Raw genomic sequence first — 72,089 nt, 5'->3', positions numbered from 1 at the left:
AACTGACTCAACATAAAAGTAAAAGAAAGGCCCTTCGATGAGGGAAGCATCGATTGCTATATTTGTGCTAGAGCTTTTATTTTGAAAACAAGAAACAATTTTGTCAACGGTAGTAATAAAGCATATGCATCATGTAAATTATATCCTACAAGTTGCAAGCCTCATGCATAGTATACTAATAGTGCCCGCACCTTGTCCTAATTAGCTCGGATTACCTGGATTATCACCGCAATACATATGTTTTAACCAAGTATCACAAAGGGGTACCTCTATGCCGCCTGTACAAAGGTCTAAGGAGAAAGCTCGCATTGGATTTCTCGCTTTTCATTATTCTCAACTTAGACATCCATACCGGGACAACATAGACAACAGATAATGGACTCCTCTTTAATGCTTAAGCATTCAACAACAATTAATATTCTCATAAGAGATTGAGGTTTGTTGTCCAAAACTGAAACTTCCACCATGGATCATGGCTTTAGTTAGCGGCCCAAAGTTCTTCTCTAACAATATGCATGCTCAGACCATTCAACTCATGGTAAATCTCTCTTACTTCAGACAAGACGAACATGCATAGCAACTCACATGATATTCAACAATGAGTAGTTGATGGCGTCCCCAGGAACATGGTTATCGCTCAACAAGCAACTTATAAGAGATAAGATGCATAAGTACATATTCAATACCACAATAGTTTTTAGGCTATTTGTCCCATGAGCTATATATTGCAAAGACAAAGAATGGAAATTTAAAGGTAGCACTCAAGCAATTTACTTTGGAATGGCGGAGAAATACCATGTAGTAGGTAGGTATGGTGGACACAAATGGCATAGTGTTTGGCTCAAGGATTTGGATGCACGAGAAGTATTCCCTCTCAATACAAGGATTAGGCTAGCAAGGCTATTTGAAACAAACACAAGTATGAACTAGTACAGCAAAACTTACATGAGAACATATTGCAAGCATTATAAGACTCTACACTGTCTTCCTTGTTGTTCAAACCCTTACTAGAAAATATCTAGACCTTAGAGAGACCAATCATGCAAACCAAATTTTAGCAAGCTCTATGTATTTCTTCACTAATAGGTGCAAAGTATATGATGCAAGAGCTTAAACATGATCTATATGAGCACAACAATTGCCAAGTATCACATTATTCAAGACATCATACCAATTACCACATGTAGCCTTTTCTGTTTCCAACCATATAACAATTAACGAAGCAGTTTCAACCTTCGCCATGAGAATTAAAAGCTAAGAACACATGTGTTCATATGAACCCGTGGAGCGTGTCTCTCTCCCACACAATGAATGCTAGGATCCAACTTTATTCAAACAAAACAAAAACAAAAACAAACAGACGCTCCAAGTAAAGCACATAAGATGTGACGGAATAAAAATATAGTTTCACTAGAGGTGACCTGATAATTTGTCGATGAAGAAGGGGATGCCTTGGGCATCCCCAAGCTTAGATGCCTGAGTCTTCTTGAAATATGCAGGGATGAACCACGGGGGCATCCCAAGCTTAGAGCTTTCACTCTTCTTGATCATATTGTATCATCCTCATCTATTGACCCTTGAAATCTTCCTCCACACCAAACTCAAAACAACTCATTAGAGGGTTAGTGCATAATCAAAAATTCACATGTTCAGAGGTGACACAATCATTCTTAACACTTCTGGACATTGCCCAAAGCTTCTGAAAGTTAATGGAACAAAGAAATCCATTCAACATAGCAAAAGAGGCAATGCGAAATAAAAGGCAGAATCTGTCAAAACAGAACAGTCCGTAAAGACGAATTTCTAAGAGGCAACAGACTTGTTCAAATGAAAATGCTCAAATTGAATGAAAGTTGCGTACATATCTGAGGATCACTCACGTAAATTGGCAGAATTTTCTGAGTTACCTAAAGAGAATTCAACCCAGATTCATGACAGCAAGAAATCTGTTTCTGCGCAGTAATCCAAATCTAGTATGAACCTTACTATCAAAGACTTTACTTGGCACAACAATGCAACAAAACTAAGATAAGGAGAGGTTGCTACGGTAGTAACAACTTCCAAGACTCAAATATAAAACAAAAGTACTATAGTAAAATAAACACATGGGTTATCTCCCAAGAAGTGCTTTCTTTATAGCCATTAAGATGGGCTCAGTAATTTTAATGATGCACTCCCAAGAAATAAGAGTTGAAGCAAAAGAGAGCATCAAGAAGCAAATTCAAAACACATTTAAGCCTAACATGCTTCCTATGCATAGGAATTTTGTAAATAAACAAGTTCATGAAGAGCAAAGTAACAAGCATAGAAAGATAGAACAAGTGTAGCTTCAAAATTTCAGCACATAGAGAGGTGTTTTAGTAACATGAAAATTTCTACAACCATATTTTCCTCTCTCATAATAATGTACAGTAGCATCATGAGCAAACTCAACAATATAACTATCACATAAAGCATTCTTATCATGAGTCTCATGCATAAAATTATTACTCTCCACATAAGCATAATCAATTTTATTAGTTGTAGTGGGAGCAAATTCAACAAAGTAGCTATCATTATTATTCTCATCATCAAATATAGGAGGCATATTGTAATCATAATCAAATTTATCCTCCATAACAGGCGGCACCAAAAGACCACTATCATTATAATCATCATAAATAGGAGGCAAATTATCATCAAAGTAAATTTTCTCCTCAATGCTTGGGGGACTAAAAAGATCATGCTCATCAAAACCAGCTTCCCCAAGCTTAGAATTTTCCATATCATTAGCAACAATGGTGTTCAAAGTGTTCATACTAATATGTTCCATGGGTTTTTTAATTTTCGCATCAAACCATCCATGTCTTAACTCAGGAAATAATTTTAAAAGCTCATTGTTGCTTTCCATTATGCCAAACTAGTGTAAAACAAGAAACAAAAAGATGCAATTGCAGGATCTAAAGGAAATAGCTTCGAGTACTTACAACGGCGCCGGAAAATAGCTTAGTAGCCGAGATCCGGAGTGTGAGTACCTTTTACCTTTCCTCCCCGGCAACGGCGCCAGAAAATAGCTTGATGTCTACTCACGCTTCTTTTCCTGTAGACAGTGTTGGGCCTCCAAGAGCAGAGGTTTGTAGAACAGCAGCAAGTTTTTTCCCTTAAGTGGATCACCCAAGGTTTATCGAACTCAGGGAGGAAGAGGTCAAAGATATCCCTCTCAAGCAACCCTGCAACCACAATACAAGAAGTCTCTTGTGTCCCCAACACACCCAATACACTTGTCAGATGTATAGGTGCACTAGTTCGGCGAAGAGATAGTGAAATACAGGTGGTATGAATATATATGAGCAGTAGTAACGGCGCCAGAAAATACTTGATGCTACAACTGGCGTGTGGTTCATGGTGGTAATATTGCAGGAAGTACAGATGCAGTAGAACAGTAAACAAGCGATGATTGCAGTATTTGGGAACAAGGCCTAGGGATTATACTTTCACTAGTGGACACTCTCAACATTGATCACATAATAAAACCACTCTACACTCTCTTGTTGGATGATGAACACCACTAATTGTGTAGGGCTACAAGAACCCTCAATGCCGGAGTTAACAAGCTCCACAACACTCGATATTCATGTTTAAATAACCTTAGAGTGCATGATAGATCAACACAACTATACCAAGTACTAACATAGCATGCACACTGTCACCTTCATACTATGAAAGGAGGAATAGATCACATCAATACCATCATAGTAATAGTTAACTTCATAATCTACAAGAGATCATAATCATAAACTACGCCAAGTACTACATGATGCACACACTGTCACCATTACATCATGAAGGAGGAATAGAGTACTTTAATAACATCACTAGAGTAGCACATAGAATAGTGATACAAAGCACATTGCAATCATAAAGAAATATAAATAAGCACTTCACTATGCTATTCATAACAGTGAATAAGTATTCTGTGAAATATAGCCTAAGAGACCCACACGGTGCACACACTGTCACCTTTACACACGTGGGACAAGGAGTCTCTGGAGATCACATAAGTAAAATCCACTTGAATAGCATAACGACATCTAGATTACAAGCATCATCATATGGATCTCAATCATGTAAGGCAGCTCATGAGATCATTGTATTGAAGTACATAGGGAGAGAGATTAACCACATAGCTACCGGTACAGCCCTTAGCCTCGATGGAGAACTACTCCCTCCTCATGGGAGACAGCAGCGGTGATGAAGATGGCGGTGGTGTCGATGGAGATGCCTTCCGGGGGCACTTCCCCGTCCCGGCGGCGTGCCAGAACAGAGACTCCTGTCCCCCAGATCTTGGCTTCGCGATGGCGGCGGCTCTGAAAGGTTTCTCGTACTGTGGCTTTTCCGTATTGAAGATTTAGGTCAGGGACCTTTAAATAGGCGAAGAGGCGGAGTCGGAGGGCTGACGAGGCGGTGACACCATAGGGGGGCGCGGCCCCCCCTCTGGCCGCGCCAGGGTGGCGTGTGGGGCCCCTAGGGCTCCCCTCTGGTGGCTCTCGGGTGTTCTGGAAGCTTCGTCCAATTATAAGATGCTGGGCGTTGATTTCATCCAATTCCGAGAATATTTCATTTCTAGGATTTCTGAAACCAAAAACAGCAACTGGCTCTTCGGCATTTTGTTAATAGGTTAGTGCCGGAAAATGCATAAATATGACATAAAGTATGTATAAAACATGTGAGTATCATCATAAAAGTAGCATGGAACATAAGAAATTATCGATACGTTGGAGACGTATCAACCCCTTATTGTGAACGCATGTGTATATGAAACCTTCTTCGTAATCTGCTATTAGGTGCCAAACTCAGTGTGTTTTGTGTATTTTTTGCTTCACTAGTACAAATGCCCGTGCGTTGCCACGGGTCTTCAAATTTCATTTCTCAATGCACATATATAATTCACAATTCACTATAAAATTCAGATATCATAATGTACTACATCATGATAATACTGATTGCAATCATATTGAGAGGTGGAAAGGGGACTAACATACGGAAATATTTATGAGAACAAATCATACAATCAATTCCTTCCTCTTGAGTCTTGGCCACTCTCCAACTTCATTTGGAGCGCCTCCAATAAAATATTCATTTTGTGTATCTCAGTTCGACAATTCTGCAAGATCATGAAAAGCAACATCATCACAACAATACTCACTCACATCTCTCCACTCTCAAGTCTCCCCACTCTTAATCTCTCACACAACCACAACATACCAAGCTTAAAAAGCCGCACCCACCCTAGACATGATCAAGATGAGATCAAGAATTCAAGATAATAGTATCCCTCCATCCTTAAAGTCGACTCGGTGTGGCATCCAGTTCATACCGAGCTTAAAAAGCTGCAATCTCAAAAAAAGATTAAAATCTTGAGCACTACGTGAACTTGATGTATTAATCGATCCCTATCCCGCCTGACCGACCAGTTACAAGTTACAGATATCCTTACCATTGCAAAGATGGTTTTTCCGAGGTAATAGAAACAATTTATATTTTAATTAAAGTTGTCAAAACCTAACTTTTAATGTGGCAAGAAGCGTCCAGCTTTAGAAACTGCTATAATAGGAAAATATAGTTGCATTCACCTGCAACAAATTGTTCCCACACATAGTAATGCACTTGTTCTGTTTTCTCCAAAATTACTTGGAAAATAATATAAAATGAATTGCTTACCCAGCTTCAGTAGTAGGTCATTCACCACCACTGCAACCTAAATATTGCATGGAGATAATCTCAGTATCAATTACCGTAAAACCATTCAACCTTTGTTAACTTAGCAACATCTCATATTTAATCAAGCACCTTATTGAAATGCTCGTATTGCCTTTTTCCAGGGCAAAATACAGCATAGTTAAAATCCTTGAGCCAAGCTTGTTTCTCCTTACTCTGCTTCACATGCCAAAATAAAGGGAAAAATCATAAGGAGTTGTAGAGACCAATGAGAACATGATAACTTGATTTTTTTTTCACAAAACTCGTGTTATCAGTGGGTTCCCCGTCGTCATATTTGTGGTCATTTAACATAATTACTGGCACAAGTTGTTGATAAAAGAATCTTACTACAAATGTTAAAGTTGGTTGCATTCATTTTTCAGTCAGGTGTTAATATTTCAGCAACTTAGCCCTCTTAACTATTCATTGTTTATAATATTTTTTCGCAAGCATCTGCACTACATTTCACAACAATATCTTCTTGAGATATGAGGGCAACCTACATTATTTCACGACAAACATCAGATCTCCAGCTACATGGAAATTTTAAGATATTGTGTAGATACCGGGTTACCTAGACTCCTTGATCAGGCTAGGCGAGTGTAGCAAGCATTTGTTGTGCAGTTGATGTAGCTGACTTCCGATGTGCTCTTCTCTGCGTTCCCATACTTTTGGACCTGCTATATCAGTAGCTTTCCTTTCATGACCAAACACATTAGTAACCCGGTGAACCGGGTAAAGAAGTCAAGATGAGCCATAGTGTTTTTCGGAACTGTGTGTGTCCTGCCTGATTTCCATCTTTTTCGGGTGTATGCTAACCTGGATTTCTGTTGCGATATAGACATATAGAGATCAATAAGATAGGGTGGAACCTTATTTTGTATCACAGGATGCAACGGTATTAAGTGGCAGGTACCATAGTTGAACAACTTCCTCTTTGGAAACAATTGTACACAATATGACATGCCAACAAGTATGCTCAGTAAGTGACTTTATGACCAAGAGAAACCACTAAGATAGTAAAATTACCCCTGCCATCAACTCATCATGTTCTAGGTAATCAAGGTCAGGTAGCAGTAAAGGGGGTACCCACGTGGTTCTTGAGAGAACCTCTCAGTCTGAAAATGAATATGGAAAAATAACAATGTGATTAGAATGTAGGCAATAGGACAAAGAAAGTAGATCCGACGGTAGAAATACTATATTATGTCCTAACAATAATCAGCAGAAAGAAATAGCTAACAAAGTAGGCTATATGTCCATAATTTCATCCCGAGTAGATCACATTTTCAGTTGAACTGGTATAGAAAAGTGAAAGGTAAAAACTTCTAAAGCCAAAAAATTACCCTAATTCTAAATCTAGTGCCGATGTACAATTTCTCAAAATAGATAATGATGGAGCGCAAAAACATATCACTTATGTTCCAACTAATGAAAGTATATATCATGATAATATGACAGATCACTGTGCCATGGCTAATTTAATTCATCTCGGAGCAACTTCTGAACATGATATGGGGCGTTGGAGGCCCATCTTAGCTACTTATATTTTGTGTGTTTTAAGGGGAAATTTAAATGCTAAGAGCAGCACCTTCACTTTTCTCTTTTCTCTTGAATCATGTACTGTTGTGGCATTTCCATTGTCATCATAAGAGCCAGTTGTCCTAGTTGTACGATAATTGCCGCCGCACCCGGCACTTGCTGAAGCAGCAACACCAGCTCCTGGGTTCCTAAACCATGAGTGGCACCTTATCCTGAATTACTGCAAAGAAATGATAAAATCATCAAACATAAATAAATCCAAAGCAATACTCAAACCAGATGCAAAGCATCATTACATGATCTGCATCCTTGTTCTTCTCCTCTATTTTGCCTTTTTTTTCTTATTCGTGTTAAAGTTGTAGAAACAAGTCGAAATTCAATAATGTACCTACAGGGGGCTCATGTTGGCTTATTGGTTTCAAGTAGGGCATAATATACAGAAAACGGCATATCAGTACAACTGATAATCGATTCAAACTACCCCATATTTCCTAATACAAGTAATCTGACTATAGCAATGACAATCACAGTCGACAATTTGCTCCTTCAAGTCTTTCCTGTAAAATTAGGGTCCTACAATCACACGAACCAAACACACGTATACTTATCAGTAATTACCTAGATTACCTAAATAGTTCATGACACCAGTGGCACACGTCGATGGAGCATGGAGATGTCCACCAATAGCACTCAGCAAGGATTCCGCGGCGCCCGCGGTGAAGACCAGGCGGCAGCCATCAACCACACCTTGCGCGGAGGCGGCGGCACCCACGGTGAAGGCCCAACGGTTGCAGATACCTGTGAACGGGAGCCAGGAGGGCATGTGGAGGTGGGTGGATATGCTAAAGTCGAGCTCCCATATCAACTTGCAATGCTCCTACTTAAGCTCCTTCTCATTCTTATTCTGGTTCCTACCCGGTAACCCACCTCATCTCCCTAGCTGCGAATAATTGGCACGACAAATCATCACCCATCATGTAGGCAAAGAAAATTCATACAAAATGTATAGTTGCACGAGCCATAGAAGACTGTGCTTTCAGGCAATCAACATTATTCAAAGAAAAAACTGAAAGTGAAGAACCTCGTATCATGGTTGAACAATAATACGACCATCTGTAGCCTTTCCTCAAATGTAGCATGGAGATGATTATGTACAGATATACGGAAACAATCTACACATGATTCACATGACTGAGAATTCAGAGAAAAAATTGAAAGTGAAGAACCTTGTATCATGGGTGAACAAAATAATAAGGAACATGTGACCAGGCATGGATCACCCGATATTGGGGATGATGATGCGCCTTGTAGCCCAGGGCTGATGATGGTGATGCACAGTGGCGGAGCCAGGATTAGAGCAAGCCCTGGGCCAAAAATTAAGCGCCAATAAAACTCTTGTAATAGTACATAAAATTTGGTAATATGAACATGTGTTTAAATTCAGGTATAAATATGTTCGTCTTTCCGTTCCTAAAACATGAATCGACTACAACCTACAAAAAAATTTAACCATACCACAATCAGCATCTATATTGCTAAAAGGCTAAAAACCAGCCCCTGGCTAAAACAACTACGGAGTACAAGAAATTGCCAAGTTGAGGCGCAAACAGCAGGAGTCTGACGGTGCAAACGTGAGAAGAGGAAGCAGTGCTGCAGCAATCGGGCTCAGGGGCTACGTCGGCCAAGGGTCACCCGGGAGGAGCTGAGCACAGCGCCGCATGCAGCACAGGAGGGCGGAAGCGGCGGCCTGGTAGGGCAGGAGAGGGGTCCGGCAAGTCAGCGCCGGCGTGGTCGCATGGGCGTGGAGGTGCGGTCCTGCGTGTGGCTGCGAGCGAGGGTTTCGTTGCTCTCTCCGTTGATTCCTTTCGGTCGAGCGAGGCAGCAACAAGGAGTTGGGCAGGATATCCAAATGCCCCGGGCCGAAACTTTCGCTGCGCCCCGGCCATGGCCCTTGTTGCCCTGGGCCTGGCTCCGCCCGCGCCATGGTGATCCGGATGTAGTGCGTCTGAGATCGGAGGCTATCCAGGCGGCACGGGTTAGCTCCGGAATAGCGAGGCAACGATGGCGAGGGAGGAGACATGGGAGTAGGAGTAATCTAGCAGCATCGTGGAGGCGCCCATCGGCAGCGGAGGCGACCGGTGTTGGGTGGCAGCGGCAGCGATGGTGAGAGAGAGGAAACGGGGAAGGGAGAGATAGGCGAGAGAAGAGATCCGTGTTTCTAGGGAGAATGAAAAAAACCATGTAAAACCGGTTGTGCGGAAGTGGACGAAATAAAACCGGCGGAGAGGAGATTGACGAAAAACAATCGACGGAGTGCGTTGGGCTGGCCACGAGGACGACGAAAAGTTTGACGTATTGAGATGTTGGGAATAAGGAATATGTTCCTCCTTTTTAAGTAGTGTAGATAACCGTTAGGGTGTTAACATCACCAAGTTTGAAGTGGCAGTCGTAATTTTTTTTTAGCACATAACCAAACTTCTTTTTTTTTTCCTCTAGCTACCGTATTCTTATCCGCTGCGGACTATCAATCAATGGGCTGAAAGTGCACAGAAAAACATTGTTGGGAACCAAACTAAGTGAACAAATATGCCCATAGTCGGTTTCCACTCATGCAAAAGCAGGCAGGCTAAATCAAAAAAAGGGAAAGAAAAAAAAACATGCGAGTAACCAAACAGTCTCTATGGGTTTGTTTGGTCATTCGCATGAGGTTTTAGGCAATAGTGCAACTTAGCCCACTAGAAATTGTATAAGGGCATCTCCAATGGCGCGACGCAAACGGCCGCTGAGCGACCGTTTGTGTCCGCCGTGATCGGAAATGTGTCTGGCACTACCTCCAACGGGCGACGCATAGTGACCGGGCTGTCCGCGGAGACGCAAACCTGGCCCAAATATGCACTAGGTTAGTGTCTCCGCGGACGCTCCGCAGTCGCGCCGAGTGTCCGCCGAAAAAGACGTAGGACCCGTGCGTCAGTGGCAGGAAGGCCGATATTATTCCCGCCACTGGTCATTCTCCGCGCGAAATACCAAACTAGACCGGCGCGAGCAGTCCAGAAGCGATGGACGTTCTCGCCGTCGCAGCCACCGCCATGGATGCAGGGCAAACCCTCGCACCCGTCGCCGCCCCACACTCGCCCGTAGCCACGACCATAGTCACAATGGAGGTTGCAGCTCCGGCGGAAGCAAAGCGGGCCGCCACCGGCGGCGGCCGGGAGGCAAAGCCGAAGGCGGTAAAGAAGGTGCTCTCCCCGGAGGATAAAATCATCGAGGCCGCGAAGCGTCGCGGCCGGCGCAAGAACCAGAAGATCAAGACTGCCGCGGCCGCCAACCAGCAGGTCTGGCAGATGCAGATCAAAGCCGGCGTCGCGCAAGTAGCCCTCCATCCGACCTTAGCGGAGGGCTACATGCTCGTCAAGAGAGAGGGGATCGCCGGCGTCGCTCCTCCGGCCTCGTCGGTGAGCTCGGTAAGTTCCCAGCTGCGTCCTGGAACTCCCGCTCCCTTGCAGGGCCACCCGGCGTCGCGGTTCGCCTCCGGCCTGCCGCCGGTGAAGTTGACCATTGCTGCGACGTGCTCAAGGACGCGCCAAAGTGGTTGACAAGCTTTGCGTCGTACAACGAAGCTGTGAGGAATTGGACAGCGATCAACCTCGACGACGAAGACGATGATCAAGGCCGTCCAGCCCTTCCACCTCGTCTTCGAGGCCATAAGGCTACCAATGCCGATCTAGTCCGGGAGGCGCAGGCCATTGCGTTCACCCAGAGCATGGAGAAGATAATGGCCGAGAATCTTGCCGCCTTGTGTGCTAGGGACGAGAAGAGGCGTATGGAAAAAGAGGCTGCAGCTTCCATCTACCACAACCTCGCGAAGGAGGTCATTGAGGTCCGAAGGCTGAACGTCGAGGCCAAAAAGGCAGACGCCAAGGCCAAATTGCGTGCAGAAGACACAAGGATCATGCTTGCCGACTTGAGCGGCGTCGACGACGACACCAGGGCATGGTTCATGAAGAGGCATGCCGAAATCCGCGCGCGAGACGCCTGATCGCCATCGCCATGCGCCCAGCACCTTGGCCTCCTTTTGGACTTTTTTTTATTGCTGTTCAGGCCTTGTTGTACCCCTTTTGCTCCACTTTGCGCCCTACCTTGTGCAAAGTGTGATGAACATATTGCAGACCTTAATTTGCGGCTGTAATTTCGTGCAAAGCTGATGCTAGTTCATCTTTTTTTGAAATCTGGCATGCGCCGAAAATGCGTCGCCCCGCTGGAGCCAGCCCCAGACGCCAGGCGACGCAAACGGACGCTTGCGGACATTTCGGATATCCGAAATGCGTCGCGCCGCTGGAGATGCCCTAAGTAGAAATTTGACTTGGGTCGATTTATGCACTACTTTGGACGCTAGTGTTTATGCAAACTAGTTCATCTTAATCCACACCCATGGTTCGATTCGAGGTAAAGTGTACATAAAAAAGATGCGCCTCTACGTCGTTCTGATTCCATTCCCGTGAACGGTTAACAGTTTCGTTGATTGTTTAAAGCACGGTTTCATGTTCCCTTTAGAGTTTATTTGAACAAATTTGATGGTCGACCGTTGAAAATTCATTCGAACGGTTTCACATAACTTTTGTGTTCAAAGTTATTGGTTTCCCGTTCGTATGCAAGTAGATCTACAACTCCATACAGTATATTAGGGACACTACGGCAAAACAGGGCTTTGCCGTGCAGCCCAAACGCACGGCAAAGGGACAAACCGGCTCGGCAAAGCCTTTGCCGTGCGGCCGTGCACGGCAAAGACTGCTCGGCAAAGATCCGCCCGGCAAAGGGGTCTTTGCCGTGTGTCGCGCGAAAGTCGCACGGCAAAGGCTTTGCCGAGCGACGCAGCGTTGCCGTGAGCTGTGGCCTCGTTGCCGTGCGGATTCCTTTGCCGTGCGTTTGGCCTCTTTGCCGTGCGAGTTTCTTTGCCGTGCGCTTCCTCTCCAACTCGCACGGCAAAGATTTGGCTTTGCCGTGTGCTTCTCTTCCACCATGCACGGCAAAGGTAGGTACAGCAACGTCAGGTGGGCAGCGTGGGCAGCCTTTGCCGTGTGCATGTGCACGGCAAAGAGTGCCTTTGCCGTGTGCTGTGGCCTTTGCCGTGTGCATGTGCACGGCAAAGATTGTGCAAATTTTGCCAGAATTTTCCTGCTTCCCCATTAATCCCTGCATATGCAATTCACAAATACAAATAACAGTCCAGATACATATATAGCACAATATATAGAGTATTGCATCATCAACAACATAGTTCATATCCAACAAAGTCCATACAATAGTTCCAAGTCGCATAATTAGTTCATACAAGCAACATCAACATCAAAGTCTCCAACATAGAATGTTCCAAGTCGCACAACAAGTTCATACACAAGCAACATCAACCTTGGCCTCTTCCTTGTCCTTCTCCACTTCCTTGTCCATCTCCACTTCCTTGTCCTTCTCCACCTCCTACAAGTTCATAGATATCTATGCATAAGTGGCATGGAATGGCTAAAATTGACATGTAAGAACTAGGATTGACATGGAAGAAGTAGAATTGATATGGAATGGCTAAAATTGACATGGAAGAAGTAGAATTGACATGGAATGGCTAAAATTGACATGGAAGAACTCGAATTGACATGGAATGGCTAAAATTGACATGGAAGAACTAGAATTGACATGGAATGGCTAAAATTGAACATAATCGCTTAGAATTTGGATGAAATGGCTAAAATTCAACATAATGGCTAAGGATGACATGGAATGGCTAAAATTAACATGGAATAGGTAAAATTGAACATACCGGCTAAAATTGACATGGTTGAATGGCTAAAATTCACAAGTGACATGGTATGGAAGAATTAGAAGTGTAGGAGAACTCACCTAGAAACCGCTGCGAGCTCCGGATGATGCCCGTATTGTTGACGGTCAAGCCAGGTGTCGGCGGGCTCGACTTGGCGCTTGCTGGAGGAGCGCCATCACAGCCGGATCAGCGCGCGAGGATCTGCAATATCCAAAGTTCGGTTAGACAACAAACAAGATTGAGACGGAGATATTAAGTTAACCACTTACAAAATGTGGGAACATAGGAGGACACGACGTGCTAGGACCACTACTCCCGGTGGTGAAGTCGCACGGGTCCGGTTCATGAACATCTGGCTGGAACATCTGCTTTCGTTGTTGCATCTGCTGCAACATCTGCTGCTGCATCTGCATGTTCTCCCTAAGTTGCTGCTGCATCTGCATCTGCTCCTCTTGGTGCCTCCGTTCCCTTTCTTCCATCTCCGCCTACGTTGTGTTGCCGCGATGTCAGTAACATTGCAATGGAAAACATGTAATGAAGCGTAGAGGATCGACGAAGAACTTACCCGTAACTTCTCGATAGCTAGGTCCGAAGCCCGTGGGCGGGTCTCTACCCGAGGCTGCTCGCTCGTACGCCCACGACGGATCTGGCGTAGAGATGGAATGGTACTTGGGTCGACTAACCCGTCAGCAATCCATAGGCGGCCACCCTTCTTGCCTTGTCCCGCAAGCACCGCAACCTCAACGTCAAACTCTTCGGTGGTTGGGTCGGCGTCTTCGCCATGCTTGTCCTTGAACTTCGAGCGGTACGCGCCACACTGGCCCTCCGCTAGGTCGTTGACCCACAAGGACCCCGTTTCAGGATGCGGCTCCTTCCTGGTCTTCGACTTTTGGAAAAAGCCAAACAAGTTTGGTGCCACGCCTGTCTTCACTTCCTGCAAAAGAGTACATGCAATTAAGTGAAGAGGGAGACACTTGCGGGGCTAGCAATAACATAAAACGAAAGAATGAAGAAACTCAAAGTAAGGAAGCTTCCAGAAGCACGGCTTGTGGGTCCATTGGTGTGTCTCCCCATATCCCAAGAAACCATTCCCATCAGGGTTAGGCTGGAGAGCGTCTAACTCGGCCTTGGTTTCCTGTCCGGTCTTCGGAATTGGCTTCGGTGCATGGACAACACGGCCTTTTTTGAAGCTCTTTACATCACTCCTGTATTCATGATTCTGCTCAAGGAACTGCCGAGCTTCATCAAAGCAGGAATACTTGCCACCCTTGTTTAGCCAGAAGAAAGTCACGGCTTGCCTGCACTCCGGACAAGGCCACTTCCCATGTGTACACCACCCGCAGAACAAAGCACGTGCTGGCAAGTCATGCAGAGACGTGTGGTACCAGACATACATATCGAAGTGTTCCTTCTTTGCCGCGTCATAAGTTCGGATCCCGCGATCTTCCCAGCCAAGAAGCAAGTCATCAATCAGTGGTTCCAGATACACGTTCATGTTCTTACCTGGGTATTTCGGTCCAGGGATTATCATCGACACAAACATGTACTCTGATCTCGTGCAGACGCCAGGGGGTAGGTTCAGGGGAATAACAAACACTGGCCAACAACTGTATACCGCAGCCGACATACCATATGGATTGAACCCATCGGTTGATATCGCAATTGCTACGCTCCTCGGGTCACCGGCTTTCAGGGGATATTTCTTGACAAAGTTCTTCCATGCAGTACCATCCGACGGATGTATCATCTTGCCACCTGCCTGGTCTCGATCCCTTCTACAGCCCACCTCATCTGGCCGGGCGTATCCTCGGTCATGAAGAGCCGCTGGATCCTCGGTAGGACCGGAAGATAGCGGAGGATATTCTTGGCAACCGTGGTCTGACTCTTATGACCAACACCATTGGTGTCAACCTAAAAGTACCTAGAGCTATTGCAATGGATGCAATAGTTTGTGTTAGCATGCTCCTCTCTCGAATAGCATGCATCCCTTTGGACAAGCGTGTATCTCGCTGAGATGACATCTTGAGGTCACCGAGCAATTTTTTCGAATAGTAGAAGTTTTGCGGCAAGAGGTGCCCTTTCGGCGAATGCTGCCAACGAGGACCAGAAGTTCATCGAACCCATCTCTACGCATTCAGATTCCCGTGGCACTTAAAGGCCAAAAGGCGAGCGATGGCATCTAGTTGGGTGACATCTCGTATTTACGTGTAGGGGTTTCGCGAAGCAAACAAAGCCTCGTAATACTTCTTTGTGTTTTCCTCCGGCTCCTCACTCTGTCTCCGCATCCCTAGATGTCTCCGCCTCTACATGAGGGCTTTCAGGGCACATTACCATTAGCCAAGTTCTCTAGGCACCTATCAAACCCAGTATCATATTCTCTCGTAGGCTGAATCTGCCGCACCTCCTTCCTAGCACGTTTCTTCGCCTTTTCTCCATGAAAAGTCCAAATCTTGTAGGACGGTTTGAACCCAGACTTGATCAGGTGAAGACTCATAGTTTCCTTGTCCTGTGTTTTTTGGTTAGCGCACTTACTACAAGGGCAAAAACTGTCCCTGGTCTCGCTAGGGATGTCAAACGCGCTATTTGTCCACGAACCGCTTGGTCTTTTCTCCCCATTCCTCGGTATATTTCCACGGACCGATTCGCCATCGTACATCCAGTCACTTATCCATCCTCTAACCAGCACCAAAACAGACGAACTTTGAATTTATATCAAACATGATCCGCATTTTAATTTTTCCTTTTTTACGCATGCATCAACCTGAATCTCTACTAGGTGGGCTCCTAGCAGCCGCCGGATCCGTAGATTGAGTACGTTCTCCCTGCTCTACCCTGATCCGAGACAGAATTTCGGCAGCACCTCCCCGCTGCTCTCCCGATACACGTCTCGCCAAAAAGCCGAGAGGGGTGTGCATCCGGAGAACAACGGGGAGGCGCTGCCGAAATCCTGACTCGGATCGGGGTAGAGCAGGGAGAACGTACCCAACTACGCATCCGCCGACTGTCCCGATAAATGCCGTAAGAGTTACGCTTCATAATATGCGAGACCACTAATGCATATTTATCCGTGTAACCCTTACGGTCGGGAAAAGACGCCTAGGTATCGCGACAGACTTGGTGATCTAGACCCACAAAAAAACCTAGGTACACAGGGGCGAGATTTTTACCCTTGACGCGTGAGCGAATCGGCGAAGAAGATTCGAGACGCCCCCTCAAAGACCCCCGCGACGCCGCCCCCCGTGTCCACCTCGAAGCATCGCCTGCATAGCGAGAAAATGAATTACTAATTATTGCAAGCAAACACAATTTTTTTTTGACAACTATTACTTATAATTTGCTTTCATCACATTATAATCGGAGGAGGGCCGGGGCACACACATATTTCACAACTTTTACGGCAGCACATTATCTTTTTTTCCCTATATTGGCCTATTTCTAACCTACACTACCGCAGCACATTAAAATTCTACACTAAATCCTAAACTAAACTACACTAAATCCTAAACTAAACTACACTAAGTCCCTACACTAACTACACAAGATGCAGGGATGTATTGGAGGAGGCCGGGCGCACTTACTTGGTGCCGGTGAGCCGGACGAGGGGAGCTGCCGCGCGGGGCGGCGAGGCGGGAGGAGGACGCCTGCCGGCGCGTCACCGAGCCGGGAGGAGGCCGGGGGCCCGGCGCGCGGGACGGCGAGGCAGCGGCGGCATCGACGGGAGGGCCGAAGGAGGCCGGGAGCACGTCGGGGCGGGGGCCTTCGCGAGGAGGTGGGCTGGCGCGGCGGTGGCGGGGCAGAGGCGGCTAGGCGGTGGTGCGGCGCGACGGGGAAAGGGCGAGGCGGTGGCGGCACGACGGAGGTCAGGAGGAGGCCGGTAGCGCGTCGGGGGCAGGAGCCTTCGCGAGGAGGTGGATGGCGTGGCGCGGTGGCGGGCCGAGGCGGCGAGGCGGTGGCGCGCGGGACGGGGGCAGGGCGAGGCGGCGGCGGCGGCGGCGGCGGTGGCGGTGGCTATCTGTGTTTGTGCGTGCGCGTTTGTGTGGTCGAGCTGGTGGCCAGGTCGGGCCGCCGCGAGCGGATAAGGTCTCCCCGTCTTTGCCGAGCGGGCGTCTTTGCCGTGCGCCCTGGCAGCTTTGCCGTGCGGCACTGGCCCTTTGCCGTGCGCCCGCGGCTACCCGCACGGCAAAGAGAGCCTTTGCCGTGCAACTTCTCTTTGCCGTGCGTCTGTGCACGGCAAAGCCCAACTTTGCCGTGAGCAATAGTCTTTGCCGTGTGCATACGCACGGCAAAGATGCTGAAAATTATCGCAAATACATATATACATCCAAATTCATATATAGAGCACTTGCACATCACCATCAACAAAATTCATACAATAATAGTCCATACAATAGTCCAACAAAGTTCATACATAGAATGGAACCTCGCCCGGTGAAATCTAGGGGGGTAGACCCCCCGAGGCACGCAGACCGCCGTTATCGGGGGGGGGGGGGAATGACCGCCGAGGCACCGGAATGCCACCAAAACTTGCAAGTGGACCTAGTATATGTGTCAAAGTGTGTTGGAAGGTGTGATTCACCAAATGGTGCAAGGCATAGCTCCCATGTGTGGCATTCCTCTCTTTTAGGCGATAACACTTGGAAGATTCCTCGACTTGTAGGCTGAAGTGTCCCGCTGCGAGTATACCGGTGGCTATAATGTGCCAAAGTGTGCAAAACCTAGCTTCCCATGTGTATATGGCCTAAAAAAACTAAACCTATCAAAAAGTATGTTGGTGGAACCTCGCGCGGTGAAATCTAGGGGGGTAGACCCCCCGAGGCACGCAGATCGCCGTTATCGGGGGGGGGGGAATGACCGCCGGGGCACCGGAATGCCACCAAATCTTGAAAGTGGACCTAGGATATGTGTCAAAGTGTGTTGGAAGGTTTGATTCACCAAATGGTGCAAGGCATAGCTCCCATGTGTGAGATTCCTCTCTTTCAGGCGATAACACTTGGAAGATTCCTCGACTTGTAGGCTGAAGTGTCCCGTTGCGGGTATACCGGTGGCTACAATGTGCCAAAGTGTGCCAAACCTAGATTTCCATGTGTATATGGCCTAATCAAAACTAAACCTACCAAAAAGTATGTTGGTGGAACCTCCCGCGGAGAAATCTAGGGGGGTAGACCCCCCGAGGCACGAAGACCGCCGTTTTCGGGGGGGGGGGGAACGACCGCCGGAGCACCGGAATGCCACCAAAACTTGCATGTGGACCTAGGATATGTGTGAAAGTGTGGTGGAATGTGTGATCCACCAAATGGTGCAAGGCATAGCTCCCATGTGTGAGCTTCCCCTCTTTCGGGCGATAACACTTGGAAGATTCCTCGACTTGTAGGCTGAAGTGTCCCGCTGCGGGTATACCGGAGGCTATAGTGTGCCAAATGGTGCCAAACCTTGCTTTCCATGTGTATATGGACTAACCAAAACCAAACCTATCAAAAAGTATGTTGGTGGAACCTCGCGCGGTGAAATCTAGGGGGGTAGACCCCCCGAGGCACGCAGACAGCCGTTATCGGGGGGGACGACCGCCGGAGCAATCGAATGCCACCAAAACTTGCATGTGGACCTAGGATATGTGTGAAAGTGTGGTGGAATGTGTGATCCACCAAATGGTGCAAGGCATAGCTCCCATGTGTGAGCTTCCCCTCTTTCGGGCGATAACACTTGGAAGATTCCTCGACTTGTAGGCTGAAGTGTCCCGGTCATGGTATACCGGAGGCTATAGTGTGCCAAATGGTGCCAAACCTTGCTTTCCATGTGTATATGGACTAACCAAAACCAAACCTATCAAAAAGTATGTTGGTGGAACCTCGCGCGGTGAAATCTAGGGGGGTAGACCCCCCGAGGCACGCAGACAGCCGTTATCGGGGGGGGGGGGGGGGTGTAGGAAAACGTTGCATAGAAAACAAAAATTTTCCTACCGCGAACACGCAATCCAAGCCAAGATGCAATCTAGAAGACGGTAGCAACGAGGGGGTATCGAGTCTCACCCTTGAAGAGATTCCAAAGCCTACAAGATGAGGCTCTTGTTGCTGCGGTAGACGATCACTTGCCGCTTGCAAAAGCGCGTAGAAGATCTTGATCACGATCGGTTCCGGCGCCACGAACGGGCAGCACCTCCGTACTCGGTCACACGTTCGGTTGTTGATGAAGACGACGTCCACCTCCCCGTTCCAGCGGGCAGCGGAAGTAGTAGCTCCTCTTGAATCCGACAGCACGACGGCGTGGTGTCGGTGGCGGTGTAGAAGTCCGGCGGAGCTTCGCTAAGCTACGCGGGAAATATGAAGTGGAGGAGCAAAGCTAGGGTTTGGGAGGGGGTGGCCGGCCACTCAAGGGGGGCGGCCAAGCTATGGTCTTTGGGGTGGCCGGCCCCCTCCCTTGGCCCCTCATTATATAGGTGGATCCCAAGTGTTGGTGTCCAAGTCTTCGAATAAGACCCGAAACCAAAACCTTCCATAGGAGGGGGCAAACCTAGCCCAACTAGGACTCCCACCCAAAGGTGGGATTCCCACCTCCCATGTGGGGGTTGGCCGGCCCCCTATGGTGGAGTCCACTTGGGACTCCACCCCCACTAGGGCTGGCCGGCCATGGAGGTGGAGTCCCTTGTGGACTCCACCTTCCTTGGTGGTTTCTTCCGGACTTTTCTAGAACCTTCTAGAACCTTCCATAGAACCTTCCGCGACATTTTATTTCACATAAAATGACATCCTATATATGAATCTTATTCTCCGGACCATTCCGGAACTCCTCGTGATGTCCGGGATCTCATCCGGGACTCCGAACAAATATTCCAACTCCATTCCATATTCAAGAACTACCATTTCAACATCCAACTTTAAGTGTGTCACCCTACGGTTCGAGAACTATGCGGACATGGTTGAGTACTTACTCCGACCAATAACCAATAGCGGGATCTGGAGATCCATAATGGCTCCCACATATTCAACGATGACTTTAGTGATCGAATGAACCATTCACATACATTACCAATTCCCTTTGTCTCACGATATTTTACTTGTCCGAGGTTTGATCTTCGGTATCACTCTATACCTTGTTCAACCTCGTCTCCTGACAAGTACTCTTTACTCGTACCGTGGTATGTGGTCTCTTATGAACTCTTTCATATGCTTGCAAGACATTAGACGACATTCCACCGAGAGGGCCCAGAGTATATCTATCCGTCATCGGGATGGACAAATCCCACCGTTGATCCATATGCCTCAACTCATACTTTCCGGATACTTAATCCCACCTTTATAGCCACCCATTTACGCAGTGGTGTTTGGTGTAATCAAAGTACCTTTCCGGTATAAGTGATTTACATGATCTCATGGTCATAAGGACTAGGTAACTATGTATCGAAAGCTTATAGCAAATAACTTAATGACGAGATCTTATGCTACGCTTAATTAGGTGTATCCATTATATCATTCACACAATGACATAACCTTGTTATTAATAACATCCAATGTTCATGATTATGAAACTAATCATCCATTAATCAACAAGCTAGTTTAAGAGGCATACTAGGGACTTCTTGTTTGTCTACATATCACACATGTACTAATGTTTCGGTTAATACAATTCTAGCATGATATATAAACATTTATCATAAACATAAAGATATAAATAATAACCACTTTATTATTGCCTCTAGGGCATATCTCCTTGATCTCCCACTTGCACTAGAGTCAATAATCTAGTTTACATTTGTAAAGATATAACACCTTGGCCTTCTGGTGCTTTATCATGTATTGCTCACGGGAGAGGTTTTTAGTCATCGGATCTGACACGCTCAGAAACGTATGTATTTTGTAATTCATTTGCGTCTCAACGCATCACTCATTTCCAAATGAGCTGGCATTAAATATGTTTGATCTTCTGGTGGAACCTTAATTCCGCTGTCTGAAATATGTCACTAATATTGTCACACACAATATAGCTTCAAAGTTCGACTGGAACTACACCAAGTTCTCAAAGAACCTCTTGACTTAACATCCTTTGTCATTGTCAAAACAATGACATACTCTGCCTTCTTTTGTAGAATCCGTCACCATATTTAGAACCCTTCTAAATCTAGCATAGACAACTTCTAGCTCATTGTGCTACCTTTTAAACAACACTTCGTCTAATTTGAGATTGAATTTATATTTTATATGTGATAAAACCAATATCGGTGTAACACCTTACATCGATTTGTTTGTCATTTCTTCATACAAAAATATATATATATATCCTTAGTTCTTCTAAAGTACTCAAGGATATTCTTCCTGTCGTCCAATGATCATCATATGAATCATTCTGGTATATGCTCATAACACTTTATAGCACATGATATCTGATTGTGTACATATTATTCGTGATCTATAATCACTCATGTGTTTTTGATCATTGAGTGTCGTATACACTCAAGTCTTGTTAAACCTTCACATGACAAGAACATTTTCTTAATATTTCTATATTGAACTACTTCAATATCCATCATATGCACTTTGACTTAAACTTATTTATGTGTTTCAATCTATCTTCATAGATCTTGACACTAAATTTGTTTCAGTCCATATCCTTTCATTGAAGTTAATTCTCAATGAAACCTTTTAATCAAGTATATAATTACATCATTTATAACCAACTATATGTCACCTACATAAAGTATTATAAATGTGTCTTAGCGCTCCCACTTAATTTCTTGCAAATGCAAGCCTCTTCATTGTTTCTGATGAAATCAAAAACTCTTTGACTATTTCATCTAGTGAAGATTCAAACTCCGCTATACTTACTTCATCAAATTGAAGTTTGTATACCTATCTAGTATTCCACGGATCAGCAAAACTCTTGGTTGTATCTTGTATACACCTTTAATACACACTTCTGATAAGTAATGTATTTTGCCATCCTACTAACATATCTCATAAAGGAAATATGTAGTGATTACTAGAATAATCCATATAGACTTTAAGCATTGCTACGGAAGATCTAATCTTGTCGTAGTCAACTCTTTGAACTTTGTCGTAAACAACTTTTCGACAAGTTAAGCTTCTTCAAGGATATTTCATCCAAGTCCATCAATTTTATAGATCTATTTTCTTTCAAAAAGTATTCATCTATCTTGGATTTCATGGCGTATGGCCATTTTAACGAGTCGTGGCCCATCATAACTTCTTTGTTTTGTAGTTGGTTTATCATTGTTCAAAATCAATCCTTTGTCCACAAATCATTTATTTGATCACAAAGTAAACCATACCTACAAGGTTCAATATGTACTTCGATCTCCATGGCTAAAACACTTTGTAGTCATGGGAGCCATGATCGTTGTGGCCGCTTTCAAAACCAATTCCGATGCTGCGCTACTCTGATCATTATGCTCGAGTTCATAAACCTTATCAAAATATATTGTCCTCCCACTCAAATACTTCACTAGAAACAATTTCTCGGAAATAAGAAACATTGACAAACACTTTTTTCTTTGTCTCGTGGGAAGAATTCCCAATCAAATCTCTGGGATAACCAACAAAGACATTCATCCGATTTTGGTTGACTATTAGGGTTTATACCCATGCCATAACTTGTATGGTGTCATTTCAACGGATCATGATGATGCTCTATTCAGTGTAAAAGCGGTAGTCACTAAAGCATAATCCACAAAAATATAATGGCATCAATATTTTATCTCATCATTGATCCAACAAAGTTTGGATATATCTCTTGGATACTTCATCATCACTATGATACTCCAAGAAACGTAAGTTGTAGAACAATTTCATAACTCTCTTAGATGTTCGCTAAAACTCGTAATTCAAATATTTCCACCATGATCCAATCATAGATATTTGATTTCTATTACGATGATTTCCACTTCATGCTGAAATTTATTTGAATCCTATTCAAATGTTTCAAACTTTTCCTTATTGAATATATCCACATATATACTCAATTCATTGTTTGAAAGTTTTCATGAAGTAGAAGAATCTTCCGCACACAACTATGCCCAAATGAACCACATATATCATTATGTATGTTTTCACTAAGTTAGTTGCCCGTTCAACTCTTCGGCCTATGAACGGTATTTCAGTCTTTACCTTTTAGAATAGATTTTGCATGTGCCATTCGATTCAAAAAATCTTATGACTCCAAATATCCATTTGCATGGAGTTACTTCATGCGATCCTTTCTAACATGACCTAAATTGCGGTTCCACAAATAAGTGGAATTCAAATCATTTGCCTTATGGCATTTTTAGCGTCGGTGTTATGTATGTGTGTTTCACCATTTAAGATTTATAATAACTTATCCATCATACATGGAGTAATGTCATAATTTGAACAACTCATTGTTTTCATTTGACCAGAGCAAAATAACAATTTATTAAGCTCTTTATTATAAATTCTAAGGGCTAGATAGAATGCCAACGACGAACATAATAACACTTTATTTTTGTTCGGCGAACATTCTTATCATATTCCTTGTCAGTCACTTAGGCCATTGTATTCTTGAATTGCGTTGTTTTGTATGACACTTCATACCAACCAATATGGTATTAATACCCAAGAATTTCATTGTGTGACTTAACTAGGAATACAACCATAACATGTATATCATTTATATACACCCGAGCTAGACTTTCTAGTCTTTTTCTTTTACGTTGCCAAAATATCTTTTGCAGTTTCTCTTTTAGCTTTCCTCATTATTCAGAAAAACATTTCAACATCAATAACTTCTAGGTTTGTTGGTCAAATACCAATAACCTTGAGGTTCTTACTTTGAAGTTGATCATCATATGACAAGTGTTCTAGATTTCACATATTAGTAACTATGATGAACAATTTCACTCATAATTTTATCCATCAATTCATGACAACTTTTTGAGACCATGTCTCCAGACATGCTAGGCTCATAAAGTTTAACCTTATTATTCGCATGTGCAAATCAGGCTTGCACCCATTGTAAGCACACGTAGAATCTATAACACCCGATCATCACGTGATGCTTCAAACGACGAGTCTTAGCAACGGTGCATACTAAGGATGATAACTTCATGGATATGCGAATATCATTAGTGCCCCAATAGCTGGAGGATTGTGACGTCTTGCGTCTTCAACCTTCATACATTCCCATAAAACTTATGAGTTTATGTAGTCTCACCAAATTATATTCTATCATCTTGCAATAAGGTCTTAGATATCACATATATCTCATACCTTGATTATTTACGAAAACTAAATTTTCAGCTCCTTATTTTTCAAACATATTTGAACTTTCAAGTTTCATGGAGACAAGATAACTTTAGGTACTAATTGAAACCATAGCTCTTTGAATCAACAATGTGAGGTTTACTAAAAGTTTGCAATAGGACTTAATCAATTCTTGATTCTTTAACAATACGGTACCAATCCGTAAAGTTTCTTGTCGATTTTAACGGTATTTCTATCTCAATAACAAGACTAGCGCATAGTAGTAAACGGATGCCAATACTACAAAATTAATTCAAAATACTACTCAGACTATGTTTATGATAATTAGTTCATGTTTTAATCTAATTACTAATGAACTCCCACTTAATACAACATCCCTCATAGTTGTTAAGTGGTACACGATCCAAATCCACTACACCAAAACCGATCATCACGTGAGATGATGTAGCTTCAATGGTGAACATCAACATGTTGATCATATCATCCATATGACTCGTGTTCAACCTTTCGGTTTCCGATTGTCCCGAGGCCATGTCTGTACATGCTAGGCTCGTCAAGCAAACCCAAGTATTCCGCGTGTGCAACATGGCTTACACCCGTTGTATGTCAAGTTTATCACACCCGATCATCACGAGATGCTTCAAAACGTCGAACAATGCAACGGTGCATACGAGGGAAGAACACTTTATTATCTTGATATTAATGTGAGGGATCATCTTATAATGCTACCGTCGCGATCTAAGCAAAATAAGATGCATAAAAGGATTAACATCACATGCAGTTCATATGTGATATGATATGGCCCTTTTGTCTTTGCGCCTTGATCTTCATCTCTAAAGCACGGACATGATCTCCATCATCAACGGGCATGATCTCCATCATCGTCGCGTAGCGTCAAGGTTCATGGCGCCGTCTTCATGGTTGTTCACCTCATGTAGCAACTATTACAACTTCTTTGAAATACTACTCAACATGAAAATTAAAGACAACCATAAGGCTCCTGCCGGTTGCCACAATACAATAATGATCATCTCATACATATTCATCATCATATCATGGCCATATCACATCACCAAACCCTGCAAAAACAAGTTAGACGTCTCTAATTTGGTTTGCATATTTTACGTGGTTTAGGGTTTTCGAGAGAGATCTAATCTACCTACGAACATGAACCACAACGTTGATACTAATGTTTTCAATAGAAGAGTAAATTGAATCTTCACTATAGTAGGAGAGACAGACACCCGCAAAGCCTCTTATGCAATACAAGTTGCATGTCAAACGAGGAACAAGTCTCATGAACGCGGTCATGTAAAGTTAGTCCGAGCCGCTTCATCCCACTATGCCACAAAGATGCAAAGTACTCAAACTAAAGATAACAAGAGCATCAACGCCCACAAACCATTGTGTTCTACTCGTGCAACCATCTATGCATAGATACGGCTCTGATACCACTGTAGGAAAACGTTGCATAGAAAACAAAAATTTTCCTACCGCGAACACGCAATCCAAGCCAAGATGCAATCTAGAAGACGGTAGCAACGAGGGGGTATCGAGTCTCACCCTTGAAGAGATTCCAAAGCCTACAAGATGAGGCTCTTGTTGCTGCGGTAGACGATCACTTGCCGCTTGCAAAAGCGCGTAGAAGATCTTGATCACGATCGGTTCCGGCGCCACGAACGGCAGCACCTCCGTACTCGGTCACACGTTCGGTTGTTGATGAAGACGACGTCCACCTCCCCGTTCCAGCGGGCAGCGGAAGTAGTAGCTCCTCTTGAATCCGACAGCACGACGGCGTGGTGTCGGTGGCGGTGTAGAAGTCCGGCGGAGCTTCGCTAAGCTACGCGGGAAATATGAAGTGGAGGAGCAAAGCTAGGGTTTGGGAGGGGGTGGCCGGCCACTCAAGGGGGGCGGCCAAGCTATGGTCTTTGGGGTGGCCGGCCCCCTCCCTTGGCCCCTCATTATATAGGTGGATCCCAAGTGTTGGTGTCCAAGTCTTCGAATAAGACCCGAAACCAAAACCTTCCATAGGAGGGGGCAAACCTAGCCCAACTAGGACTCCCACCCAAAGGTGGGATTCCCACCTCCCATGTGGGGGTTGGCCGGCCCCCTATGGTGGAGTCCACTTGGGACTCCACCCCCACTAGGGCTGGCCGGCCATGGAGGTGGAGTCCCTTGTGGACTCCACCTTCCTTGGTGGTTTCTTCCGGACTTTTCTAGAACCTTCTAGAACCTTCCATAGAACCTTCCGCGACATTTTATTTCACATAAAATGACATCCTATATATGAATCTTATTCTCCGGACCATTCCGGAACTCCTCGTGATGTCCGGGATCTCATCCGGGACTCCGAACAAATATTCCAACTCCATTCCATATTCAAGAACTACCATTTCAACATCCAACTTTAAGTGTGTCACCCTACGGTTCGAGAACTATGCGGACATGGTTGAGTACTTACTCCGACCAATAACCAATAGCGGGATCTGGAGATCCATAATGGCTCCCACATATTCAACGATGACTTTAGTGATCGAATGAACCATTCACATACATTACCAATTCCCTTTGTCTCACGATATTTTACTTGTCCGAGGTTTGATCTTCGGTATCACTCTATACCTTGTTCAACCTCGTCTCCTGACAAGTACTCTTTACTCAAATGCCGTGGTATGTGGTCTCTTATGAACTCTTTCATATGCTTGCAAGACATTAGACGACATTCCACCGAGAGGGCCCAGAGTATATCTATCCGTCATCGGGATGGACAAATCCCACTGTTGATCCATATGCCTCAACTCATACTTTCCGGATACTTAATCCCACCTTTATAGCCACCCATTTACGCAGTGGTGTTTGGTGTAATCAAAGTACCTTTCCGGTATAAGTGATTTACATGATCTCATGGTCATAAGGACTAGGTAACTATGTATCGAAAGCTTATAGCAAATAACTTAATGACGAGATCTTATGCTACGCTTAATTAGGTGTATCCATTATATCATTCACACAATGACATAACCTTGTTATTAATAACATCCAATGTTCATGATTATGAAACTAATCATCCATTAATCAACAAGCTAGTTTAAGAGGCATACTAGGGACTTCTTGTTTGTCTACATATCACACATGTACTAATGTTTCGGTTAATACAATTCTAGCATGATATATAAACATTTATCATAAACATAAAGATATAAATAATAACCACTTTATTATTGCCTCTAGGGCATATCTCCTTCAGGGGGAACGACCGCCGGAGCACCGGAATGCCACCAAAACTTGCATGTGGACCTAGGATATGTGTGAAAGTGTGGTGGAAGGTGTGATTCACCAAATGGTGCAAGGCATTGCTCCCATGTGTGACATTCCTCTCTTTCAGGCGATAACACTTGGAAGATTCCTCGACTTGTAGGCTGAAGTGTCCCGCTGCGGGTATACCGGTGGCTACAATGTGCCAAAGTGTGCCAAACCTAGATTTCCATGTGTATATGGCCTAATCAAAACTAAACCTACCAAAAAGTATGTTGGTGGAACCTCCCGCGGAGAAATCTAGGGGTGTAGACCCCCCGAGGCACGAAGACCGCCGTTTTCGGGGGGGAACGACCGCCGGAGCACCGGAATGCCACCAAAACTTGCATGTGGACCTAGGATATGTGTGAAAGTGTGGTGGAATGTGTGATCCACCAAATGGTGCAAGGCATAGCTCCCATGTGTGAGCTTCCCCTCTTTCGGGCGATAACACTTGGAAGATTCCTCGACTTGTAGGCTGAAGTGTCCCGCTGCGGGTATACCGGAGGCTATAGTGTGCCAAATGGTGCCAAACCTTGCTTTCCATGTGTATATGGACTAACCAAAACCAAACCTATCAAAAAGTATGTTGGTGGAACCTCGCGCGGTGAAATCTAGGGGGGTAGACCCCAGGCAGCATGTGACGACCATTATCGGGGGGACGACCGCGGAGCACCGGAATGCCACCAAAACTTGCATGTGGACCTAGGATATGTGTGAAAGTGTGGTGGAATGTGTGATCCACCAAATGGTGCAAGGCATAGCTCCCATGTGTGAGCTTCCCCTCTTTCGGGCGATAACACTTGGAAGATTCCTCGACTTGTAGGCTGAAGTGTCCCACATTGCGGGTATACCGGAGGCTATAGTGTGCCAAATGGTGCCAAACCTTGCTTTCCATGTGTATATGGACTAACCAAAACCAAACCTATCAAAAAGTATGTTGGTGGAACCTCGCGCGGTGAAATCTAGGGGGGTAGACCCCCCGAGGCACGCAGACAGCCGTTATCGGGGGGAACGACCGCGGAGCACCGAATGCCACCAAAACTTGCATGTGGACCTAGGATATGTGTGAAAGTGTGGTGGAAGGTGTGATTCACCAAATGGTGCAAGGCATTGCTCCCATGTGTGACATTACTCTCATTCAGGCGATAACACTTGGAAGATTCCTCGACTTGTAGGCTGAAGTGTCCCGCTGCGGGTATACCGGTGGCTACAATGTGCCAAAGTGTGCCAAACCTAGATTTCCATGTGTATATGGCCTAATCAAAACTAAACCTACCAAAAAGTATGTTGGTGGAACCTCCCGCGGAGAAATCTAGGGGGGTAGACCCCCCGAGGCACGAAGACCGCCGTTTTCGGGGGGGAACGACCGCCGGAGCACCGGAATGCCACCAAAACTTGCATGTGGACCTAGGATATGTGTGAAAGTGTGGTGGAATGTGTGATCCACCAAATGGTGCAAGGCATAGCTCCCATGTGTGAGCTTCCCCTCTTTCGGGCGATAACACTTGGAAGATTCCTCGACTTGTAGGCTGAAGTGTCCCGCTGCGGGTATACCGGAGGCTATAGTGTGCCAAATGGTGCCAAACCTTGCTTTCCATGTGTATATGGACTAACCAAAACCAAACCTATCAAAAAGTATGTTGGTGGAACCTCGCGCGGTGAAATCTAGGGGGTAGACCCCCAGGAGCATGACCGGCCGTTATCGGGGGGCGGCACGACCGCCGGAGCACCGGAATGCCACCAAAACTTGCATGTGGACCTAGGATATGTGTGAAAGTGTGGTGGAATGTATGATCCACCAAATGGTGCAAGGCATAGCTCCCATGTGTGAGCTTCCCCTCTTTCGGGCGATAACACTTGGAAGATTCCTCGACTTGTAGGCTGAAGTGTCCCGCTGCGGGGGTATACCGGAGGCTATAGTGTGCAAAATGGTGCCAAACCTTGCTTTACATGTGTATATGGACTAACCAAAACCAAACCTATCAAAAAGTATGTTGGTGGAACCTCGCGCGGTGAAATCTAGGGGGGTAGACCCCCCCGAGGCACGCAGACAACCATTTTCGGGGGGGGAACGACCGCCGGAGCACCGGAATGCCACCAAAACTTGCATGTGGACCTAGGATATGTGTGAAAGTGTGGTGGAATGTGTGATCCACCAAATGGTGCAAGGCATAGCTCCCATGTGTGAGCTTCCCCTCTTTCGGGCGATAACACTTGGAAGATTCCTCGACTTGTAGGTGAAGTGTCCCATTGCGGGTATACCGGAGGCTATAGTGTGCAAAATGGTGCCAAACCTTGCTTTCCATGTGTATATGGACTAACCAAAACCAAACCTATCAAAAAGTATGTTGGTGGAACCTCGCGCGGTGAAATCTAGGGGGGTGGACCCCCCGAGGCACGCAGACACGACCAAGTTATCGGGGGGGACGACCGCGGTGCACCGGAATGCCACCAAAACTTGCATGTGGACCTAGGATATGTGTGAAAGTGTGGTGGAATGTGTGATCCACCAAATGGTGCAAGGCATAGCTCCCATGTGTGAGCTTCCCCTCTTTCGGGCGATAACACTTGGAAGATTCCTCGACTTGTAGAGGTGAAGTGTCCCAGCTGGCGGGTATACCGGAGGCTATAGTGTGCCAAATGGTGCCAAACCTTGCTTTACATGTGTATATGGACTAACCAAAACCAAACCTATCAAAAAGTATGTTGGTGGAACCTCGCGCGGTGAAATCTAGGGGGGTAGACCCCCCCGAGGCACGCAGACAGCCATTTTCGGGGGGGGGAACGACCGCCGGAGCACCGGAATGCCACCAAAACTTGCATGTGGACCTAGGATATGTGTGAAAGTGTGGTGGAATGTGTGATCCACCAAATGGTGCAAGGCATAGCTCCCATGTGTGAGCTTCCCCTCTTTCGGGCGATAACACTTGGAAGATTCCTCGACTTGTAGGCTGAAGTGTCCTTGCGGGTATACCGGAGGCTATAGTGTGCCAAATGGTGCCAAACCTTGCTTTCCATGTGTATATGGACTAACCAAAACCAAACCTATCAAAAAGTATGTTGGTGGAACCTCGCGCGGTGAAATCTAGGGGGGTAGACCCCAGGAGCAGACTACACCAAGTTATCGGGGAGCAACGACCACGAGCACCGGAATGCCACCAAAACTTGCATGTGGACCTAGGATATGTGTGAAAGTGTGGTGGAAGGTGTGATTCACCAAATGGTGCAAGGCATTGCTCCCATGTGTGACATTCCTCTCTTTCAGGCGATAACACTTGGAAGATTCCTCGACTTGTAGGCTGAAGTGTCCCGCTGCGGGTATACCGGTGGCTACAATGTGCCAAAGTGTGCCAAACCTAGATTTCCATGTGTATATGGCCTAATCAAAACTAAACCTACCAAAAAGTATGTTGGTGGAACCTCCCGCGGAGAAATCTAGGGGGGTAGACCCCCCGAGGCACGAAGACCGCCGTTTCGGGGGAACGACCACGGAGCACCGGAATGCCACCAAAACTTGCATGTGGACCTAGGATATGTGTGAAAGTGTGGTGGAATGTGTGATCCACCAAATGGTGCAAGGCATAGCTCCCATGTGTGAGCTTCCCCTCTTTCGGGCGATAACACTTGGAAGATTCCTCGACTTGTAGGTGAAGGGTCCCGCTGCGGGTATACCGGAGGCTATAGTGTGCCAAATGGTGCCAAACCTTGCTTTCCATGTGTATATGGACTAACCAAAACCAAACCTATCAAAAAGTATGTTGGTGGAACCTCGCGCGGTGAAATCTAGGGGGGTAGACCCCCCGAGGCACGCAGATGTTATCGGGGGGGACGACCGCTGAGCACCGGAATGCCACCAAAACTTGCATGTGGACCTAGGATATGTGTGAAAGTGTGGTGGAATGTGTGATCCACCAAATGGTGCAAGGCATAGCTCCCATGTGTGAGCTTCCCCTCTTTCGGGCGATAACACTTGGAAGATTCCTCGACTTGTAGGTGAAGTGTCCCAGCTGCGGGTATACCGGAGGCTATAGTGTGCCAAATGGTGCCAAACCTTGCTTTCCATGTGTATATGGACTAACCAAAACCAAACCTATCAAAAAGTATGTTGGTGGAACCTCGCGCGGTGAAATCTAGGGGTAGACCCCCGAGGCACGCAGCCGTTATCGGGGAACGACCGCCGGAGCACCGGAATGCCACCAAAACTTGCATGTGGACCTAGGATATGTGTGAAAGTGTGGTGGAATGTGTGATCCACCAAATGGTGCAAGGCATAGCTCCCATGTGTGAGCTTCCCTCTTTCGGGCGATAACACTTGGAAGATTCCTCGACTTGTAGGTTGAAGTGTCCCAACGGGTATACCGGAGGCTATAGTGTGCCAAATGGTGCCAAACCTTGCTTTCCATGTGTATATGGACTAACCAAAACCAAACCTATCAAAAAGTATGTTGGTGGAACCTCGCGCGGTGAAATCTAGGGGGTGGACCGAGGCACGCAGATGAAGGCCGTTATCGGGGGACGACCGCCGGAGCACCGGAATGCCACCAAAACTTGCATGTGGACCTAGGATATGTGTGAAAGTGTGGTGGAATGTGTGATCCACCAAATGGTGCAAGGCATAGCTCCCATGTGTGAGCTTCCCCTCTTTCGGGCGATAACACTTGGAAGATTCCTCGACTTGTAGGTGAAGTGTCCCATTGCGGGTATACCGGAGGCTATAGTGTGCCCATTGGTGCCAAACCTTGCTTTACATGTGTATATGGACTAACCAAAACCAAACCTATCAAAAAGTATGTTGGTGGAACCTCGCGCGGTGAAATCTAGGGGGGTAGACCCCAGAGGCACGCAGATGACCATTTTCGGGGGGGGGGAACGACGGGGGGAGCACCGGAATGCCACCAAAACTTGCATGTGGACCTAGGATATGTGTGAAAGTGTGGTGGAATGTGTGATCCACCAAATGGTGCAAGGCATAGCTCCCATGTGTGAGCTTCCCCTCTTTCGGGCGATAACACTTGGAAGATTCCTCGACTTGTAGGTGAAGTGTCCCAGTTGCGGGTATACCGGAGGCTATAGTGTGCCAAATGGTGCCAAACCTTGCTTTCCATGTGTATATGGACTAACCAAAACCAAACCTATCAAAAAGTATGTTGGTGGAACCTCGCGCGGTGAAATCTAGGGGTAGACCCCAGGAGGCACGCATGACGGCCGTTATCGGGGGGCACGACCGCCGGAGCACCGGAATGCCACCAAAACTTGCATGTGGACCTAGGATATGTGTGAAAGTGTGGTGGAATGTGTGATCCACCAAATGGTGCAAGGCATAGCTCCCATGTGTGAGCTTCCCCTCTTTCGGGCGATAACACTTGGAAGATTCCTCGACTTGTAGGCTGAAGTGTCCCGCTGCGGGTATACCGGAGGCTATAGTGTGCCAAATGGTGCCAAACCTTGCTTTCCATGTGTATATGGACTAACCAAAACCAAACCTATCAAAAAGTATGTTGGTTGAACCTCGCGCGCGGTGAAATCTAGGTAGACCCCGAGGCATGCGAACGACCATTTTCGGGGGAACGACCGCCGGAGCACCGGAATGCCACCAAAACTTGCATGTGGACCTAGGATATGTGTGAAAGTGTGGTGGAATGTGTGATTCACCAAATGGTGCAAGGCATAGCTCCCATGTGTGAGCTTCCCCTCTTTCGGGCGATAACACTTGGAAGATTCCTCGACTTGTAGGCTGAAGTGTCCCACTTTGCGGGTATACCGGAGGCTATAATGTGCCAAATGGTGCCAAACCTTGTTTTCCATGTGTAACCAAAACCAAACCTATCAAAAAATATGTTGGTGGAACCTCGGGCGGTGAAATCTAGGGGGTAGACCGCCGGGGCCCATATATAGACCGCTGTTTGGGGGGGGGGAGACCTCCGGAGCACTTGAATCCCAGCCAAACTTGCATGTAGACCTAAATATGTTTGGAAGTGTCGTGTAAGGTGTAAAGCTGCAATAAATTGCACCAAATATGTGTGGGCGATAACACTTAGCAGACACCGAACCCCCGTTAATTTGCTCTGAAACCCTGATATGTTGGGGGGAGGGGTCGATGAAGATGTAGATTATTTATTTTATCGGTATACAGATTGTATTAAGTAACACTAACAAATAGTCTACAAAAAGTAAAAAACTAATTTTACAACAAATATAAGTATTAATATAAATATAAATACAAAACAAGGAAAAGAAATAAAATTGTACTCTGTGCCGTGCAAACACGCACGGCAAAGGGTTGGCCTACACGGCAAAGACGTCGTTGCCGTGACCGCATCTTTGCCGTGCGCCCTCATGGCCTCTTTGCCGTGTGGCGTTACTTTGCCGTGCGCCATCTGGCGGGATTGCCGTGCGAGGCTGCTTTGCCAAGCGCCTAGTTGTAGCTTTGCCGTGGACCTTTTGTTTGCCGTGCGTCTTTCCGCTGCTGCACGTCAAAGCTGTCATTGCCGTGCGCGAGGCGCACGGCAAAGAACTGCCGCACGGCAAAGGGTCACAAAGGCACACGGCAAAGAGGCGCGCACGGCAGTGAGACTTTTTCCCGTAGTGGGAGAGCAAGAAGCACTCATCTAACAATGTTAAAACGAAAAACTACGAACACTGAAGTTATGTAGAATAGCGAGGTGAACTTACTTCTCCAAACAAAAAATTCGAACGGTCGAAAAAGGTGCAAAAGAAGCCCCTCCCATCTTTTTATTTTGATATAAAACTATAGATAAGATAATACTAGTTAAATGCCCGTGCGTTGTTACGGTCTACGAGATAAAAAAAAAACATATCTAGACATAGAATTAGTCCCTGGTATCATAAAACAAAAGCAAATTGATCAAGTTTATAAAACATATCACATACTTCAATCTCGTTGATGAGATTTTGTATAGTATATCGAGTACAAGTAAACTTGAGTAGGATTTTTAGACCACAAAACTATAAATGAAACGAAACTAAAAATATACAACATGGTCTAGGAAACTTGTTTAAACTTGGCAACATCCATCTCAGCGTAGGCTAATCAGTCATAATGCCATTTCTCCTATTGTTTGGATTTGTCTACCACTGCACCAAATGTAATCTTGCATCAATGGAAAGCTTGGACAATAGAGTTTGATTATTGACGAGTAATGCCCATCTGATAGCTTGTAGGAAATAGGAGGGGAAACATCAGTGCAATATCTTTCAACATCTTTTCTTCAAATAAGTTTTCACAAATCACTGACCATTTTAAAATTCAAGTCTACAAGTGCAAGTTAATTGACCTTGAAAGAATCATTTAATACCAAAAGAAGTCCTACCAAAAGTTTTGAAACATATGATATATGTAGTGATAGTCTGATGGAAATAGGTAAACAGCTGTACACAAGAACCTTTATGTATAGGGAAAAAGGTTGTCTTATAGGATATTAAGATTATGAAGAAACAACTTTTAGATATCTCGACAGGCCCATAAAGGAGATTCCTGCCATCAAGATCAAATATAATGTTTGAGTGTGAATCACCTTGTCTACCAGTTGAGATCGGAGGGGGTGTTCAGAGCATTTCAATGGAAGAGTTTATAAATTCATTTCAGAAAAAATAACTGTAATCAGATCTCTATTCAGTGTTTGTTGGAATGTTTAGAGGTTGCTATATCAGCCCAACAGTTCCAAATTATAATCTAAAGATGATACATATAAGATTGCATCATAAATAGTACATGATAGCGAAATATACGTAAGTATCTGCATATATTCATTCTTAAACAAAATTCCACAAAATCTTACAACCTTGAGATCAAACCTCTTGTCAGAATAACAATCTGGTTATTAATGAGCCAAAATATCAAAATCGAGATTATATATGCAGAGTAATATTTCTAAGTACTAAACAAAGATTACAGTAACCTAGTTTTAGTTATAAATGGCAGCAAGAGACCTCGTACTTCTATTTACTTCCTTTCAAACAGATTAAAAAACAAAATGCAGAGCCATGGAATGTCATGAACTTCAGATCCCATCACTACTAAAAACAGCAGATGTCGCAAACTTCAGATCCCATCACTACTGAAAAACTTAAGAAATGCTGCTGGTGATGTGCACGGTTGAAAGAGTAGGGTGGAGGAGGAGCACCAAATCGAGGCGTGTGGTCAGGTGGAGCCGAGGAGAAAGCGCAATAGTTGGGTCATTGAGGTAGAGTGATGCGCCCCGCTACTGCGTCCACGAAGTGATTGTATCACCCAAAAGCAAAGAACGACTAAAATTGTATTGCCAGAAACCAAAAAACAATTTTTTTTAACAGATATTATGCTTCTGAAGAGCACTTCTTACAACTTAATCTGCGTGTTTCATGTAAGATACTTCTCATCCTTCACATTCCAGCGTGTGGGTTTTCCTATGGCATAGCTTAGACTTACATGATATATGATCTTGTAAGGATATAATAAAAAAATTACTTGCAGAGTTTGCTTTCATCTATTCCTCTATTAGTTCTTGAATCTTAATACATGGATTACAATCTGTTCATATGGACTAATATTTCTTCAGAATGTGGGAAATCAAATAAATCACCTGTCTTGAAAGTTTCAACACATATAAAGAACACTTCATCAAATTAGTGAAGCCCAAGTAATGCTGACAGGATTTCAAGTACTTAGATTTGGCTACCCGATAGGTTATGTCAGTCTTTAAAATTCTTACAGATGAGATAGAACAGATAGACCATTTGTCGACACCAAACTGGTTAACAAATACACCTTCTATTAAATGTGAACTTCCATGGTCTACATGTATTCATGTACAGTGCAACCAAAAGAGATTTAGAAACATAAGTATGAGAGAACAAAGAACCTTGAAAAATAATAAACCTTTAATTTTTGGACAAAATGTTGGCGACAAACTGGAGCTAAAAATCCAATAGATCACTATATCAATAGATCATGGAACACATGGATTAAGGCCAGTGAATCATTATGAGAAAATGCAATGGCTACCTTCAGTTAGAGATTACCAATTGCCTGGGGATGCCAAAGATGATTTGTCCTCATATGACTATCTTTCAATATCCTCTCTCGGGATAGTGATTTGACTTCAACTTCAATTGAAAAAATGTTAATAAGAACAGACAAACTCTGTAGGGAGAGAGAGACTTAACAGAGGAAGCTTGATCAACCGTGAGGCGGCGCACATGCCGGAATTCAGCGCTGGGAAGAGAAACAGAGTAGCTAAGTCCCAGCGTGCCTGGACGGACTCCGCAACGATGTCAGCCCACTCCATGAGCCCAGCTACCTTCAATATGCTAATTGGTGAAGATGTAAGATATTGAGAATTTTGACCCTAGTTAACTTAACACCATACCACTGTGCCATCCCAGACCCCGACCTTCCTGAAGTAGTAGCAGCGCGAATCTATCGTCTCATGTAAAAAAATTACTTGCCAGGGAGCAACAAATCTATACCTAATAATAAAGGAGCTAAGGTTTCTGCCAAAATTTTCGTCCAACAAATTTTCCGACCATTTTGCCCTCCCACCAAACTACATATTACAACCAATGCCACCCGTGAGACAAAAACCGGTTCGATTTTTCCATCCGTCACAACGCTCACCCCTCCGGCGATTCTCCGCGGAATCCGCCGTTCCGCATAGGGAAACCATAGTTCGTATGGATCTCTGTTCCTATTCCTACCAAATCAATCCAGATTTCTTACCCCCTCTTCACGAAAATCCGTTCATATATAGTAGTTCCTTTCAACCACAGAAATCTCGCCATCGAATCTGGAAATCGAGCTCTTTGTGGAGATCCCCGAAACTTTTTTTGCCTCCCCTTCCCGACTGTTTTCCGTGCGCATCAACCTCAAATCGAGCAACGCCGCCGGCAGGGATAAACGAAGTCCTTTTCCTTTCCTCTACTCATCGCCTAATTCGTGAAGAAGGGTCACAGGAGATGGGAGATCACGGCATCCCCCGACGGAGGGAGAGAGAGGCGCCTCAATGCCCCCAGCCGAAAGATCCGCCCTTGGATAGCTCGGATCCAAGCCGGAGGGTGCTCGTGATACCGGTGAAGACGCCGGCGCCAACCCTGCCGTAACCGCCCATCACGGCCCCGACCCCAGGCGTTCACGCTCCACCCCTATCTGAGCCGCTCCGCCGCCGGTCATCCAGTGGCGCGGCTGGTGGTCTCCTGCAAGGGGCAACAGCTGGCATCGGCGGCGGTCGGAAGCTACGCAGGACACGGTAGTAGGCATTGGCTTCACGGTGTGTAATCAATGGTGGAGCTTCTCAGGATCTAGGTTCGCGGTGGTCTGGTAGCATCCATCCAGCCAAGATCCATCGATCCTCCATTTGCGTGCACTGGGTCTCAATGTATTGAAAATTGATTGTATTTCTTGAAGTTCTACTAAGGGCCGGGCATGTCTAACATGAATAGGGAAAGAGCAGATTTCGCCCAGTAGTGGTCTCGACGTATTATTTGGATTTTCCAAAGTTCTGTTAATCAGTGTGATGGCCTTGCAGGTCAAACACAAGCAGGTTAGTGTTACAGGTTTTACTCTGAATCTGACTTCAGTATGATGATGGACTTCCTGACGCCGTTTCTTGCTAGGTCGAGAGAGTTTCAGTAAATTCAGTCAGATATATTGCTTAATGTGCAATGCAATTTTGGATCCTTCCGCGTGAAGACAAAATAAGGAAACTCCCAGGGTGCAAGGTATTTTTGTTGGCCACACCTACAGGTTGATCAAGTTCATGATGTAAGTTTGAGAGAGATTGATTGGTGGTTTCTGTGGATCATCACGTATGAGTTAAGTCTGGATGTGCATCATGTTATGCTTTTGAGAAGCCATCTACCATAGTTAAAAAGATGCAGATTATAAAGAGTTCGACGGAATATCTCAATGATGCGTATCGTGGTTCAACTTTCTTTTCTGAATATATTTATGTTCTAGGAAAGTATTTGAGTATTGGACAGATCACTTCATAAATATTGTCCACCAGGAAATAATTTTTGGATACCTAAGTCATGAGAATTTCAGTAATTGTTTGTGGAGTCTCCAATCAAGGGACATACATCAATTTTATCAACAATAGAACATGGAAAATTTGTTGTCAAAATAGGATACATGTCACCAGCGGATGCAGGCGACGGCATTTTTCTTGTACAAAGCCCTATACAGATGGTGATTGAAGTTTGATATTAACTGAATTTTGCCTACTTCATTGCAATTTATTTAGGTAACCATGGGGTAATTAATAATGGTTACTCAATTTGATGTCGGTTCAAGCTACAACATTTGTGCACTGGTGATATTACAAAATTCTTATTAATTTAATGTTGTTTTTTGTGCCTAGATTACATAACGAAATTAGGGTTGATTTAGACACACTTTTCTGTAAGTGATATTATGTCACTTGTTTACACTTAGCACTTGCAAATGGCATCCTGCTTCATACATCTTAAGCTAATCATAATGTGATTATTGTCCTCATGAAAAAAACTGCCACTTGGTGAATCTCCATGACTAGCTTATGTTGGACGTTAGGAGAAAACTCGTTCATGCAATCTACATTATATATCCGTATTATTATATGTTCATGTTTTTGGGTCGGACGGATAGCTAAGTCCCATAGCAACGCAAAAGAGACCAACAAGGCGGCAACGAAACGATTAGGACGACCGGGACAAATGGAATATTTTTGGCTGTGAGTTGCGATTATATGACTTTGAATAGATCTACTTCTTTTTTGGTGCAGGTTCTCATTTTTTTTCTCTGGATTGGTCATGCTCCTTCAGCTTAATTCTCCATATGTCATCCTGCTTTTTTTTTCAACACCTGGTCGATCACTTCATGATCTAGCATATGGCAGTTTAGAATTAGGGAAAAATGTGACATTTGTTGAAGATGACATAGAGGATAAAGAGCCATTTTGGATGATTCACTGAAGTGTTCGAATTTTTTTTCCCGGTGCATCGCACGGGCACTTTTGCTAGTTAATGTAAAATACAACAAACCAAAATCCACGCTAACACAAACAAAATGGTAAACCAACACAAATCATGTTAGACATCTCCATAGAGAACCACAAGTTGGATTAGCCCAAGCAGGTCTTTTCCTTTCAATCAAGTCTTTCCTAATCATTAGAATATTTCCAAATAAAACGTGCCTCATTGGTGATAATTGTTCAACAATTGATAAAATCAGAAGCAATATCATGTTTTTTATGTAGAGTATTCTAGCAATTACGTGGCAAGCAAATTTAGAAAGTATACATTGTATGAAGCATTTTATCAATCACTTGACATGGCTAAGTTGGTGCACTGATATAATAAAACAGTGGTAAGAAGGAATGGGCCAAACCTGGGATAGGAGGGTGTTGGTCTGTCTGACTCTAGCAAGATTTCAGCATATGAGAACTTCCGCCCTATCCACATCACAAGAAGGTGCTTATGGAGTCACGAGGATGAGGGTGGCTGATGTCAAGGTTGAACGACGGAGAGAGCAGGATCATCATGACGTCATCATCCACTTCCCTGATGACCTTTGGATCGCCATGGTTGCCACCGTGTGGTCGCTCCAGCAGCGGCAACAGACGACACTACAAAAAAATACAACCTGATTTATAAATTCTCTAGCTACATTGAGTAAGCTTCTTTATCCATAGATCTGATCGCTAATGATCTGATTTATAAATTATCTCTATCTCTCTTATTTTCTCATGTCAGTAGACAGTACATGGAAAGAAATATATCAAGTCTGTTATTTTTACCCAAAAAAGGAGCTGCAAACAATAAGTAGCAAATCGGTGTTCTATAGTATTGATCAGAACACCACTGAAATTACATGTAGAGTACTAAGGCTAAATCATTGCTAAACTACATGTAGCATAGACTTTCATAGTATTACTTCTGTAGTAACTATGATAGGGTAAATGATTGAAGAATCATTGCAAGATTGAGTCGTACAAGTAATAACACTATCATAGTGACATAGTGCTCAAAAAAGCCTCTTTACAAGGGACTAAATTATCATCACTGTACATCAAGTGCGATTTCAGCAGAAAGTGCAAGCCCCATAATTACTCAAATCCACAGAACAATAGAGACAAAGGTAAGTACAGGCGAACAAGGCGCCCACCTCCTGGTCTGGAAAGTGAACATCCCAAAACCTGCATGTTCTTGCATGGAGAAGAGGGTGGCATGGAGTTCCAGTGGTTGTCCTTCTAGCGCGTGTGAGCCATGACGCGCTTGATGGCTTCCCTGGCGCCGGACCTGGCCACACAGCAAGCCATGCACGGTGCGCACGTGGATAGCTCGACCGCCATGCTCGAGATCTGATTCTAGGGAGGACGAATTAGAGCCCTCCATGGCCGCTGGAGACTGAGGCGGCTAGGGTTACCTGAGATGGCAGTTGAGAATGTAGAAGGAAGAAACAACGATGGGGATTGCTAGAGGAGAGATAGCCGAGCTCGCTCCAGTGAAGGGCGGAGCTGGAAGAGCCTACATCGGCCAGAATGAGTGGAGGTAGTGGCGCCGTCGTGAGTCGTGAGAGAGGATACAGAGGGGATCGAGAGGGGGTCCTGCCTTGCCTTCCGCAGTAGGAGGGATTTGTTGGGCTTTGGCCCATTTGGGCGCTCGACAAAGCAGAAGGAATCGCTTGACGAAACGGACGATGTACGACGGAACCCGCTCGTCTTTTGAAAGTATACTAGTTCAATGCCCGTGCGTTGCCACGGGTAACGAAACAGGTAAACAAAAAATATAGTAAAAAATACAAATATCAACCATTAAATTAAATTCAAAATAATGCTCCCTTGGATTCATGATAAGTGCCACTTTTATACTAAATTGTCGATGTTTATTATTAATCCTCCTCGAAATAGGCTTTCGTCCCGCTAAATTTAATATAGCAACCACACAATACAAGAAGCATGCTGGGCGCAGCACAACCAAGCCCAAACGAAACTACAAAGAAAGGAAAGATAAAAAGAATGCGAACACCGGCAGATCGACAAAACGAGAACAACCCGCAACCGTTGCGCCCTCCGGAGAAGTCATACCACACACCTAGCACTCTGAATCGTCGCATACCAAACAACACCTTCAGCAAGGGGAACGACAACTACGCCGTTGTTGCCCGGAATAATCCTAGGGTTTCCCCCGGTACGCGGAAGGGATTAGGGAGGGGGTACACCCGACACCCTTCAGGAAGGTAAGTTGGCACCCTCGGGCGTCACCGTGTCGGTGTCAGACAAGCCGACATGGATTTCTTCCAACCCCACCACCACCATCCCGGACGATCTGAAGTTTTCGGCCCAGCCTTCCGCCCACCAGCACACGCCACCACGGTCTTGACGTCATCCTCCATCTCCCTGTGATCATCGACGCAAGGCCTAGAGGAGGAGGAGGGAGTCAACATGGCCAGGGGTCGCAGCACCACAGCCAGGGGAGGGAACTGCCTCCAACCGCCAGCTCGGTTGTCGACCGGACATGGCAGCAAGGACAAACCAGGCCCCTACTGGCCCGACCGGGCCACACTGGCCCGCTAAGTCCCCGCCGCCATGTTGCAGCAGCCGGCTGTAGCGCCGCCACCACCCTGCCATCTCCAACTCACCAACTGTGCGCCCAGGGAGCACCACCATCGAGCAAGGAAGCTCCAGCCCGCCCTAGCCAAGACCGGGCCCAAAGGGGCCAGATCTGGGCCGAGCAGGAGCTGCCGCCCCTCCCGACCGCGCTAATCCACCGCTAACAGGGGCGCCGCTGCATCTCTGCACCACCCAGCGCGCGGGAACCACACCGCCGCCACCCGAAGGCCACCGTCGCCAGCCCAAGGCCCCCGCGCCCCCGGTTGCGCCACAGGTAGAGTCAGCCCCGCCACCGCCGGCACCGTCCGGGCAACGCCCAACGGCACACGCCGACAAGGGAGAGCGTCGGATGGGGGCTAGGGAGAGGCCGCAGAGCTAGCGCAGGTCACGAGAGCGGGTTAGGTTTTTTCGCCAGGGGGTTTCTGCTCGGGCCAAGCCTTTGTGGTGGCACTCGATGTTTATTATTAATTGGAGGGAGTAGTTGTTTTCTGACCATGAACTGTGAGGCAATAGCCCGGCATCAAAATTTTATTCTCAAAACACTACCAAGTCATATGTATAGGAGGAAAAAGTAACCTAATTAGAAATAGATCGTACTCTAAGGTAGGGTCCTAATGAAAGAAAACAAACTATCTCTATGCTTGACCTTACTCCTATGGTGAAGGAAAATATCATGAAAAAATTTACACTTCCACCTTACGAAGTTGGGTGTCTCTTTTGCGATTTTGCCCAATTTTTTCCCCGTTACGAACCAGCCAAATATTCCAGCAAGCTAACATCAAAACCTCCATAAAGAAAGGCCAGCCAAAAAATTTGTTTGCATGAATCGCCACTAAATTCAAAATAGTAGTTGATACATGCGAACATAAACTACTACGACGAAGTCTGCACAACACACTTCTAAATTTGTACTTGAGGTGCATGACTGAACTCCTCTCCCCAAAGCCACACTCAGTTCTTTTTTTTTTTCTGTGAACAAGTCCACACTCAGTTCTGAGTTCTGCCATATGCAAAGTCTCAGAGCAAGCATTTATTTCACCTGAGTCCAACATGAGAGACCCGCACCTGACTCTCGAGCATTTCCTACAACATCATGGAGTATCACAATGGAGTTGATCTATGCAAAACAAAGTATATTATAAAGTTAAGTATATATTAAAAATATAGAACTATGATTACGAAAAGTATAATAAGCAACAAATATCCCACCTATCATGTAATGATCTATTTGTAGAAATGTTCTTCATATACATAACAATAGATTTTTTAATTATCAGCATCCGGGATGACCGGAATCTTGACGTTATTGCTATCAGCGAATCTTGATAGCTACATACAACTCACCATGAGAGAACACCGACTCAGGCATGTGTTGTAATTCGACAGTTGTTTGCTGGCATGCAAAATTTCTACAAAAATAACTTAATATGTTATGCACTTCCACTTGATTATTACTAAAAAAATGTTCTAGATCATTCTAAATTTAGATACATGCATCTAAGTTTAGACGAATCTAAACCATCCTTTATGACAAGGAGGGAGTTCTTTTCTTGCATATTCCCTTTTATAAGATGTTTTCATAGGCTATAATGGACGTAGTAAAATGCCTGGGCGTTTTCATAGATTATTTGATCCATTTGATGATTCAGATTTCTTTTGTCGACCATCCCTCCTGTGCTTTATCTACAGCAATTGCACAATCGATGATCAAATCACCGGGTTACTACAACTCCTGGAAAGTAACAGAGTCTATTGAAACTAATTCCAGAAAACTGATGTTGGAAGAAGGTAAAAAAGAATAGAAAGACATGTATGATAAAGAACAATAACTGGTTGTTCTTCAAATTCAGGAATCTCTATTCTGGAGCTTGTAAACGAGGCATGAAGTTATTTTCAAATAAAGGCCAAACTGCTAATATGCTTACAACCAAAGCATCGAATAAAATTCCGGCGAAGTTCTGAACCTCTTCAACCGGCAACAGAACAACACCTCAACAGCAACATAAAAACACCAATAAAGACCGGAGAGAGGGGATGTGAATTGTAACGCAGGGAGGAGGCAGCCATATTGAGGATTGTGTGTGAGGGAGGCGGCAAAAAAATCAGGTAAGTACGCAACATCATAACTTCCACGTTATTCATAGATTTTCACCTACTTACTATTAAAGTTGCTCCAGGTGTTGTTTTAGCTGAAGTCTGGGCATGCGATGATTATTAATTTTTATTTTATTGTACTCACCTAGTTGGACTGTACTTGTCCATTCACCAAACTCTTAACGACACACTGAAATACCTTTGTTACTTCCGAAGTTCCGAAACATAGAAGCAATAAGAAGCCTTCAACTAAACGATTGGCTTGCCTCAAATTATCATTGCAAAGAGAGATAGGGAACCACTTATCGTATTCTTTTGGTATGTCCTATGTTTCGTCGCATGACTTCGCTTGGTGTCAGGCTCGGAGCTAGCATAATGGTTATAAGAGCTGGAGGGTGACCAACTTGGCCTCTCCCAATATGCGTTGATACCACTCCGGGTGCTGAGAATATTCTTCATTTCAGTTACTATTTCTAGTACCTAATTGAAATACATAACCGACAATGTGCATTGAACTCACCAATATCTGCAAGCTGACATTATGTGTTGCTCCGGTTGCGGAGTTCATCCCCAGTTCCTACATTCAGAGGTTTCATGCTATTAAGACATCAACATGTGTTGTACCATGAGAGATATTAAAACAAAGGGCCATAACACTAAACACACAAATCAATCATTTCGTGCTATTAGGAAAATTAATCCGGAGAGAGGAGCACTAATTCAAGGACAGTAGAAGACTATTTCTAAGAAATAAAACAAAACTACCATGGTAACACAGAAATGATACACTAATTAGTACTCACCCATGAGATCAGGAATTACGTCGTTGCATATCCACTGGCCCATGGTCAAGTCAAAAAAATGAAAACCACGACTTGCCAGCCAATGAAGCCGCCAGTCAATCAACAGCTATGTACAGGTAGCCTGAAGCATTTTACTTTTGCATCCATTTGAACAAAACCTATGGAACATTAATAAATTACACTAGTAGAAAACCTCTCATCCATCTAAGCCTTTAGTACCGGTTCCCTTACGAACCGGTACTAAAGGGGGCATTAATACCGGTTCCGTGCGTGGGACATCAATACCGGTTCGTTATGGACCTTTAATACCGGTTCGTAACACGAACCGGTATTAAAGGGTTTGGGCCCGATTTCCAGGCGGTGGTGGGGCCAGGGTTGCACCTTTAGTACCGGTTCGTGTAAGGAACCGGTACTAAAGGGTCTGTGCCCTATATCAGCACGCAGCCGCGCGCCCGACCCCCTGCATCTCATTCCTCCTTCTCCTCCTCTCACATTTCCAAATATTTTGCACCTCTCACACTCCAATAATCTTCATTTTTCTCCATCATTTTAACAAGATTAACGGCATACATCTATCCAAGGGTTAGCAATATCATCCTTCCTTCCGGCGTTCCTAATTTAGCTCAGTTCTTTGGTAGTTTTAACTCGTACTATTTTTGTAGTGCAAGCAAGGTGTTCGATGAAATGCCTAAGTTAGTGATTTTATTTTTTTATATGCAATTTGAGCTGAAATTATGGTATGTTTTGTAGGTTTTAATTAGTATCATCCCCTTCCTTACCGCCGTCGATCGCCAGCGTCGTCCCCTAGCCGGCACGGTACCACCTCGGTGAGCCCCTCTTCTTTTTATAAAAAAACAATTAGTTTTATGTGATGAACTTGAATATTAATTAAGTTGGTCACTCATATATATCCATGATGTTGTGTATTTAATGATTTTTGATATACATATAAAATGCAGATGAGTCGACAATGGATGTACGGTGACCGGTGCCATCCCGAGTTCATTACTGGCATGCATTATTTTCTCAACGTGGCTGAGGCAAGCAGTGATCGAATGGTTTCATGTATTGTCCATGTAGTTCCTGTAAGAATATGAAGGATTACTCTACCTCGAAGACCCTTCACGTCCACCTGCTGGAGAACGGTTTCATGCCCAGCTATAATTGTTGGACCAAGCACGGAGAAAGAGGGGTTATATTGGAAGACAACGAAGAAGAAGAGGATAGTGACAACTATCCCTTATTCACTGAAGACGGTGGTAGTAGAATGGGGAAGACGAAGGCGAAGAAGAGCCCATTTTCGATGAGCCGATTTTTGATGACCCGGATGACGATTTGGGTCGGGCCATTCTTGATGCGAAGATGAACTGCGGAAATGAAAAGGAGAGGTTGAAGTTGGAGAAAATGTTAGAGGATCACAACAAACTGTTGTACCCAAATTGCGAAAATGGTCAGAAAAAGCTGGGTACCACGCTGGAATTGCTGCAGTGGAAGGCAGAGAATGGTACTTCTGACAAGGGATTTGAAAAGTTGCTGAAAATAATAAAGAAGATGCTTCCAGGGGAGAACGTGTTGCCCTCTAGCACGTACGAAGCAAAGAAGGTTGTCTGCCCTCTAGGATTAGAGGTGCAGAAGATACATGCATGCATCAATGACTGCATCCTCTACCGCGGGGAGTACGAGAATTTGAATGCATGCCCGGTATGTAGTGCATTGAGGTATAAGATCCGGCGAGATGACCCTGGCGATGTTGAGGGTGAGTCCACCCCCAGGAAGAGGGTTCCTGCGAAGGTGATGTGGTATGCTCCTATAATACCACGGTTGAAACGTTTGTTCCAGAACAAAGAGCATGCCAAGTTGTTGCGATGGCACAAAGAGGACCGTAAGAAAGATGTGATCTTTGAGACACCCCGCTGACGGGTCGCGGTGGAGAAAAATCGACAGAGAGTTAAAGTCATTTTCAGATGACGCAAGGAACTTAAGATTTGGTCTAAGTACGAGATGGCTTTAATCCTTTCGGGAGCGAGAGCTCCAGTCATAGCACCTGGCCAGTGACTCTATGTATCTATAACCTTCCTCCTTGGTTGTGCATGAAGCGGAAGTTCATTATGATGCCAGTGCTCATCCAGGGCCCGAAGCAACCCGGCAACGACATTGATGTGTACCTGAGGCCATTGGTTGAAGAACTTTTAGAGTTGTGGCGTGACGAAGGTGTACCTGTGTGGGATGAGCACGAACAAAAGGAATTTAACCTACGAGCGTTGTTATTTGTAACCATCAATGATTGGCCTGCTCTTGGTAACATTTCAGGGCAGTCAAACAAGGGATACAATGCATGCACACACTGTTTAGGTGAGATCGATAATTATTTGGGAAACAAGAATGTGTACCTGGGGCATCGTCGATTTCTTCCAAAACAACATCACGTAAGAAAGAGAGGAAAGCATTTCGGAGGTGAGGCAGATAACCGAACGAAGCCTACCCGCCCTACTGGGGAAGTTATATATGATATGGTCAAGGATTTAAAAGTGATCTTTGGAAAGGGTCCCGGCGGACAATCTGTTCCGCATGATGTTGACGGACACGTACCCATGTGGAAGAAGAAGTCGATATTTTGGGAGCTACCCTACTGGAAATTCTTAGAGGTTCACTCTGCAATCGACGTGATGCACGTGACCAAAAATCTTTGCGTGAACCTGCTAAAATTCTTGGGCGTGTATGGGAAGACAAAAGATACACCGGATGCACGGCAGGACCAGCAAAGTATCCACGAAGGAGGGCTCTGCCCTTTCTATCTCTTTACATCCCTTTCTCTCTGAAATCCTGAGGCAAAAGCACCGGCGACTGTCAACCATCGCTGTATAGTCGTCGTCGAGCTAGCAAGTCGCGCGACTTGCCCCGTGAGTAAAGTCGCTTGCGCGACCAAGCCACGCCGCTTCGACTTGGCGACTATACTGCGACTATACATCGACTATACGGCGACTCAAGAAGCATGGTACTAACGAGTTATTTTGGTTTTTTAAATAATAATTTATTTTTACATGCAATTGGCGGTCAAAGTTGCATAATTTCACATTGATTGAACCTTATATGCAGAGTAATATGAAATAGAGGCAGTAATGCAGGTGCCCTTCATCAGAACTATCAACTTGTCAGTACGCGTTTGTTGTGCTTTGCGGTTTTAGGGATAACCAATGTAGCCCCTTTGCAGTTTTAATACAGATTACTATGTAATAGGATTTTATTTTCTTTCATAAGATACTTGCTAGGAACTTTGATAAGAGTTTGTTTCCATATATTTTACGATCATATCTCATAGTATAGCATAATAATTCTGTGTTGTGTGGCCAGCCACAGACTACAACATGTCCTCACAGTGAGCTTAGGATGGAATCGAGGACAAGAAACAAGAGCTCTATGACTTGTGCCTGGAGATGAGAAGCACTGGAGCGTTCAAATCTTATTGGGAAAATATTCAGAATTTACGGCTCATCTCCCATCTTGCTGCACAAGTGAAGCGTAGATCTGAAGACCCCAACTGGTAAACTATAATCTCAAGCATGTGCAATTCTGTTTGCTCTTTTTGTTCCCAATTGGATTTTATATTTTTTTAATTTTTTAAAACCTAAAATTAATAATTTCATTCTGCATAAAGATTACTATCATTTTTACCCAATTTTTAGATTTTCAAATTTTTAGATTTTAGGTTTGGCAAAAAAAAAATTTAATTAATTAATAAAATTAAAAATAATACAAATTAAAAAGTTAATATTTATTTATTTATTCAATATTATTATTACATCATTACTTTTGTTTATTAAAATAATTATTTGAAATTCAAACAATAAAGAAATATGAGATCGATCAACATGTTAATAGGATTGATATGATACTACTATCACATACATGCGCGCGAAGCACTTGGATGCGGAACGGAATGGAACTTGGAAGTTAAGCGTGCTAGAGGTGGAGTAGTGGGAGGATGGGTGACCGAGCGGGAAGTTTGACCACGAGTAAGTAATTTGACTAGAGATAAGTGTAGTTAGAGATAGAGACTAAGCTATGCAAATAACTGAAATGAGAGAAATTCTGTAAAAAAAAGAAAAAAAAAACGGAGTGAAAAGAAATTAGAAATCCAAATGAATTTAAAAAATTTAACGAAATAGCCTTTAGTCCCGATTGGGGACACCAACCGCGACTAAAGGTCCTTCGCCTTGCAGCGCACGGTAGCGCCTGACGTGAGTGGGCGCCTTTAGTCGCGGTTCGTAAGCAACCGCGACTAAAGGGGGGGCCTTTAGTCGCGCTTAATTAGTCGCGGTTGTGCAACCGCGACTAATGGCAGTTGCGAACCGCGACTAAAGGCCATTTTTCTACCAGTGTAATACATGCATGCATGAACCATGTGTAGTAATGATTCACTGCCAACATGCATGTATAGATAGTGCATAGTAATATCCAACAAACAATTATTCGTACGTGGGGAAGCTAGCGGCAAAATCCAGCAACTTGCCTGATTTGCTTCTACCTGAGCGTCTCGAGGACTTTGTCTCGCTCTGTGCATATCTTGATGTATTAAATCGAGCCAGCTTTGCAAATTTGTAGTTCACGCCAGGAAGTATAGAACATGTCGCATCGTTCAATCGGACCTACGCCAACAGACCTCCAGCTCCACTCCGCGGTGTTATCCGTCGACTCTGGCCGGACGGATGTCTCACCTGGGACGAGCAAAGGGCAGCGGCTGCTTCTGCTTCTGCTCTGCATCGTGTATTGTTCGAGAGTGACACGCTTCATAACTCCCCCATCTCGCGGCAGAAAACTGTCCACTGGCGGCTCTAAAAAAGAAACAACTTGTTTCTTGCTTACTAGTGATCAATTCAATAAATTTTACCCGGATGTTTTGGCGAAATATAGGTCCATGCTGACTAGTGTTTTAGTGTGCTCATGCATGCAACGTCAGATGCCCCCATGTGGGAAAGAGGGGCCAGCTTGCTTGTTGCTGCACCTCTGCACCCATGCTGCATATCAACGTGAAATTAGGAGCTAATTAAGCTAACGTGTGGTCATGAATGCGATCTGGACAAGGTTAGCCAGTGCAGAACGAATCTCAAGCATAACATCGGACGGTAGCCAGTGGGGGGACATTGCCACCGGGTGGCAACAAATCCACACTCGTGCAGAAAAACCTGAAGTTAAGATAAATTTTACAACACCCATGGGTCTTCACTGTGAGTTCACTACTAGGAAAACCATTATAGATAGAAATGTATTATGCGGAGCATCTAAAAGTGTGTGCTCTATAAAAATATTTCTGTGGCACATAGAAAAATATGCTTCACAGAAATTTTAAATTTTTGTGGCGCATGTAATACTGGTACGACACAGAATTGTGGCTTTCTGTGACACACGTGGACGGATGCGCCACAGAATCTCTATGGGGCCCACGCGGGGTCCAGTACTACACATGGGTGAAGGGAATTCTGTGTTGCATCTGCCGATATGCGCCAGAGAAAGTCATAATTCTGTGGCGCATATTTTTAATATGCGCCACATAAGTTTATCTTTCTGTGGCGCATGTAGACATATGCGCCACAAAATGTGTGGGGTTTTTTCTCTCCACGCAACTCCACCCCCACTAGATCGCCTTTTTAGCTTTGTAAAATACAAAAGAAATAGATAGAAAATTCAAAAAATAAAATCATTCGAGGTGCCCATTTATTATGTTATCTAGGGCTACTGAGAATTAACAAACATGAATTTCGATTTTTTTGCAAAATTGCGTTGCAAAATCATCAAACTGGATTTTTGGCTGCATACGAACTCGAAAAAAAACACACAATTTATTACAATAACCGAGAGAAAATTCTACGTCCGAATTCACCAGGATTTACCCGGTTAGCCAATTTTTAGAATCGCCAAATTCGAAAAGAGTAAAAAGTTACGGCAAAGTCAAGATTTTTTCCGTGGCGCACCATATGCATATACGCCACAGATTTCTTAGCGCGAAATTTAAATTTCGGCGGCGCCCTTCTCCTCCTCCTCCACCCGTCGACCTCCTCCTCCTCCTCCGGCGACCACTTCCTCCTCCTCCTCCAGCGACCACCTCCTCCTTCGGCGACCACCACCACCTCCTCCTCCTCCACCACCCACCCACTACCACCTCCTCCTCCTTCTCCTCCTCCTCCGACGACGACCACCACCTCCTCCTTCGACCAGCCTCCTCGGCCTCCTCCTCCTCCTCCAACCACCCCACCTACCCACCTTTGGTGACCTCTAGCGACCTCCAGAAAATTTCAAAAAAAAAAAAAACGGCGAAATTTTGGCGGCCCCTATCTGGCAGCCATTTTTTAAATTCAAAATAAATCTCTGGCGTGTGGCGCACCACTTTTGCATGCGTCATAAAAATTATTTCTGTAGCGCACCTGGCCTGGTGCGCCACGAAAAATAGCATTTTATGTGGCGCACCCCACACGCAAGTGCCACAGAAATATGGTGGGCCCACCTCTAGCCAGCCAATAATTGGTTTCACTATTTCTGTGGGGCACAGACCTGGTGCGTCACATAAATAAGAGATTCTATGGCGCATTGGGCCTGGTGCGCCACATAAATTTTGTGGAGCACTAGGCCTGGTGCGCCACAGAAATTTTATCAACCGTCCACGCACCACCACACCCACCCCCTCCCCCTTGGATCGTCTTTTTACTGTTCTTCAAAAAAATATTTCTTTGAACTATAGTTATATTAAGTGGTATACTTCAAGGGGAAATTAACTGCAAAATTGTGTTGCAAAATCATCAAACTGGATTTCTAGTTGCATACAAAGTCGGAAAGAAACGCAAAATATATCAAAATGACCGGGTGAAAATTCTAAATCCGAATTAACCAGGTTAGAATCGGCAAATTTGAAAAGAGTAAAAAGTTACGGCAAAATCAAGATTTTTTCCGGCAAAAATTAAAAAATTAAAAAAAAGTGGCGCACCATATGCCCATGCGAAGGAAGATGGGGTTGATACGAGGCTTTTGCCGTTTCGCTCTGGACAGACGATTCGTCTCCCTTTTTTTAGAACAAGATGATTCGTCTCCCAACCCTCGGCGGGCCGCCTTGCAAAGACGTAAAGCCCGTATGAGTGTTTCGCGGTCCGATTAACCAGGAGCGGCCTAACTTTATCTCTAGAGAAGCAGCCCAGTAACGGGGCTGGCTTATTTAACGCTGCCCAACATCTCGCATGGCCGTAAGGTACATGGTAGACTGGTAGATGATGACTTTTCGGTTGCGCGTGCCAAGTCAACCCAATTCGGCACCCCCGCAGACTGTGGAGCCATGATGGCAGCGTCTCTGACGCTATTCTTCGGTTGCGCCCTCTGTTTCAAACTGGTTGACGTTCCCCGATCAAGCTATTTAGGCTCCTAGTTGATAGGTCCCCGATGTTAGCCTCTATCGATAATAAATGTTTCCATTTTCTATTATTCTTTAGCCGTGATTTCTAACTACTTGACTTTTTATTTTGATTTCTAGCCGTCTTGGTCACGTTGAGGGATGCCACCTTGATAACTTTACTGTTCAGGCTTCGTTGCTGGTAGGAGGCATTGTCCAACAAACAACAAAATCCCTTTAAACTAGTAGTAATAACTGAATTTATATCGGTTGTTCTCCGGTCTAAATAGGGAGGGGTGCATGACACTAAGATATTTGGCACTAGGAACAAACGACCAAGCCACTGCCTTAAGTAGCCTAAAAAGGGCAAAAGAGAAATAATGAGGGTTTGGGAGGCAAAAGACTAAAAATTAAGTCCCTCCCAAAAAAAAATCCTTCACGGGAAGGGTGCTGCCTACCCCCGCCGCCGACTTGCATTGCATTGTAAGCTACTAGCTACTACACCTCAAACTAGCTTGCAAAAGATGAAAAGAGAGGAGTTGTCTCTATACGCAGGGGCGGGACGACTTCAATTCAAGGGTATTCAGGGTATTCAGTTGAATACCCAAATATTTTGACAAATCTACTGATATATGAAATGTTGGACGAATAATAAAAGTAAACTATCATGTCATAACGGATGAGTAGCTCAGTTGGCTTGAATCATTTGGTTCAGAGTACAAATCCCATCTCTTTTTCCTTTTCCTTATTAATTATTTTCCCTTATTTTTGTTATAGAAAGCTGATGCAACGTTGCTTCTACTTTTAAGTTTTCATGTCAATTTCATTAGCCCTAAATTTGTATAGATTTATATATTTGGTACTTTTATTTTCAGTTTCTCAAGCATAAATATCTCCCTTTTGCATAAAAACACAAATATCTTCTACTCTTATGCTTCCATGTTAACTTCATTAGTTATAAATTATACAAAGTTACATATTCGATACTTCTGAAAGTTTTTCAAGCACAAGTATCTTTTATTGTGAGGGTTTGTCAAGCACATAGGTGTGAACGTAGTTCATACAAAATATAGTTAAATCTAGCACAAACTGCGAGTGTATTAAATGATTTACATTGCAAATATGTAACAAGGATGCTACAACGTAATTCGTATTTAAAAAATTTATGTGACAAATATAATTTAAATCTAGCATAAAGAAAGTGTATGTTCCAATGATTTCCATTATATTGGTATGAAAATAGTGCTACAAAAAATATATTTAGCTTTTTCTATGTGGTTAACTATATAAAATAAAAATAATAAAAATATACTCGTTCAGACACTATAAAATGCGAGAATTTGTAAGAAAGTATAAAAGCTTAGTACAAAGTTATATTTCCATGGTTGTTGGTATTCCTATTTGTGTGTGGATGAAATCTGTTCTATCCGGTGCGAGGAGTCTTGCTAGGTCCGCTCTGTCGCACCGTCCGTCGCACGGCACCTAGCCAATTTCGGTTGCATGGTGTGCCCCGCTCCCCCAGAATTAGCCCTTGGATGTCGACGTGTTGCGTCGGCCGTTCTTTGCAAGGTTCATGAGTAGCAAGAGCACCGTAAGGCCAAAATCTGGTGTACGCGGCAGCAGACCACATTTGCTCGGGGGATACGGAGCGCTCACCGCAGTTAAGCCGTTTTCCTCCCTAGCATCCGCCGCCTCGGCCTCGCCAGCCGTCGATTCCAAGGACATGGTAGAGACCTTGAGCCCATGGTCGTCGGTGGGACCGATCCACGCCGTCGACCAATTCGCCCACTGGGATACGCCGCGCTCGCCGCCTTCGCGGCCGCTAGCATCTGCATGGCCTATGGTCAGTTTCGATGGTCTTCTGCCTATCCTTCTACCTTTCCTTCTGCATTTCCTTGAAAGTATTTGACCAAATCTCGCGTTTCTCTCTGCAGCTCCGGATGAGGAAGAAATCCTCAAAGACATGCGCGAAAGAATGATGAAACAGTATGTTTGTTACTGCACTTGCTAAGTTTTTATTATACTGTCCACTGTCACCTATACTTTATTTATGCCTTTTTGATGCATGATTTATTCACCCTTCAAATTTATAGTTACACCTAAAATATATTACAGTAATAGAAAAAAGTGTGTAGTTGAACCTGCATTTGGAGTATATATACGATAGAGGTGCTGCTATCCGGTACAATCCTTAAATTGGACACTGCTCAAATTACGATATGTCGTTTTAGTGGCCATGCCAATAGGCACTCTGCTTGGGTATGTGACGTCCTCCACTGAAATGAACTGTCCTTCTTGATTGAATGCACTCAACTTTGATTCTCTGAAGCTCATATGCTCAAAACGCCAATTACTGTACTTTGTTTTCCTTGATTTTTCCCACCCACTTGGCTTTTCTTCACTTTTGAGAGTGCAAGAGTTTATTCCCATTTCACTCACTTGTAATAATTTCCTCCTGTCCCTCTTCTGTTTATTATCTGTCTAGTAACTCCTCAGTCCGCTAGTTTGAGTTCTGCATTGTCGATGACAAATGTCCATACAGCCTTGCTACTACATAATTTCTCAACTAATTCTGCAAATGCACAGTTTCGAATTTTCTTTTGGTTGGATGTTATTGCTTTGTTTGTACAGTATGTGGTAGGATTTGTGCTTCCTCATTCTGAGACATGTTAGCGTCTAATTCAGTTTACTTAGGTGAAATCACAAAGTCGTGGGTTTAAACTACCGGTTAATGTCGTAAAGTGTCAAATTGGAACTCTGTATATATGTATTTCATCTTTTCTGTGACATGCATAGCATCTGTATCTTAGTAAGAGTTATGTTCTCTGATTCTCTCATGGTGAGACATTTTACCATCTACATCAGTTTGCTTAGTGAAAATTCAAAATTGTGGGGATTTAGTTAACTGGTTAATGGTGTAAGTGTCAGACTGAAACTTGTGCATCCGTTACCCTTTTTTTGACTGTGCCTATGCATTTTTATCAATTTAAGAATTCATAATTTGTCTATCTTGTCTTATTTCTTTGTAGCTGGAATTCTCCTAGACGTCCTCCATCCGGCAAAGAAGTAAGAGCAATGACTAAGATGATGAGGCGTCTTGATCGCCGAATGAAGAAGTTTATGGAGATGCGGAACAAGGAAAAAGAGAAGTTTTGGTCATTCCTTGAAGACATCATCAAGAAAGGCCAAACACTTCTCTCTGCTGGAAACCTTCTGATAGATGTGTATGCCTTTGTGGCAGCGATCGTCGCAAGTTCCATAATTCTAATCGAAAAACTTGGCGACCATGTTCAGTACTTTGTGTGCCCATACTCAGGGCAAAGGTGCTGGTGGCAGTACATCACACCTCAGGTATTCTACAATTCACCTTTTCCTATATTCCGTGCCCTAGCTGTCTTTACTTCTTGTTCATGCATTACACCTTCCCAACAATCTTATAACAGTCTGGCAATCTTGTTTTGCCATTTTGGTTATTCAGGATCAACAATGTTTCTTTCTTTGCTGGGCTGGAAGCCATGGGCATCACCTTACGGCAGGTGAGTTTCGTTTTGTAAGTGCTTAATGTATATTCTTTGATGTGATAACTTCCACTTAATGGAAGAAGATGATTGACATCACCGTATACCAGATGGACTTGCAATGTCTTTCGCTGATTGACATCAAGATTGGCATCATGCCTGAGTTGGAGGGAGCTGGTAATGAACCATCGCTTATACCTTTCTTTATAACCATACATTTTGTTAGTGGACGCTGATGAAGTGATCTATATCTGTTTGCAGTTGTGGAGAACAAGTGGGAGAACAGCTCATGGGTAAAGAAGCCTAGTCCTACTGAGGCAACTTTTATCATTACTCTAGAGGAAGCTGGTAATTAACCATAACTTTACATCTATACACATTCTGTTATTGAATGTTGTTTAAATGAATTATTTTTGTTTGCAGATGTAAATATCAAGTGGGAGAACTTCTCATGGGGCAAGAGGCTCATCCTGGAGAAGGGGAGCTCATGGGGCGAGAAGATGATCACCCACTATAGAAGATCATAGATGTCTTCAAAACCGATGTTCAAAAGCTGTATACATGACAATGATGTCTGCCTTTGAGGCTGTCCAATGGGGCACATCTCCCCCGGCTTATGTGGTTTAGAAATGCATGATCGATACATCGAAGAGAACTAAAAGGAAGAATATTGTTTTGGATATATGCGTAGACATTGCTTCTTTTTTTTGTATAGTGAATTCTGAGCTATTTTGACATTTTCTGTTCTTTATGCACCATGTCGATCAGGACATGCGCATAGCAGCGCATAGTGCACAGAAATGAGTGTTTTGGTGCGAATTTAAAATAGTGTTTCTGCGAGTTTTGCTGTAGCCGCATGCTCTAAAAGACAGTATATTCTGACAGACTCTTCGTCTGCTAAGTGTTGAGCCGTTTCACTAGCACTGGCCTTAGCATTGGCCTTCGAAAATCAACTCTATTAAAAAAATAGGTATATCATCTACCTCTAGGGGAAAAAACTACTCCATCCATACATTTGCTATTTAGATGTATGAATTACTTAGGCCGGTGCCAACGCGGGCGGCAGCCGGGGCGCTACCGCCCGGGGCGGGGCGGGAGAGGGGCTGGAGGCGGGCGGGACGGGAGGCGGGCGCCGGCGGGCGCCGGCGGTAGCGCCCGCTCCCGCCGGCCGGCGCCCGCGTTGGCGGCGAGAGGAGGCGGGAGAGGGCGGGAGGCGGGGCGGCGCGATGGCGGGTGGGGCGGGAGGCGGCGGGCGGTAGGCGGGCGGGAGGCGGGCCGGAGGCGGCGGGCGGGAGGCGGGCTGGAGGCGGGCGGGGAGTGGGCGGGAGCGGGCGGGAGTGGGGGCGGCGAGGCTAACGGCTAGGCGACGTGCCGCGACGCGATTGGTCCACGTCGGCTAGCCGTTCTTTGGTTCAAAAAACCCTATAAATACCCCCATATGTTTTCAGCCATTCCACACCTCCACTCTCCATTTCCACTCCACTCTACACCATGTCTTCATCCAGCAGCAGTTCGAGCGACGGAGTGGAGGGTGATTTCATCGCTGCATCGCAAAGATGTCGAGTGTGCCTTTGGAGTGTTGAAGTCTAGGTTCAACATTCTAGCAGTTCCGGGACGCTCCTACTCCAGGCGTACTCTTGGATTGATCATGCGTGCATGTGTCATTCTGCACAACATGATCATTGACGATGAGCGTGGACAAAATTTGGACAACATCTATGAGACAGTTGATTCAAATGTCGGCCCTGCAATACACCACCATGCACCACCAAGCCTAGCAGCCAGGATTCAGATGGACACCGAAATGAGGGACTCACCGATGTATACACAGCTCCAGCATGATTTGATGGAGCATGTGTGGGCTAATTCCTAGATTATGTAATTTTTTCAGATTTTTATGTAATCTTTTCAGATTTTTATGTAATTTTTTTTATGATGTAATCGGTAACAATTTTAGTTCAATAAAATAATTTCCTTGCATTATTTATATTGTTGTAACGTAAACAAAGATATGCTCATGTTGAAGAGAGAAAAGGCGACGTGGAGGAGAGAGAACTAAAAGGCAGCTATAAGCAATGTGCGTTAGCGTAGTGTGGTGAGAGTGGGGTGAGAGTGGGCCAAAAGCTGACGTGGCGGGGCTGGAGGCGGGCGGTGCGTTGGCACCAGCCTTTAGTAGTGTTGTAACAATTTGACGGTCTAGAGTAGGCAGTGGACTAGAAAATCGATTTAAGAAAATTCGCTATGACCTTTGTTTTTTCGTTTTTATGTTATGGAAAGGAAGTAATAATGGCGTCCTAATGAATCGTTCATTTAGCGCGCGAAATAATAATGTTAGTCAAAGTTGGAGGCACTCAGCCTCCGGGTTGCGCTCTGCCCACCTACACGAGCGGCTGCTGGCCGCGCCACGACGGCGGCGGCGCGTCGACGGACGGCCAAGACGCGACCACGCCAACCGCCGGCCGGCGCGCGATGCGACGCTCCAATCTCTCTCTCCGTCGCCTTCCTCCGTTCTGATTTGCTTCGTCTCCAGGGCACATCCCGTGCGCGCACCCACCCACCACAAGATTCGCTCCGATCTCCATCTCGGTCTCCGTCCATGAGTAGCAAGCAGCAGCAGCAGCACACCTCCCCACGACCACTGCCACCACCATGGCCCTCTGCTCCGGCCCATCGCTCGCCCGCTCTTAGGCCTTGTCCCGGCCACGCGCGCTCGCCGCCATGGACGCCCTAGGCGCCGCGCTGGCGCCGCTCGCCCTCGCCGACGCCGCGGCCAAGGACTCGCCGCAGGACCCAGGGTCCGCGTGCGGGAGCCCCTGCTCCGTCGCCAGCGACTGCAGCAGCGTCGCATCGGCCGACTTCGACGGCCTCCTCTCCCCCTCCGCCGCCTCATCCTCCGCGGGCCCGCCCTCGCTCGTCTCCGACGACCTGCCCGCGGCCGCCACCGATTCCAGCCCCGCCTGCGGCAGGAGCGTCTTCGCCCTCGACTCCCCGCCGCGCTGGGGGCTCGAGTCCGTCCAAGGCCGCCGCCCGGAGATGGAGGACGCCGCCGCCGTCGTCCCGCGCTTCCACCGCATCCCGCTCTGGATGGTCGCCGCCGACGCCGACGGCCTCGACCGCGCGTCCTTCCGCCTGCCCGCGCACTTCTTCGCGGTCTACGACGGCCACGGCGGCGCCCAGGTCGCCCACTACTGCCGGGACAGGCTCCACGCCGCGCTCGCCGAGGACCTGCGCCTCGCCGAGGAGCGCGGCGGCGGCGAAGACGACTTCAACTCCCTGGACTCCAAGAAGCGGTGGGAGAAGGCGTTCGTGGACTGCTTCTGCCGCGTCGACGCCGAGGTCGGAGCGCGGCCCGTGGCTCCGGACGCGGTCGGGTCGACGGCGGTGGTCGCATTGGTCTGCTCGTCGCACATCATCGTCGCCAACTGCGGGGACTCGCGAGCCGTGCTCTGCCGGGGCAAGGAGCCATTGCCTCTGTCTCTGGATCACAAGGTGAGCCATGCATCTCCGGGTTATCATCATTCACATTTGTTCAGTACTGCCCTGCAATTTGCTCCAGGTTCTTGCGTTGATCATAGACAATGCCTGACTGTTGCTCCGCTTCTGTCTGCGATTTAGCCAAACCGGGAAGACGAGTACGAGAGGATCGAGGCCCTCGGCGGCAAGGTCATTCAGTGGAATGGGTACCGAGTTCTCGGCGTTCTTGCCATGTCGCGCTCCATTGGTACACATTCCTGCACTTCTGGCATGTTGATTAACTCGCCATGTTTTTCTCCAATTTCATCACTCACTCTCATTGCAATCATGTGCTCTAGTTTTCTTCTGAACTTCTGAATTTGTTTCCTGCATGTACCACTCCTTATGTTTCTGTTGCTAATCTGCTTGTAGGGGACAGATACCTGAAGCCTTACATAATCCCCGTCCCCGAGGTCACACTTGTAGCTCGTGCAAGAGACGACGAGTGCCTCGTCCTCGCGAGCGACGGCCTCTGGGACGTGCTATCCAACGAAGAGGTCTGTGATGCTGCCCGCAAGCGGATTCTGCTGTGGCACAAGAAGAACGCCACCTCGTCGCCCTCCTCCTCCTCCTCCGCTGTCGCCCGAGGAAGCGGTGACGACGGTGGCTCGCCGGACCCTGCCGCACAGGCGGCCGCCGAGTACCTGTCCAAGCTTGCCCTCCAGAAGGGGAGCAAGGACAACATCACCGTCCTCGTGATCGACCTCAAGGTGCACAGGCGGTTCAGGAGCAAAAACCTGCCGATAACAACAGATGGTAGTGGATAGGAACTCAAAACCTAACGACAGTAACAGTGGATAGGCTTTAAGATAAGAAACAGTAACACCTGCACCTGTGACTACATATACCAAGTCTGATTCAGGAACCTGGGATTTCAGGGTTCTAGATCTGATGAAACATGACTCTTGTACATGTAGCAGTAGTACATAATTTGGGTTTCTGGCTGTCAATTCTTGAGTTGACCGGTAGATATGCTTGCTACTTCAGAAAATTGTATCACCTGATTTAACTCATTGCAAAAGCTTCCCCATATTTTTATCCATTACTTGTAATTTTGCGACGAAATTTACCCGGTTTCATTACTTTCCCGGAACTAACAAACCCAACCTACATTAGCAGACTATAGGGGATAACTTGTACGGAAATGGTGAATGGAACCTGGGTGCACGCGCACCATTTACGAAAAGTTCAAAAAAATGCTATTTAAAAGTTTCCAAAAAATGTGAAGTAAATTTTTGCATGTATATATATCATGTTGATACTTACTCGTGTGTGTTTTCACGAAAAAATACCATTGTGTATGACCTACACAAAAATGACAAAATGCAAATTCCTGAATAGTACAAATTCCTGTTCACTATTCTTATTTGGACATTTTGTAATTTTTATGCAGGCCACACATAATGGTATTTTTTCGTGAAAACTCACAGGAGTAAGTATCAACATAATATGTACATGCAAAATTTTACTTCACATTTTTTTGAAACTTTTAAATAGCATTTTTTTGAACTTTTCGTAAACGGGTGCGCGCGCACCCAGGTTCCATTCGTCCGGGTCGATGACTTATAGTCTTATTTCATCTTCGTTCAAATTCGACAAAGTTGGGACCAAAACCTTTTTTCCCAATGGGGAGCATTGCCCTAGCATGTGCATCAAAGTGATGCATACAACTGTTTTTATTGCGAAGCTTCAAATATTCACATATATCACTCAAGATCTCAACATGAATCAACCAGCGGAACCAAACATGCAAAAAACACCTATGCATCTTGTAATATAAGCGGTTGTTGCCACTGGTTGAATATAGCTCGTATGACCGCCATCAACCGAGTGCATCCAGTATCCAAATGATCTAGCTGATCCGCAAGTAGAAGGTATGGCCACAAGTGGATCCAATAGGAAGCCTGACGAGTAACTTGCAATTTTCTTAGAACCTTGGTCTTGTTAAAAGTAACGTCATTTTGACAATTCCAAATTGTCCAAGTCAAGGCACAAACTCATGTACAAATTCTAGCCTTGACTTTCTTATTGATTCCATTAATCCAATTACCAAACATATTAGTAATATTAGAGGAGGAGTAATACTTTAAAAGTAAAATGAACAACTCTCCAAACGGATTTAGTAGAAGGACATGAAATAAAAAGATGTTGAATGGATTCATGAGAATCACAAAAAAAAACATTTTGTACACCCTATCCAATTTCTTTTTATTAAGTTGTCTTGGTAAGCAAAACCTTCCTATGAAGGAAACACATAGAAATCTTTATCTTTAGTGGTACTTTCAAATTCCATAGATACCTATGCAGAAAAAAAATATGACCATTCATAAAATCTGTGTACATAGACTTGACCGAAAAAACCTTCGGAGGAGTCAAATTCTACAAAAATTTATCCTGTTGATCCATCAAAGATACACACATTAGACGTTGCAGTAAGTTTAGCCAGCTTGCCCAATTATTGTCACTAAACGACCGTCTAAACTCTATGTTCAACGGTGAATGAGACAGAACATCCACAAGCATTACATTTTTAGGCCGCAGAATCTAGAACTTTGAAAAGTATATTTAAAACTTTGAAAAGTGTTAAGAATCTAAAAATAATTATATGTGTATATATAGATGTAGTCCATATGACCATATGCGTAAACTTGTATTAACAATATTAAACATGTGAGCTACATACAAGACAAATTTGGGGATTTCAATTGTGACAAGTGCACGTAGTATTTGCTATTTCAAACCCACATATATGCTTTTTTTGTGTATCCATGTATAAAAACATGTATTACATGGAAAACAATATTTACATGGATAACAACCATGCGCATATGTAATCTTTTATCCATAATTTTTGTTTTAAAAGTTCTCCAGCTTGGAGAATCTTTCGGATAGGTGGAGCCAGAAATCTAAATGTCCTTTTCATTGGATATAAACTCTGTTATCCGTCTTTAAATGTTTATCCGAGCGTGATTTAAATCTTTTATATAGGTTTTTAAACCATATTTACCTACTTCATTATGTTTCTTGGAACTGATACGTCGTATGATAGGGTGGCATAACTTGGAACCATATGCGATTAAGTAGAATTCAACCTAGTTACAGGTATTTGGATAGAATTCGATGAAAGTTGATATACTCGGGACAACATGTGGTGATGTGTCCACGTGGCGTTTGCATTTCGCTCTATCTTCATGAATAAGTGTTAAATATGAAAACATTTTATAGTTCCGATAAAAACCGTTCGGTAAGCAAGCAAATGTGATGTTCACATTTGTAATTGGAATTTGAAACTTTTTTTCCTAATCTAATTTGTACTGTATTAGTACCATTTTCTCTCTCTCACGAGAAGCACAAATCGTGCAAGATACAAACTCTGTGGAATCCATCCAAAGGAAGATAAACGAAGAAATCCCTAGAATGAAAGGGCAGAACGGTCTTTTATCTCCCCCGTCTCCTTTCTTCCTAAACTCGTCCCGAGCACATCAGTAGGGTTTTCATCCGCCGCCGCCATCTCGCTCCAATCGATCCCCATCCGCCGCCGCCGCCGCCCCATTCCGGTCCCCGCCTCCACCCCACCCAGAAACCCTAGCCTACACCGCGCACGGGGCGCCGATGGGGCGCAAGAAGAATGTCGTCATCGACGACGACCAGTACTCCATCCCGCAGGACGACGACGCGACGGCCGCCGCGGAGAAGGCGAAGCCGGCCAAGAAGGGCGGCAAGAAGGGCAAGAAGGGCGCCAAGTCCGCCGCGCACGACGACGACGACGACTACGAGCCCGCCGCCCCCCCGCCGCCGGTGGCCGATGAGGACGGGGACGAGCCGATCAACCTCGTCTTCACCGGCAAGAAGAAGAAGAAGAAGGGCGGCGGCGGCGGGATGAGCGCCTTCGACGCCCTCGCGGCCGCGGAGGACGAGGACGGCGAGGACGAGCCCCCCGCCGCCTCCTCCGCTGCCGCCAGCACCGAGGCCGACGGGTCCGATCTCGGGGACGGCGACCTCGATTTCGACTTCAGCAAGGCCAAGAAGAAGAAGAAGAAGAAGGGCAAGGGGGCTCGCCCGTCCACCCCCGACGAGGACGAGGACGACGACTACGAGCCCGCCCCTACTCCTCCCGAGGAGGACGAGGAGGAGCAGGCCGTGGCGGCGGCCAAGAAGCCGCAGAAGAAGAAGAAAAAGAAGGGCGGGTTCACTGTCGACGACGAGGACATCGACAAGCTCCTGGCTGAGATGGAGGATCCTCCGCAACCAGCAACACAGGAGGCCGAGCCTGAGGAGGCTAAAGGTGGGGAATCTGTGGCCGCCCCTGATGCGGATGATGCCGGTGGAAAGAAGTCCAAGAAGAAGAAAAAGAAGGGAGGATTTACCGTGGACGATGAGGACATTGACAAGCTCCTCGCAGAGATAGAGGACCAGCCTGCTCCCGCCGAGGAGCCTAAGCCCAAGGCAGCGCAGGAGGAAGTTACTGTGGCTGCTGCGGCTAGCGTGGTGGATGATGCCGAAGGGAAGAAATCAAAGAAGAAAAAGAAGAAGAGCGGGAGGACAGCACAGGAGGAGGAGGATTTAGATAAGCTTCTTGCTGAGCTCGGTGAAGGCCCTACTGCACCAGAGAAACCATCCCAGGCGCCGCCTTCCGCTCCAGCAGTGAAGGAGGATGAGGAGGATGGCAATGCAGAGCAGAAGGCTGGGGAAGGAGAGGTGGAGTCCGCTGCAGCCAAGAAGAAGAAGAAGAAGAAGGAAAAAGAGAAGGAGAAGAAGGCAGCAGCAAAGGGGGGAGAGGTTAAGAAGGAGGAGGAAAAGGAAGTGGAGGTTCCTAAAGGGAAGGTTGACATGAAGAAGCTCCCAAAGCACGTCAGGGAGATGCAGGAGGCACTTGCGAAGAGGCAGGAAGCGGAGGAGCGGAAAAAGAAAGAGGAGGAGGAACGTTTAAGGAAAGAGGAGGAGGAGCGGCTGAGGAAAGAGGAGGAGGAGAGGAAGGCGGAGGAAGCAAAGAAGAGGAAGAAGGAGAGGGAGAAGGAGAAGCTGCTCAAGAAGAAGCTGGAGGGTAAGCTCTTGACAGGGAAGCAGAAGGAGGAAGCCAAGAGGTTAGAAGCCATGAGGAGACAATTTCTTGAGCAGAGTGAAGTTCAAGTAGCCGATGGTGCTGCCCCTGAGATAAAGAAGAAGCCCAAGTATGAAAGCAAGAAGAAGAAAACTCAAACAAAGGCTTCTGAGTCTCTGAAGGTAGCTGAAGAACAACAGCCAGAGGTAAATGAAGCCAACATTGATGAAGAAGAGTATGTCATGGTGGATCAGGAATCTCAGTCTCAGGTCGAGGAATCTGAGACGAAAACAGAACCTGATCAAGAGGCTGAAGAGTCGAAACAAGAAGAGGAGGAAGATGAAGATGACTGGGATGCAAAGAGCTGGGATGATATCGATGTGAATTTGCCAAAGACAAATGCTTTTGAGGAGGAAGAGGAGAAGGAGGAGAAGCCCGTTACACTGCCTACAGTTCCTGCTGTAAAAAATGTTGCTCCGCCTGTTAAAAACACTAAAAAGAGTGAAAATGAAGATGCTGGTCCCAGTAACGGAGTTACTAAAAGGAATAAAGGGAAGAAAGGATCTTCTTCTAAAGATGATGACACTAAAAATGATAGCAACCTTCGTTCACCAATCTGTTGCATCCTTGGTCATGTCGATACTGGAAAGACAAAGCTACTAGATTGTATCAGACGAACTAATGTACAAGAAGGAGAAGCTGGAGGTATTACTCAACAGATTGGGGCTACATACTTCCCAACTGAAAACATTAGGGAGAGAACAAGGGAATTGAAGGCTGATGCTACTCTTAAGGTTCCAGGCCTGCTTGTTATTGATACTCCAGGCCACGAGTCCTTCAGTAATCTGCGTTCTAGAGGTTCAAGTTTGTGCGACATTGCTATTTTGGTTGTTGACATTATGCATGGGCTCGAACCTCAGACAATTGAATCCCTGAACCTTTTGAAAGATCGAGAAGCAGTATTTATTGTTGCTTTGAACAAGGTATTATCCTTTTTGATTTTTCCTTTTACCTTTGGCTTCCTTACTGTTCACCCACTAATTTGTTTGGTTGTTATCACTGCATGAAGGTTGATCGTCTCTATGGCTGGAAGCCTTGCCCCAATGCTCCTATCGGGAAGGCTTTAAGACAACAAAATGAAGATGTCAAGATGGAGTTCAATACGAGGCTCACTGATGTGTGTGGACATTATAACTTCCTCCTTTTTATGAAGAAAAGAACTCCTAGTAGGTGTTGCTCTAATCACATGCATCTGCTTTGTCCAACAGATTGTGACACAATTCAAGATGCAAGGTGTGAATACTGCTTTGTACTACAAGAACAAGGAGATGGAAGATACGTTTAACATCGTGCCTACAAGTGCATTAAGGCATGATCTACCATTCAACTTATTGGTTCATTCGTTCAGATTTCTGACAGCAACTATGATAGTAATAGCATATTTCTTTAACATATAATGCACTACTCTGTGCAGTGGTGAAGGCATTCCTGATCTGCTTCTACTATTGGTTCAATGGGCACAAAAGACAATGGAAGAAAAGCTTACTTTTGTTGATGAAGTCCAGGTACTGGGCATAAATTTACTTGCCATTGTAGAAGAATGCACTATTATGATATTATCTTATCGTGTTAGTGTACTGTGCATTAATTTTCTTGTCGCTGTAGAAGAACGCACTCTTATTATCTTATTGTGTTTCAGTGTACTGTGTTGGAAGTCAAGGTCATCGAAGGTCATGGCACTACAGTTGATGTTGTGCTGGTTAACGGTATGCTCCATGAAGGAGATCAAATAGTCGTGTGTGGTATGCAGGTAAAAATCACTTTGCTCTATAATTGCAATTTCTGAAGCAAGTACATCACCAATCATATGTAAGACTCTTTATGTTATCGCTGTTTATCATTTAGGGGCCCATTGTGACAACCATCAGAGCTTTGTTAACACCACACCCGATGAAGGAGCTTCGAGTTAAGGTGTGTAACTCATTATAGTGCTGTTTACTATGCTGCTACCTGAAAGATTCATTCTCCTTTTGGTGCTTTGTGATAGCTTTCATTCAATTGTTTATGTACTACTGTGAGGTTTACATTATGTTCAAGAGAGTTAATTTATGATATTTATTTTGTGCCTACTCGGGAGTAGTAAATTAGTGTCACTTTAATGTCATCTGTTCTTTTCACCGGTATGATGTTTTTTTCCTTCTTTATATTTGTGTATTTCAATGTCAGGTAGTAGCTATCTCTATTTCTTCCTTTTACTTATTACCAATTTACCATGCTTAGGCCTACCAAGACGCGTAAAACCTGCTTAAAAAAAAGACGCGTAAAACCTTGCAAATAATCATTCATTATTTCTTTTGCACTAACGTGATCTCGTCTCTTGGTTATTACTTTTTAAAGTTCAAGTTGGAGTAATACGTTGAAACACAATTTTTCAGGGCACCTACCTTCACCATAAGAAGATCAGAGCCGCACAAGGAATTAAAATATCAGCACAGGTGGGTTTATATAATTTTGGTACTTCAGAGTCTTATACCTTAAAGTTAACAAGTGTTCTCTTTCAGGGTCTTGAACATGCAATTGCGGGGACTGCTCTGTATGCGGTACGACCCGATGAGGATATAGAGGACCTGAAGGATGCTGTAATGGAAGAGATGGCAAGGGTTAGGAACCGGATTGATAAGAGTGGTGAGGGTGTCTATGTGCAAGCATCAACGCTGGGGTCATTGGAAGCTCTCACTGAGTTCTTGAAGAGCCCTGCTGTGAATATCCCCTTCTGTGATTTCAGCATAGGTCCAGTCCACAAGAAAGATGTTATGAAGGCCAGTGTTATGCTTGAGAGGAAGAAAGAATACGCAACTATCTTGGCGTTTGATGTCAAAGTGATGCCTGATGCCCGTGATCTTGCAGAAGAGTCGGGTGTGAAGATCTTCGTGGCAGATATTATATACCACCTTTTTGACCAGTTTACAGCATACATTAAGAATGTAAAGGAAGAGAAGAAGAAGGAAAGCGCTGAAGAAGCTGTTTTCCCCTGTGTTCTCAAGATTATGCCAAACTGTGTCTTCAACAAGAAGGATCCAATCGTTTTGGGTGTTGATATTCTTGAAGGAATAGCTAAGGTATTTTGGTTGGTTGCTGACATTTTATATTTCCTCAACCCCTTTTTACTAGGAGTATGTTGTTGTACATTAAGTGAGTTTTCCACAGTAGTTAATAACTGACTGTCCTAGATGAACAAATTCCAATAGGCTCATCAACTAATAGGTAGAAACTGTCACATGGAGAACTAAATGTCCAAAGACTTGAATATTATGCTACATTTTCTCCCATGTCATTGAATGATTATTTACGTCTTTCTCAAGATATGCATTCCTCATTTTCCCTTGTCATGTAGATCGGGTCGCCTATCTGCATACCCTCGAAAGAATTTATTGACATTGGGAAGATTGCCTCTATTGAAATTAATCACAAGCAAGTTGATACAGCCACAAAAGGGCAAAAGGTGGCTATAAAGGTTAGTACTGTATTGTGCTACTTGGTTCCTTTTACGCTTGCAGATTTATCACGTTTTGCCTGACATATGTTGTTTACTTGGCTGTGTGACCAGATTATCGGGACCAATTCTGATGAGCAGCAGAAGAGTTTCGGCAGGCACTTTGAAATGGAAGATGAGCTTGTCAGCCACATCACAAGGCGATCTATTGATCTTCTCAAAGCAAACTACAGGGCAAGTCCAACGTTTCCTGTTTATAGTTCCGCGTTCTCCTTGTCTGCTTATACTGTTGCCAGGCCACTGGTTACTAATTCTTTTAGCATCATCACCACAGGATGAGTTGTCACTGGATGACTGGAAGCTCGTTGCGAAGCTGAAGAAGATATTGAACATACCATGAGACCAACCAGGCCCACGGTCTAGTCCTGTCAGCGAGAGCCCCTGATCTATGCCTGTTGGTTGGCGTGCACAAATCGACAATTGTGGTATTTTTTGTGCCGATACTTGAACTTGGGATTGCAGCTGAGCAAAAATCCTTTAGCCCTCAGAAGTTACCCATGATAGAGGTGTTTCAGTTTTGATACTTGTAATTTTCTCGGCGTGTGCCGCCTGACTTCACGAAGAATACACCCTCTAATAACAGCCTGGTTCGTTGGAGGCAACTGTGATGTCCCTGCTCTCTTTTTCATGGCATTTTGTTGATTTTTTGTTGCACTGTTTAATTTGGCAGTTAGCATTGTACTCTTTAAGGCTGGTGAAATATTGGATAGTAAGCCGATTTGGGTGCATGGCTGTTAATGGGGCCTGTAATGAGGCATGCCTTAAATTTCTGGATTGGTCTGTAGTTAACTGAACTTTGCTCATTTTGGGATATTTGCATGCTTTTGCCATCTTACATCGTTATTTAGATCATTATCTTCACACAGCCACTGATTTTTTTGCTAAGGCTATGATTGTGTAAACTACATTTCTCTTACTGAGTAATGTGTGTTTTCTCGACAAAACACGTGACAAATATTTGCGGTTGTTTTAGCAGAACCTCCGACTAAATTTATGGGTACATACCAACAAAGGAAAAAACATTATCAGAACCCATAAAACCACCTGAAGAACATCTTTGTGGAAATAAATATGCAACGTGCCAACTCCAAATGACATTTGACACACAAGCCCAACTTTGTGCCATCTTCAACAGTGTCCCACAAAAAGTGTTCGTTCGGTTTGGTTGCAGGTGTGACGTGTGGGTAGAAATGGATCCTTGTCCGTTTGGGTGGTTTAACGGTGATTATACCATTTCAAAAAATCAGAAAAAGAACTTTCTAAAAATTTGGATAATGTATCCGCATGTAGTCAATGACATACACTACTACCGCGCAATATTTCTTATATTTAAACTTAATAAAAATGATATAGTTGCACAAATTTAGAATAAATTTTGTGGACCACCTCCTATGGGCGGATATGGACCAAGTCTCTCTCCTTATTTATTGTCTTGCAAATTTGGTCCAAAATATAATTTTGTGGATAAAAAAATAAACAGTTACCGTTTAAGAATCACCATTAGATCCGGAAATCCGTTTCTGATCCCAGGTCTAGATGATCCCGTTTGCTTGACCAATCACATTGAGCCACCCAACAGTCTCTCGGCGTATTCAACCATGTACGCTCTTTGTATCTCCCCATTTGAATAGTGCTTAGACCCACCTGGTACAGACATCATCAATGCGTGATGCTTCGTTTCAAGCCAGTAGTACATGATGGAGCTTTGTTGTACCCTCGTTTTACAAACCACATGTACCGTTAGTAGTCCCAGACCATTAATTTCATGTACAACTGCCGTGACCTTCACTAAGAAAAGAAGGTTGCCATTCTTCCATCCCACGAACGTAGCAAAAGGCAACGGGACGACGCGCTAAGCGACCGTTTGCATCCGTTCAGTTAAAAATGTGTCCGGAACACGTTTCAGCAGGGCGACACCTCGTGACCGGGCCGTTCGCAGCGACACAAACCTGACGCATATTTACGTCTAGAATACGTAGCGATGCGCGGACGCCCCAAGTGACTGCTCGCTTCTCCACCGGGCCTACCTAGCAGCTGGGCATCGCTTCCGCGGCCATCGCTTCCGCGGTCAGCGCTTCCGCGTCTGCGTCGCAATCTTCGCCATCAATGTCGCGGCTACCTCTTCTGCGCGCGCACTGGCGGGCGGCGGCTAGGCTTCTGTGCCGTCTTCAATGACATGGTTTCCCGCGCGCGGCTGACCTTAAAAGTCGACCGACATCATTCTTGCCATCGGCCACACCTCCACTCCCATCACAACCGCCGCGCGCCGCCGCAGCACCATGGGAAAGAAGAAGAACGACTTCAAGGCGTTCGATAGCAGCACCAAGAAGGAAGAGCGGCGGTAGAGGGTGCCGCTGCCCGTCAACATGGCGCGGCTGATGCACGCGAACTGGACATCGTGCGACGCCTGGGGGTACGTGCACATGCCTGACGGCTGGCGGTTGAGCTACCTCCGGGGTGCCCGTCTCGCCCGTGCCTGCGCGTAGCCATATAGGAGCGCCAAGATCCGGCACGGGCGGCGATACCTGCCGCCGGACCTCCGTGCTGATCCCGCCTACGCCATCGACTCCGACAGCTGGCGCACCTATCGCAAGCCCGAGAAGGATCCGAGGAGGAGGGTGGGCTTCCTGGGCGACAGGGACTTTCCCTTTGACCGTCCATCGGCGCCTTGTCATCGAACACGGCATGCGCTGGCGCCTGCACAGGACGACGACGATGACGACAGCGACGAGGACGGGGACGACGACGAGGACTACAACGAGGCGTTGGCGTAGCACAACGAGGAGGCGGAGGACGACAGCAACGACTACGTCGCGTGCATTTTCCAGGAATGGCAGTTGGCCATGGAGGAGGGCTGAAAGTTTGAGTACCCGAACAACATGACGGACGACGAGATCGCGAGGCTCGGCTTCCTCGTCTCAGAGGTGGACCGACCGGTGCAGCTGCCGCTGCCCCGGTACGCCACCGGCATCATGCCATCGGGCCTCACGGAGGAAGAAGACATACGACTGGCGCTACAGGATTCGACCACGCCACCGGTTCAACCGGCGCCTCCACCTCCGCCGTACAACCCGTGGGGGCATCCACCTCTGGCGTGGGTTGCTCCACCTCCACAACCGGCATGGGCTCCTCCACCTCCGCCACAGGCCTGGGCTCCTCCATCTCCACCTCCACCATAGGCCTGTGCTCCTCCACCTCCACCACCGCTAGCGGCACCGGCGTATGTTCCGCCACTTCCCAACTGGCCGTGGGTGGTACCGGAGCTCATCGTGATCGATAGCGACGACGAGAACCAGTAGGCGCATGCGTTCTTAGGGTTTTATTTTCCTTTCTTTTACTATGTAAATTATGTTTTCATGTTATAAAAAATAGAAAATTGAGAAAAAAATGTGTCGTGCCGCTGGCGCCACCCCGACGCAAACGGACACGCGGTCGATTTTGACATTTGGGAACATGCAAATAGACGCGCGCGGACATTTTCAGACGCTGAAATGCGTCGCCCCGTTGGAGATGCCCTTACACAACATTCAGACGATCAACCCAGACGAAATAAGCTAAAATTAAGGCAACATAAAAGAACGAACAAATTAAATGTTTTCCTTCTGCTTCTAGTGCATTATTTTTGCAATCGTTTCAGATTGAACATATTTTTACAGAGTGAATACCTGTATGAGATAGTAGAGTTCAGCGAACAAATAATTGCCACACTGTTCATCTGGGAGGGCTCCTAACTATTTTCTGAAAAGAGATCTTGCTAAAACCCGAAACATTTGACAACCCAAGCAATGAACTGAACAGCATGCTGTTTTTTTTTTGCGGGGAGCATGCTGAATTGTCATCAGGTTTACTTTTAGAGATGGTTAGAACAATAATAAATTGAAAAAATTGATTGGGCGTCCGTTGACCTGACTACTACATTAGTTGATCCTGTACCTGTTCTTTCAATGCATCTTCAGAAACAAAGGCACAATGACTGAAGTGATCAAGAAAGA

At 45.2% G+C, this 72,089-nt stretch overlaps 3 protein-coding genes and 1 long non-coding RNA gene across 4 annotated transcripts; 3 read left to right on the top strand and 1 right to left on the bottom strand.

The window, feature by feature from the left end:
• Positions 1-34,544: 34,544 nt before the first annotated feature.
• Positions 34,545-41,117, bottom strand: LOC127327890 (uncharacterized). Its single transcript, XR_007868829.2, has 3 exons — positions 40,757-41,117; positions 39,980-40,217; positions 34,545-37,033 (listed from the first exon to the last, which is right to left on the bottom strand). It is a non-coding gene; the product is annotated as an uncharacterized lncRNA (long non-coding RNA).
• A 12,372-nt stretch (positions 41,118-53,489) lies between these two features.
• LOC127327997 (uncharacterized) lies at positions 53,490-56,659 on the top strand. The gene is made up of 7 exons (XM_051354779.1): positions 53,490-54,315; positions 54,407-54,458; positions 55,502-55,823; positions 55,951-56,008; positions 56,101-56,167; positions 56,252-56,338; positions 56,414-56,659. The coding sequence occupies exons 3-7, from the start codon at positions 55,759-55,761 to the stop codon at positions 56,515-56,517; spliced, it is 381 nt and encodes a 126-aa protein (XP_051210739.1). The 5' UTR covers positions 53,490-54,315; positions 54,407-54,458; positions 55,502-55,758; the 3' UTR covers positions 56,518-56,659.
• Positions 56,660-58,330: 1,671 nt separating this feature from the next.
• LOC127327889 (protein phosphatase 2C 53) lies at positions 58,331-60,453 on the top strand. The gene is made up of 3 exons (XM_051354693.2): positions 58,331-59,479; positions 59,606-59,711; positions 59,876-60,453. The coding sequence occupies exons 1-3, from the start codon at positions 58,709-58,711 to the stop codon at positions 60,268-60,270; spliced, it is 1,272 nt and encodes a 423-aa protein (XP_051210653.1). The 5' UTR covers positions 58,331-58,708; the 3' UTR covers positions 60,271-60,453.
• Positions 60,454-62,949: 2,496 nt separating this feature from the next.
• LOC127327888 (uncharacterized) lies at positions 62,950-68,932 on the top strand. The gene is made up of 11 exons (XM_051354692.1): positions 62,950-65,527; positions 65,614-65,721; positions 65,813-65,913; positions 66,019-66,109; positions 66,244-66,354; positions 66,450-66,515; positions 66,980-67,039; positions 67,106-67,663; positions 67,939-68,058; positions 68,152-68,271; positions 68,372-68,932. The coding sequence occupies exons 1-11, from the start codon at positions 63,116-63,118 to the stop codon at positions 68,435-68,437; spliced, it is 3,813 nt and encodes a 1,270-aa protein (XP_051210652.1). The 5' UTR covers positions 62,950-63,115; the 3' UTR covers positions 68,438-68,932.
• Positions 68,933-72,089: the final 3,157 nt, after the last annotated feature.

Source organism: Lolium perenne, chromosome 1 (genome assembly GCF_019359855.2).
Source record: "Lolium perenne isolate Kyuss_39 chromosome 1, Kyuss_2.0, whole genome shotgun sequence".
Classification (NCBI taxonomy): domain Eukaryota; kingdom Viridiplantae; phylum Streptophyta; class Magnoliopsida; order Poales; family Poaceae; genus Lolium; species Lolium perenne.
The sequence above is the reverse complement of the archived record's forward strand: the minus strand, read 5'-3'. Positions and strand labels throughout refer to the sequence as shown.

What these genes read in the sequence shown, in the direction of transcription:
- LOC127327997 (XM_051354779.1), top strand. Translation starts at nt 55,759, where the DNA reads ATGTTCAGTACTTTGTGTGCCCATACTCAGGGCAAAGGTGCTGGTGGC. An exon ending in TGGGCATCACCTTACGGCAG is followed by an intron (nt 56,009 to 56,100) that starts GTGAGTTTCGTT and finishes ACCGTATACCAG; the next exon opens with ATGGACTTGCAATGTCTTTC. An exon ending in CATTACTCTAGAGGAAGCTG is followed by an intron (nt 56,339 to 56,413) that starts GTAATTAACCAT and finishes TTTTGTTTGCAG; the next exon opens with ATGTAAATATCAAGTGGGAG.
- LOC127327889 (XM_051354693.2), top strand. Translation starts at nt 58,709, where the DNA reads ATGGACGCCCTAGGCGCCGCGCTGGCGCCGCTCGCCCTCGCCGACGCC. An exon ending in CTCTGTCTCTGGATCACAAG is followed by an intron (nt 59,480 to 59,605) that starts GTGAGCCATGCA and finishes TCTGCGATTTAG; the next exon opens with CCAAACCGGGAAGACGAGTA. An exon ending in TGCCATGTCGCGCTCCATTG is followed by an intron (nt 59,712 to 59,875) that starts GTACACATTCCT and finishes ATCTGCTTGTAG; the next exon opens with GGGACAGATACCTGAAGCCT.
- LOC127327888 (XM_051354692.1), top strand. Translation starts at nt 63,116, where the DNA reads ATGGGGCGCAAGAAGAATGTCGTCATCGACGACGACCAGTACTCCATC. An exon ending in GAATTAAAATATCAGCACAG is followed by an intron (nt 67,040 to 67,105) that starts GTGGGTTTATAT and finishes GTTCTCTTTCAG; the next exon opens with GGTCTTGAACATGCAATTGC. An exon ending in TTCTTGAAGGAATAGCTAAG is followed by an intron (nt 67,664 to 67,938) that starts GTATTTTGGTTG and finishes CTTGTCATGTAG; the next exon opens with ATCGGGTCGCCTATCTGCAT.